We start from the raw sequence: 72089 nt of genomic DNA, 5'->3' as shown, positions 1-72089 counted from the left end.
TTTATTTCTTTCACTTTTTTGTTATTGAGCTCCATTAATGGATATCTTTATGTGACTTGCTGATTTTTTTATATCACTGATTTTCATAATTCAATTCAATTACGTTTCATTTCTTTTAACTATCTGAACACTTTATAGTAACCATTCTATTTGGAGCTCTTAGGGTATTATTGTTTGATAACACTGTATGTCTTACTAACAATTCATAAAAACATGCTTTCTGTCTTTTTCCTTCTCTTTCATTTTTGCAGAGCAAAGTGAATCTGCTTTAAGAGCATTTAGACTAAATTATCACGTCTCTTTAAACTGACAGCTTTCTCTTGGAAGAAATCTTCATCTGTTCTGACCATCCATTGTCACAGAGCTCTGAGGTTTTAGCAGAAGGGGAGAACTACTGCAGTGGTCTATGGTTTTGATCTCCCACTGCAAGGCCCTTATTTTATAACTGGCTGACTTGTCTATTCTATTGCTCTGTATGACTTTTTTTATTTGTCATGTCTAGTGCTGGAAGCCACCATCTCCAAGTAATTAACCACTATTCACCAAGACCATTTTACTTTTTGTTACTTATTGCTCCCTTATGCGGCTGTGTTCGTGTTCTTTTTGAGAGAAGATTAACAAAAGTTCCCCCCCAAAAACACCCAGAAAAACTTTCAGCTATTTGCACATCATTACACTCATGTGAACCAAGACTGGATGTGAACTAGGCTTCCCATAGTAAAGGTCAAACAAGTTTTTTTCTGACAACCAACATGTATCTTCCTCCAAATTATTACTCTCAATAGGTACTTTAGGTTTCAGCAACTGGTAAACAGTCCATGGAATCTCATGATCATCTGAGTGATTGCTTTTGTAGTCTATCATGAAGATACAATGAGTCAAACTTTATCTTCACATTTGAGCAAACTGTTTCTGGTGAAAATTAGAGAAGTGGAAAAGAAGGGATAAACAAAGCCATCACTATTTAGCAGATCTATAATTGTCAGCAGACTGAAATATTAGTTGACTGTAGCCATAAACAACTCCAAGCATCCTTCATCTCTCTCCCTTTAAGTATTGCAAATTGTCTCAAAGACACTGAAATCCTAAATAATTTTTCTCACAGTTGAAAAATAAAAAAAAAAGACATTGATAATGATCACTATTTATGTACATGCTTGAGGTATAGGGAATGTAGAGCCTGCAGGGAACTCAGGCAGTCTTCCACTTCAGAGTTAGTGCAACCTACTCTTTGGTCACTACTTTGCACCTCTGTCTCCCATGTAATCACAGCTTAGTGTTGCAGTCACTGTTGTGAATTAGTCAGCCTTGTTCAAGGTTGGGAACCAGAGGTAAGTGTGAAATAGCAAAACTGTGGTGTGGACAAGGAATCACAGAATCACAGCATCATAGAATACTGGGTTGGAAGGGACCTCAAGGATCTTCTGGTCCAAACTCTCTTGGCAAAAGCACAATCTAGATAAGATAGCCCAGAACCCTGTGCCCCCGAATCTTAACACTGTCCAATGTTGAGGAATTCACAATTTCCCTGGGGAGATTATTCCCATAACTGATTGTTGTCATAGTGAAAATTTTTTCTCCTGTGTCCAGGAGTAATTTTTACCCATTATTCCTTATCTTTTCCATGCAGCTCCTTGTAAAAATGGAGTCTCTATTCTTTTTGTATCCACCCTTTAAATATTGGAACATGGTGATAAGAGATCCCTTAAGTCTTATTTTCTCAAGGCTGAACAAACCTAGTCCTCCCAGCCTTTCCTCACATGACAGGCTTCCCAGTCCTTTGATCATCTTTGTGGCCCTTCTCTGGACCCTCTCTAGCCCGTCCACAACTTTTTTTGTATAGTGGTGACCAAAACCGAACACAGTATCCCAGTGTGGCCTGACAAGCACTGAGTAAAATGGGGTAATCTCTTTATCTCTGCTGGTAATGCAGCCCAATATCCCATTGGTTTCTCTGCTGTAGCATCACACTCTTCACCTATGTAGAGCTTGTTGTCCATAACTCCCAAGTCCCTTTCTACATAGCTTCTACTCAGCCAGGTAGATCTCAGCCTGTGCTGTACTCCTGGGTTATGTTTTCCCAGGTACACAACCTTACACTTGTTTTTGTTGAACTTTGTAAGTTCTTGTTAGCCCATTCTTCCAGCCTATCCAGGTCTTTCTGCAGCAGGGTTCTCTCAGTCAAAGTGTCTACTTCTCCACTCAGTTTGAGATAATCACCAAACTTCATCAGGGTACATTTGATCCCATCATCCAGATCACTTATGAAGATATTATACAGCATTGAGCCCAGTATCGATCCTTGGGGATCCCACTTGTGACAGGATTCCAGTTTGAAAAGTTGCTGTTTACCGTCACCCTCTAGGTTCCACCTGCCAGTCCATTCCCCATCCACAGTCTAGACCACTTCTCTAGACTGCAAAGCATCTGCTTCTCTAGGAGGAACCAGTGTGAAACTGTATTGGAAAACCTGGAGAAATCCAGGCAGACAATATCCACCACTTACCCCACATCATCTGACATCTTAATATGTCTGAAAAAGTACCAAAAAGAATGTACTTTCAAAAAAAGCTTTAAGACTTGAACGGTTACCCGTTAGATCAAGGACTAAGTCTCAAGTTCAAGTCAAAATTTACATGTACAGCCTTAGAGCTCAACAGTTACTGAAAAAATATTCCTTGTATTTTCTTTTCATTCCTGAGGTCTAGCTGAACCTGTGCTTGTTGACCTTCAAGGGACACAGCAATATCTTTTACTCAGGCCTTACCTGAGGGGTGATACAATGACAGACTGAATTGTCATTCTGGGAATTTGGTTGGCATTGTGTCAGTTTTGCTTCACATCAATTTAGATAACTGTGGCTTATCATGTGTCTCTAGAATGGCATAGGTATATGATATATATTAAATGAAAACTATATATGTAAATATATCCTAGTAACTGGCAGCAAAATCATGTAAATGTCAACTGAAAAGCTCTTTCATATCATTAAAGATGAATGTGTGCATACTGGGATTTTTAACCCTCTACTCGAGAGTCATATTTTCACATGGTTATATCATACAATCCATGTACAATTGCTCTCTTTGTGTGCAGAAATACTCCTATAATGAGTAGAGGTTGCAGAATAGGGATTTAAGGCTTTGTACCCAAGATAGTTGGTAACCCAATTTCTGTTAATTTTATTATTTTTGTCTGATAACCATACTTTTAGTATTAAATATTTTGACAAGATGCAATACTTACCAGGCAACTATGGACTCAGACATTGGATTTATCAATAGAAAGTTTTACCAATTTCTAGAAGAAAGTTTGGGAAAAGTAAGTTATTATGCAAAGTTCAATAATTCAAAAGTATCTTCCTTTCAGAGGTTCTAGTGGGTCCATACTTCTGGTAAAGATGTAAAATTTGGAAGTAGGGTAGCCTTTATAACAGGGTATATCTGCTGTGAAATTTGTATTCAAAAGAGCCCAAACTTGGTCAAATTACAGAATATATATATTTCTAAGAGTTTTACAGCCATGATCTTCAGCATGCTTAATCCTTTTATAGCTCTTACTGATGTCCAAACCACATGTTTATTGCTGAACAGAAGGAATATGTATGACTCATTCTCTGACATCTCTGTTACAGCACTGGAATGTGCATGTAGAGCTACACAGTCACCTTCTGCTTAGACTGAAGTACAGGGAGGCACAGAAAATTAGGAAGAAATAGGCTAGGATTTTTTTTTTCTTTGTGGGGAAAAGAACCTGTAAAACTAAAGGAAGGGGAGTGAAGATATTAGGAGCTGAAAGATGAAATTGGTACAAGCAGAAGCCTCTGCCTGGCTGGGAGAGGGGAAGCTGTGACAGCATCCTTGAGAGAAATGGAAAAAATGATGCTAATATCCCTATTACAATAGGGAAGAGGTTGAAGGTCTTCTCAGTTAATCAGCACTGACAAGGCAAAAAAAAATTGAGAGAGAAACCTGAATGGAGTAACAATTAAAAACTGATATGATGAGGAGACAAAGTAGGAACCTGTGACTGGTAAGAAACCATCTGGTAGAAGGAAACAAAAAGTTGAGAGAGGGAATCCTAGTCTGACTGTAGCAGGACATTGACCACAAGAATAAAGAGTTGTTTGGTGGCATATTGCTGTTTCAGTTAATTAAAAAAAACAAACAAGCCAAAATCAAAGCAACAGGGAGAGTCCTGTAATGAATCTGCGAATGCCCTGGCAGGAAGCAATTTGCAGGCCTGCAAAGAGGATAGGAAGCTGCTGGTATTTCTTATTCCACAAGCTCAAATGCTTGAGGTATGCATGGTGACTGTGCCAAGTCCAATGCCAGGGTTGTCAACTGCTTTTACAGGCAGCATTTTCTGTTTTTCAGCTTGCTTTAAAAATGCAAGATATTAAAGATACTCCAGAGTCAAAGAAGGTTTTTTTATAATTAAATTTTGTTTATAATTAAACAATTTTCCACTTATGAAATGCATACTATGTTACTGCTTCAACTTGGTTACTGAACTTCCTTGCCATAAGATCTGCATATCTTTTAGTCTACTGGATGAATCATGCTCACTTGCTGAAAAAATACTCAATGTTTGTTTTTACTGTTTTATTTAGTATGCAGTACAGGCCTCATAAAGGAGCATGATATTCAGCCCCAAGCTATGAAAAGTTAATAGTTTTTTTCCCCTCCCTTTGTAAGTATTACAAACATATCTAAATGCATCATAAATGATAATGCATTTAGTATCATAATGGGAAGAGTTTCCCTTATTACTTCCAATTGACTGATGGAGAGCCTATTCACAGAGACTGAGGTGAACAGTGCCACATACTTGTAGTTTTACACTATCATGCATCTGTGGTATAGTTTTTAAGAGCTCTCTGCATTATACAGTCTATTATATGTTCAAAGCACAATTCAATTCCAACTGCAAATGCTCAACTGTTGCACTGAGCAGACCTGGAATAACAACACAAGCACTCTAAAAGTGAGGGAAACAACATGTAGTAAGTGCTCAGGTGTGAGAGGTTCAGTTTGAGAGACTTGTCTGATAGTGTCTAAGCATTCTGTATAAGAGACAGGGGAACAGTCTGATTTCATAGGGAACTGTTTGGTTGGCCTAAACTTGAAACTGCTCTTTCTCCTCCTGCAATCTCATAATTTTTTAATTGGACTTCTTCTTTTCCATGCTTTTTCCTTCCTGTGCTCCTCCTCTCTGTTAAACATTCCTACTTTTCCACAAGGTGCCTTCCTTTCAGGATTCATCACATTTAGAAAAATGTTACTTTCACTGTGTTTGAGACTCTGAGTAAATAAAGAAAACTATTGCTAAGATTTGTTAATGTCAGTGACAGTGCAAGATACTAAAATTTTTAAGATAAAACAGAAACACTAATAATCTTGGGGAAAAAAAGCTGCAAGAAATTTTAAATATAAGTAAGTGGAAAGTATTGCTAATAATCCCAAGTTTTGAATTCTGAAGTAAAAGAAAACAGCATTACAAGAGAGACACCTAAAATAAGCGTTGTCAATTACGTCAATGGCTTGTCAGTTCAGCTGTCATAAACTTTTAGGAAATGCCATAAGGGAGGTTTATTTTTATGCCTCCAGAGAACACCAAGAGTAAAAATCGGTAAATGTTTCCTGTTACATCCTAGCAAAAATGCATAATAGATTGTTGATGTATATGTAAAACTACTAACTTACTGAAGGAAATCTTGACTATCTAATCAAAGAATCATTGTTAGTTCATTATTACAGGAGAAGAGAAGACTAGATGGGTGGAATAATACAGTTACAATTGTTATATGCACACTTCTTACTTTCTACTCCTTTTTCCTGCTGTTATGCTCACCCTTCTGCTCTTTTGAGTTCCAACATCAGTGGTTTCATTCCAATGTGTAAGGACAAGGCCATGGTGAGTCACCACAATGTGGAGTCCTTTACTGAACACAAATGGTGTTCACGTTTATGTTTTCTTCTTCCACTCCCCAGGATCTGCTAGGGGTCATATTTGTTTCTTAGCACACTGTTATGTTTTTGCTCACTTTTCATTGTTCTGCAGCTTCACAATACATCTGAATTTACTATATAGGACACTTTATGTGGTTTAGATACAATTTCATCTCTCTGTTATTTCTAGCACCAGTTTTGTCCATTTCTGCATTCCTTTAACTTCTCAAAGCATTGGTGAGTTGTTTACAGCCACGTGGTCTCCAGTGCCAAGTCTGCTGCTGTTACAACAAAATCAAGTAAAGCAAAGCCAGAGGAAGGTCAGAAAGAGTTCAGACAAAGTCAGCCTAGCAAGCCGTAGCCCTTAGACCTTCCAAACTTAAAAAAGCTTGTGGTCTATCAAAGCCTGTTAGGTATGATATAACTTTGTCATAATGCTGGGCTACAAAGTAACACTAGATTGCTGAGATTGATGTTACTGGACGGTACTGGTGAGGTAATTAGCCCTGACCAAAAGGGTAGCTAATCTGTACATGACTAATGCTGCTGTGGAGGGCTGAGATTAATCAGTAGCACTTGGTTTTTACAGGTAAAACACCTGTGATATAGATTTCACATCCTAAATTTATGAAGTTCTCAAAAAGTAAAAAGTGTTACACTACATTCTAGAGTAAGGATTGCCATTATGAATCAGGCCTGTCATCCATGCCTTGGCTTATAGCCAGCATCAGATGCTTTGGAGAGCAGTACAAGAAACCCCAAGGTAGGCAATTATGGAACAACTTGTCCACATGGAAGGCTTCTTCCTAATTTTCAACAGTTAAAGATTTGCTTGTTTACTGATGCATGAAGGCTTATAAAACTTTAAAGTTTGGGTTTTTTTACTCTCCAATATGATTGCTAATGTTGTAATTTTTCACATAAATGTGAAGTCCAACTCAGAGTCCTAAGCTTTTGGCATGAGTGATTTCTTGTGGTACTGAGTACCATAGCTTAACAACGTAGTGTGATAAAAACTAAACTATTTTATTGTTTGTTTTATCTGGAACTTATTACATTTCAATTTCACTGAATGTACCATTGCTTTTCTTTAATTAGAAGAGTAACTTTTTGTAGTCCTCGATCACCCACAGACATCTTTGAAAAACAGGTAGGGAAATTTAGGCTTTCTATTTAAGCATCAGAGTTTTCCCCAGTGGAAAATTTCTGGTTTCTCAATACTTTTGAAATACTTTCTGCTTACTAAGGTGCATGAAGACAAAGAAGTACTGATTTTTAAAAAATCTTGATGAAGACACAGAGTTTCCCATTTACACAGTTGATTTCACTGACTTTCAGTATTCTCTGTCTGATGTATCAATCCCCTAATTGGCCAGTTCAGTAGAAGTAGTGCTTTCCTCAAAGGTCAGTTCACCAAACAAGATGGGAGTTTATCTATGTCTACTAGAGTGTCCATGTTAATGCTTCTGTGCTGTAGATTTTTTTACTTGCTCCTATCATATGAAAGTGTAATGAAATAGCAGCAACCAGTCTATGCAGGCATGTTGCTAATATTAAAAGACTAAACATTTCAAGTCAAAATTTCTTCCCTTTTCTTTTCAGGTGATTTATTGTCTGTCATGTCCATTTTTGAAAGAAAACTGATCTCTAAGATTTTTGTCCACTGCTGAAACACATTTCAACAAAACACAGTGATTTTGTATCAGCAGTATAGAATCCATATGCTATGACAGTCTTCTTTTGAAGTCATCTGCTTGGATGCATGGTGTTTTCTGATGGGTGTGGTAAACTGAGGCAAGGAGTAACTGTGACTTGTTAAAATTCATTTAAAGAAACAGGGACAATATTGATTGTGGAACTTCTTCACTGACCTGTAATTCAGATTCTAGACTGCTTTTTCTGCTCTCAGTAGTATAAAATAGCATTTCCTATGGTGTTTTGAATCATCCCTTTGCCTAAAGATTTATTTTAAACGCTATTTTAATGTTTATTTTGAAAGCTTTTCATGTGGATTTTTTTGAACAATATACTTTTTTTAATTCTAGTCCATTTCTTTAGCAGCTGGTTTAGCATAGTTAATTTACACAATTTTGACAGTGTTGAAGACTACTGAGAGGACAGAGGAGAAGCACAACATATTAGGTTGACCCATATTTTTGCTAGAGTGGTTATATTCTCTTTAATGTCTTTAGAAAGCATTTTTAACCAGTCTCATTTAAAGTGTATCCATGCACAGAACCTACTGTGTGAAGTTTTGATGCAGCATTACATAGGTCATTTCAAATCTGTTTTCTTGAAATTTGACTTGAATTCCCTGGTTTGTTTGGATCCTACTGCTTACGGTTGTCTTTAAAAATTGTGCTAAATAATTGCATCCAACTGAAGAGAAGAAGGCTCCAAGGAGACTTTATTGTGGCCTTTCAATACAAAAAGGGTCTCATAAGGAAGGCATACACTTTTTACCAAGGCTTGTAGTGACAGGACAAAAGGCAAGAGGCAGATTTAGAATGGACATAAGGAAGAATTTTTTTATTGTGAGGGTAGTGATGTACTGGAACAAGTTGTCCAGAGAAGTTTTGGCTGTCCCATCTCTGGAAGTGTTTGAGGCTGGGTTGAATGCAGCTTTGAGCAACCTGGTCTAGGGGAAAGTGTCCCTGTGCCTGGCAGCGGGGTTGGAACAAAGTGATCTTTAAAGATACTGTGCTGGTTTCAGCTGGTTTCCAACCCAAACCAGTTTTGTAAGTCTACATTTTCATTTATTGTCCATATTTTCACATTTTGTCTTGTTACAAAGGAGCCATTAGTTATTTTGGATAAGCCAAAGTAGACAAACTACAGTACGTAAATTAGTGAACCTGACCTATCAGTCTAAAACTGGAGCATTGGGAGGGTTGGGAAGATCACTTTTCTTAAGTTTGTCAACTTCACTTTAAAAGTGCATAAAGAATTAGGTCTTTTGCCTGCAGAAGTCTATGCAGCAGACCATTTGGGGCCTGGTGCTGACTAACACTTTTTTCCCCAGAACACTTCTCTCAGATTGGTCTTGGTGGAAGGGGAAGGCTGAGAAGAAAGAGTAATAGGAAAAAAGCAACTGTAAAAGCATAAAAAAAGTATCTGTTTAATTTTGCCTGAATGGGGTCTTGCCATTAAGTTCAGAATGTTTTCTACAGTGTAAAAGACCTTTTTTGCCACAATAGCCCCTAAAGACTCCATTCTTTGTTATTGGAGAAATTTAAATATACTTGCCCTGCTTTGAGCAGAAATTTGTACCAGATGGCCTCCAGAGATTTCCTCGAAGCTGAATTGTTCCCTAACATGGAACAGTATTCAGCAGTCATTGGTCACTGGCATACCTTCTGCAACAAAATGTATGAAGTGAAATCAAAGGAGCAAAAAGTCTCTTTCTATTCTCAGCAAATCCCATGTTAGGTGCTATACTAGGACAGTGTATTTCTCACAAATCACTAGCAACTAGTAACCTCACTAGGATTTGTGACATAACAAAATTACAGTGTCATGTAAAGATGGAAAGAAAAGTGGAGTGCTGCTGCTGTAGATGTCATTGTCAACAGGAAAAAATGGATCACGTACAACTTCTCTGTTCTTTATAGTATGCAGCCTTTTCTCCACTGAATGGATTTTGGAATCTAAAAGCTGGTTGCAAGCTGTTTAATTTTCTGAACATAATGGGTCCTACAGAGACAAATGGATTCAAATAGTTCAGCAAGCCTTAAAAGAAAGCAGACTGAAAAAAGAGTTTTATATGAAGAGACACCTCTGTTTAAAAAGACAAGCAACCCTGCCTAAAAATTGCCTTAAAAGAAAGACTTTTGAAACCTATGCCTTATGCATAAGACCCCATAATTAAAACCCTGAATTTTGTATTTAAGGTTTGGAAGATTCTGATAACAAGGGAGTGGTAAAGGTGTCATTAAAAAAATTATTTTCTCTTTGGCTGAAATCAGTTTTGTGTCACTACAGGCCTAAATTATTTTCATGAATTCGTGGTATCATCAAACTGTGGATGGTTGAGAAATCTGAGGAAAACTTATTGCTTTAATGATAACCTTGAGTAGACTGTATGAGTGAAAGTACATGAGAAGGTTATTTACCTGTGACTTCAAGCCTTTTTTTGGAGGGTTGAGTTATATCAATTTGTTAGGAATTAACTCCCATATTACTCCCATTATGCAGTTTTGTTATAGATAAGTTTGTGCTAAATACCCATTCTGCTCAGTGCTTTATTGTAAGTGTACTGGTGTTGAGCTAAGGGATACTAATGGATCAGAGAATTTTGAGTGCTTCACTGCCTGGCAATACATCTGACACTAAGCCAGATTTTTGCCTGCAACTATCAGTCGGCCCATATTTGCCCCAATGAGACAGATTTCTTGCCAGATCCATGACTTAGATGTTGGGTCATCACCACATAAATCACCTGGGTAAAATAGATCAAGACAGAATCAAAATTCATTGTGCCCATTAAAGACAGATGTCATCTCATAAAATGCATAACATGTCAAAGCTGACATAATGTTCACTGAGAAAGTATAGCCCATCTATTTACTAAATGGAATAAATGAAAAGAGGGAAAAGAGAATTAAACAGGCATCTCTGCTATCTTTAGCACAGGAAAGGAGAATTCAATTTTAGACAGTAGGTATAGAACTCCCCTGCACTTTCCTGGTGATTCATTGCTCTCTTACAAATTTCCGACAGCTGACAGCATCACCATGGTACAGTAACCTCTGCATCATCCAGTCATGGCTCTTGAGCTATGAGTTCAGCTCCAGCTACTGAGCATTTCACAGACACCATCTAACTGTCCTAACTAGCCTACTACTAGCAGGATTGAGTAATTAACATAATAGGTATTTATAGAATAATGTATGCATTTACACATACATTTGCTCAGTCATCACTTCTCTGGAGGCACTTAAACTCTCCATTACTATAATAACTCCAAATGAAATTTGTGTCATTTGAAAGAGGTTGTTGGGGGTGGAGTGGAACACTGGGAAGCCTCAAATTCCCTCCTAGGAGACTCCCAACAGAATTCCAGAGCCTGCAACCCCAGAGGGTCCTTAGCAACCAACAGACAAAATGGACCATGGCACAGCCAGCATTGTGGCTCCCAGTAAGCAGCCCCTGGGCCTCCCTGATGTTCTGGTAGCATTTTGTCACCTTTTGTCCATCCTGAAACCTTCTATCCTCAAGGTAGGAACCAACCCTTACCACTATGGCCTGGGGGCAAGACTGGACATGACCCATGGCAATTGTTCCTATCTCTCTTTCCAGGCTCAGGCAACCTATGCCAGCTGTCTGTGCAGGAGCAGCCCTTCCCTGCAGCTGGACGCTCCAGGCAGGGGTGGCACCCCATGCACTGGCAGCAGATGTGGCACCTCAGGCATCCCTAGCACCCCTGGTCCTTGGCGTTTCTGGGACAAGGGCTCATCAATCCTGTGAGAGCATACCTGCCCTCACCTGAGTGATGTATACCCAGTAAATACAATTTACAGAGAATTTTCCAAATGTTAGGGCCATATCTCCTGTTTCACTTCCTGTAAGCAAGTCTCTCCCCACTCTTGAGCCCTGTCCTGCTGGCCAGCAGCTCACTCTGCAGGGATTGCTCCAGCCACAAGTTTCCAGGTGTCTGGCACAGAGCCGGGGCACAACAGTGATGGGAGCTGGCTCAGCGGGTGCCCTGGAGGGTTCCCTGTCCCAGCTCAGCTGTAACTTATCACCCATAGAGGGTTCAGATGGCTCCATGTGGCTGCTTCTTTGACTTCTGGGTCTTCTGTCTGCAGTGGACAAGCACCAACTTGCTTCCACCAGCCACCTCCACGCTCAGCCACTGCATTGCATCCCTGCTGTGTGCTGTCCTGTGGGGCCCCTGGGCTGCAGGACCACTCTGGCCTGGGCAGCCCCTGGGAGCCCCCAGGACCAACTGCAACGCTTCAGGCTTCAGAGAAGAAAGCTGTCCTAAGCCTCTGCAATGCTACCACTGTGCTTTCTGGGTACCAAGACATGGAGAGACAGTTGATTTCTCTTTCTTTTTACCATTTGTATTTCTGCTTTTCTACAACTGGTTGGTATCTGGTCCCGGGAGATAATGAACATCCCCAAGTCTTAGTGTTCGTAACTACCCCTTGAAAAAGCTTTCCAGGATTTGTTTTTTGTTTGGGTTATAAAATCAACTGAGATTAACGAAGTCCTAATTTTATCTGGTGACTTTGACTATCAAAAACATGTTAGTAAATTTTAATAAACGGCTTCAACTCTTCAGCTAAGCAGAGATTTTATGTTATATAGCTGAGGATCTGGTATATAACTTCATGCAGATTTCCTTCTTACAATATATTTCAAAGTATGTAGTAAGAGTTGAAGTAATTATTTGATACTTTGCTTTTAATAATGTGTGCCTTTTCTCCCAGTCATGGCTGCTCATCAGCTGTCCCTGATCTCACTAAAATTCTTGTTTTCTAATATTGTGTCCAGCAATCTGCACAGTTTTTGCTTCTGACAAATACCTTCAGGGTCCTTGTTTCAGCTGCTGATGACATACAACAGATCACTTAAGTGACCTGGAATGTTGTTTCTGTCCTTTCTAAAGAAAAATGTCTTATTAAAAATTTGAACCTTTATAAACAGGAAAAGGGAGAGGATTAAAATAAGTGAAAAATATAATGAATTCCCATATTTCTGAATGGGTAAATCCCTTGCTCTTCTTGCGAACCAAAGAATCATATGAATAATAAACATTTGCCCTCACATTTTGGAGCATAAGGAAACCATAGCTGTGCTCTGACATGTTATAGGTAGAACCCAACACAGCCTAGTTTTGTTCCCCCTCTGTGATTCAGAGCAGAGATATTCTGCAGTCCAAATTGCAGATCTGGCGCTGTGGCAACAAGTAATCATGGAATGATTACCAGGGTATAGGAAACAATCACTGCATAGGCTATGGATGTAATGCTGGAAACACTTGAGTTTGTGCATGGAAAACACTTGAAAAAATGACATATATGAAGGTATCCATAAAAGACAGTGGAAAAGAATTGTAGAAGGATTTGGGGGGAGAATAAGATTCATCTGTAAAAGTTAATGTTATTGTGGTTGCTCATGCAGAGTAACAATTTTTATGGAGTTCTGTGTTAAAGGATAAAAGAATATTACATCTTTGCCAGCCTGTTCTGTATGGATATTACTTGAGGCTGAAGTAGGTACCATGCCTGATCACTAATGGAAGGACAACATGTACTGATTAAAAAAAAGTCCAGTTCATGTGTCCAGAGTGGGAGGACAATAGTGAATAATTCTTTCCTGTTTAAGGATATTTTTGGTTTATGAACCTAAGGACTCCTTAAAGACTCTGATCTCGTTTCTGGGAGCCAGTGCTGCTTATACCATGCAAGCCTGCAGGATTTTATGCAGGAAGACACAGCTGGTAAAGGAGGCACAAAATGCTATCCTTCTACTGTCCCAGTAAGGTCAACAAAAGTGAATGTCAAATAGCTCTGATGATTACTTATCCTGGGGAGCCATTACAGGCAGTAGCCAGGATTAGACTTTCAGCTGAGACACTGCTCCTGAGAACTGCAAAATGAGGGATTATTTAGGTGAAAAGATAATGACTGAAAAAGCATTATGAAACCTCAGAGTGGGAGGAAAAAGGCCAAGGCTAGAGACAGAACAGAATAGATTAAAGGAGAATTGTTGAGATAAAAATGACAGTGTAAAAAATATATACCTGTGCCACTAAAAACATATGGGATTATTAAAATGGAAGGCCTTTCAGAAATCTAATTTATCCTTCCACTCTCTGGTTTTCAGATAACACTGTTCTCTATTTCCTTTTGAGAACAGCAGTCTGTGTTTTTAATAACTGTTTAAATTTAAACTTTCTAATTTAAATGAAAAAAAACCCTTTTGGTTTGTGATGCTTTAAGGTATCTCATGATTGAGCTTCAAGTAATGATTGGAGCCTATATTGCATGCCTCCAAATATAGGTCTTGTTATAAACTAGGTACACAAGCTGATTTGAACCGCCAACATTTCCAGGTCTCTTTGCACTGTGAATGGAAAATGAGTTAGTGATCAGCCTATAAGGTTATTTAAGAAAGGAATTTTTAGAGTTATTTTTGTAATATTAAAAAACCTATAAAAAGGAAGGAAAAGGGGAGGGTAAGGGAAAGGGAAGGAAAGGGAAAGGGAAAGGGAAAGGGAAAGGGAAAGGGAAAGGGAAAGGGAAAGGGAAAGGGAAAGGAAAAGGGAAAGGGAAAGGGAAAGGGAAAGGGAAAGGGAAAGGGAAAGGGAAAGGGAAAGGGAAAGGGAAAGGGAAAGGGAAAGGGAAAGGGAAAGGGAAAGGGAAAGGGAAAGGGAAAGGGAAAGGGAAAGGGAAAGGGAAAGGGAGCCCCCAAGTAAAATAAACTCCCTTACAGAATATGTGAAAAATAATTACTTACTCTAGCTAGCATTGATAAAAGAGTAAAGCCAACATAAATTAAGCAGTAAATAAAATATTGACCTTATCAAAATGTATGTTAGTAACCTGTTTCTCTTGCATTTGTGACTATTCAAAAACAAATACCCTTAATGCATCAATTTTTGATGCCAATTTGTTGCATCACGCTTCCAAATTCATGTCAGTATCATAAGTTCCAGGTTCTGAGGTGCCCAGGGCAAACCCATTTCCAATTCTCCGGAAATTACAGTTCTGAGTCTCCTCTGCCCAATATTTCTGAAGTGACCTCTATCATTGAGTAGCAGAGTAGGAAAGACCTTGTGTTGGTACAATATCCAGTCACTTTGTGCTGCACTCAGGAATTCTCACCTTCATTCTCATCTGCTCTGCACTAGTGGCTAAGGAGATCTGAACTACCTCAGTCTGATAATCACTCATTTTGGGTGAATACTTTACAAGGTCATCCTGATCCTGCAGGAGGGGGTAAAGAATGAAGAAAAAATACATGATCATGATGAACACTGAAAAAGCTGCACTTTCCTCTTATTTTCCATGTCACAACAGATGGTCGTGAATGTTCATTCTTGCAGAATCAGTTTTCATGAGTATTCCATATGGTTACATTGAACAATTACTGTTTACCTGTATTTATGCTCCCTACTGAGAATCAGAACCGAATTACAGTGACATCCAGGAGTGAATTGCACAAGAGGCCAACATTTAGGAAATAAAAAGCATTCATTGTTCTGTGAAATACTTACTGGGTATCAGCATGAAGATTCATGGAAAAAATCACTTTAGCCTTGGATATGGTTTGTGGAGGACACTGCAACAGATTCCACAACAAAACAGGATTTTGTGAGCCATGAGGAATCTTTATAAGCCATAAAGGAGACAGCAAAGAGGCAATTTCATTGAAGTATGTAGACTTAATGGTATCTGTAATGTCAGTGTGAATTATTAGAGCAATTCTGGCCCTGATGGCAATGTGGAAGTTAGAGGGGGGGAGCATGAAAATAGCAATGTTATAAGAATTAAAAAATAAAGAGTTGGAAGGCTTATCACTGTGTGTAATCATTGAAATGCTATTCTGTAGAAATGTTACTCCAGTTTGAAAACATCTGTTGGAGTCCAAAAGACATAGTTAGACCATTAAAGGCAGGAAAGAAAAGGTGCTTTGGGGTCAGACAAGCTGCTTTCAGAACAGGACTTTGATTCCTTCAAAAGGCAGTGGGGGATTTAGCAGCCAAAGAAAAATTCTGCCAAATTTTCCTCCATTGGAAGTCCTGGAAATGAGAACTTTATTTGAGTTCTTTACAGACAGGTCAGTATTTAAGGTCAATACCTCTGATATTGAGGTCATAATAGTTTTTAAGTTACTTTTATAATTACATTTAGAAATTATGTAAAAGATGCAAAGTGAAGTGACCGTTTAGGATCCAAGAGAAATCAATGTCAATGTTGGCAATAGATACCATATTAGGGAATTAGCAGTTGTTGGCTTTAATTTAGGATATGGGTTTGAATCCAAAATTACAATGATAAATGCTTGGACTGTAGAATTAGGAAATAGTCTTCCAGCATTTATTCGTGGTTTTACTTCCATAAGAAAAGACCTGAAATGGGATGGTAAAGGATAGTACTCTGGCAAGCTGTGCAACTGGCAGTGTCCAGATACGCACATTGCAGATTTTTCCTTCTTCAGACTTGGAAGAAATTTCCCTATGACAGCGAGTAGCTAGGACTTTTCTCATTGCCTGCAGAAGAATAAACTTTGAGAAATTCATGTGCTGCCATTATATGAGCCTTTGTTCTAGATTGACTTTAAGTTGTGTAGTCAATTTGTTCCATCTTTACTGTGCATGAGCAGCATGATACATACTCTATATAATAATGCACCAAGCAGTATGACATTATTTTACTTCTTAATGAGTTGGAGGCTCTAACCTTGTGATTGAGCTTCTTTTAGGGGAGGAGATATTTGATGATGTCTAGATTTTACACCTTGAACATTAAACTTAGGTTTTGTTTGATCAAGAAAGAGGGAAAGCCAAAAAAAGTGATTCTTCAAGCTTCAAGTAAAGAATTAGAACGAGTGGAGAATTCTCAGGTTGGTCAAGGTGATGAGAAGACAACCATATTGTGCAGCCTGGTTTGAAAGCAATAATTGGCAGAAACATTTTGCTTGGGATCAGGGAGCTTGGGACAACAAAGGGTTGTGTGCTCTTTTGAAGACTGAATGGTAGGGCAGGAAAAAAGCACCGTGAAAAATTTGTATGTGAGTTATTGGTTTTGTTCTTCCCCCCCCCCATGAGTCAGTAAGACAATTCTGCCACATCTCTGGTCTGGTTTTGCCCTTGCATGCCCGAGTCTGACACAATATAATGGCAGATGTTGTAGAATCTAAGACTTTCTGTGGGAAATGTTTCTGTAATGCCTTTGTGAGCTGGTACTGTAGGAGCAGCTTCCTGATACAAGTATTTTTAGAATGATAATAATTGCACATTTGAAAAATGTCACAGTAAACTTTGATCTCATAACAAGATGAGTTTAGCTCGCAGAAAAACTTAATTGCTTAATTTTTACTGTATTAGGAAGAAATCCATTGTAATATTAGGGATTCAACGTCTATACTAAATGAGTAAGTAACTATAGTCCTGTCCAGGTGAAAAGAGTAATATGTCTACACTTTGGACACTTAAGTATAAAGAAGTGATTAGGAATATGGAGTTAGAGGTCAAAATCAAGGGGATGTGTGGTAGGAGAGTGGTGTAAGGAGAAGCACACGTTTCAGGCTGACATAATTTAGGGAAGATCAGAGGTGTTACATGTGTAACCTTGGTCTTGCTGTTAAATAAATTATTTTATGAGATTCTCTGATGTACTTTTTAACAGAACAATAGAGAAGAAATTAAGAGAAGTGGAGAACTATACAAACTATGTGAACACATCATTGATTACTGGAAAATTTCAACACAATTTCTAATGCGAAAAGGCTCCACACCTAAAGCACATCTTTTCATAAAGTATTACTTAACTTGAAAGAGCTGTTGATTTTGGTTTTCTGTTGCTTCCTTCCCATACCCCAAAGGAAACAAACTAAGGTCTCCATACCTTTCTGGCAAAATTTCTTGGTTTCATTTTTCAATTTGACTCTTAGTTTTGGAAAAGAACTGTTTTGAAAATCAGCCTTTTTTTTTAATAAAAAATCAATTTCCCCAATGGAAAAAACCAAAACAACTTTTAAGTATTTTTCAAAGATCTTTGATAATTTCTCAGACTATGCTTTTGGAGAACATAAAAAGAAATACAAAATTAGGAAATAATAATCCAAATTGTCTAAAGTAAATGGGGACTGACTTATCTGAATTTTTGGGACATTGTTTTTACTGTTTTTCACAACAGCCTTCTGAAAATGAAGCTTCATTTTGCTATCAGCTTGTATACCAAAAAGGTATAGAACTTGCCAATAATCTGAAAGTTTAACATTGCTAGAGAAAAAGTTGATTTTCATTTAGAGTTCAGCTTTTTTAATGCCATTTGATAAGTGGTTGACAGAACATGCTCTCAAGTGTATGTACTGTTTTGTAGATCTTATATATGCCTGTGGAATGTCATTTTTAGAGCCAGAGAACATAACACTTTGACACTGATTGCAATGATTTAATTTTTAACCTCAAAGTATAGACACAAAACTTCATAGTTAGGATTTTTTTTTGGTAGCTGTTTCATATACTTATTACTATAATTTTTAGTAGGGCTGCAGGAAATTCAGCAGCTACATGTTTCTGTCATATTGCAGTGTTTGATTTCATTTTTTTTAAACTGTCCATATTGCACACTGCACTGTAGTATGGTGATATGCAATTCTGTCTTTAATGAGGTAGCCTAGATATTGGAACCAAACTGTGCAGTGCATCAGAACTCAGTAAATTAACTGATGCATAATTCTGTCACATGGTTAGACTGCAGTATAACTGCAAATGCAGGAAAAAGACCTACAATTGAAAGTAATAGATCATAGAAGGCAAAACCTCTATGGAATGAACAATGCAGCTCTAAAATCTGTGAATGTTGGTGGATGTGAAGGTAAGTGGCATTAATAGCAACAATACTTGTCAGGATGGTCCTGGCAATGTTGCTCTTAATGGTTTGCAAGAATAATTACTTCTGATTACAGTTACAACAGCGATACTGTTTGTCTATGCCATAGAATAGATTGCACAAGGATGCTTGGAAACAAGGAAGCTTTGAAGGAAATTCAAAGTCGACGTGTGCTGAATGTACTGGTACTGGACTGGGAGAGCTGGACCAATGGCTACACTAGCATGATGATGGCAGTTTCTTGGAGGGTGTTAGCAGTTACAGGTATTGCTACTACTGTGGCACTAGCATGTCAAGACACCATGCATAAAGATGCCATGACAATTTTTCTGTGCACTTGTGCTGCACTGTCCTCCACCTGGCCCCTACATCAGTAGAAGAGAGTGTACATTTCTCATTAATCACCTCTGACGTGCACTTGGCTTCTTATCTCTGAGAATAGGTTTCTTAGAGGATGCACCAACTCCCAACTGCAGGAGATTTCAAAGTATATTCAGCAAATATCTTTCAGATAAGAGAGAAATTTGACAGCCTAAAAGTGTAGCCTCTTAATGCTTATAATCTCTATAGTAGGGAAATATTTAAAACATTTTAATCATCACTGTGATCCTCCTTTTATTTTCAGTTTGTGGTCTTATCCCCATACTTCTGTCACAGGAATATATCATTAAAATAGAAAGATTTTCTTGCACAGTGTGAGAAATATATTTCTCTTAAAAACATTTGCCTTACTTGACTAAGGCAAACATCTTATTGCCTTCTTGTACATTCTAGGATACCAAAATATCCACTCCTGAAAACATGGACAGCCTCACTGAAGACTTATTTTACTGTAGAAATGTAATTCAATGTCTTCTGTCAAAAGTTTTCGTTGTGTTGTCACAACCCACACAATATAGGGCACAACGTCCATTATAACATTCATTCTCATCAGACTGAACAAAGACACCAGTCCACCTGTCAAGGAACTCATGCTTTTATTGTATAATCATCTTAACTCTGGCAACTAACCCACTATTTAGTCTCAAAAGTGTTGGCTAAGAGGCCCTTGACTTTTACAACACACTTCAACAAACTCCCAATCAACAAACTTCTCAGTTGTCAGCTAACAAGCCCTTAACTTTTACAACACACTTCAACAAGCTCTCAACTCCCACAACAAACTTCAGTTCAGAGTAGAGTAGAATAGGATAGCCTCACTTTGCCAAGACACAGCAAGGGAGAGGGAAAAATAAAAGCAGGAAAGGGAGAAAGAGAAGAAAGAAATTATTGGTCCTTAGATCCCACATGGGATGGGGTTGGGGGAGAAGTTGGTGCAGGCATACTAAGCCTGAGTCTCAAGGTACAAAATGAAATTTGCTCAGAATAGCACTGCTCCACCTCCAATAACAACTTTCCTGTCGCAACAGCCAAAATGCTTGAGACAAAACTTGCTTATGCCTGGTCCTCCACATGTGTGGGTTGAACTGGGTTAACTAAAGTAAAGACAAAGAGTAAGTCCCACAATATTGTTTGACAATATTGAACTGAAAATATTTGGAAGTTATCTTTCTGCCAATGTGTTTTAAGTGAACTTGATTAAAGTTAAAGAAAAAAACCCAATGCAATAACTGGAACTAAAATCATCCTATGAAGTCTATATAACATTAGTAAGGGAAGAATAAAAAAAAATTCTGTGACCTATCAAAAGCTTTGTTGGAGATCTGTAGCATTTTTTTTTTGTCATAAATTCACAATTCCTAATATCCTACAATTACAGCAAGAATGTTAGACTATGTTTTCTGAAAGTATGTTTCTAGTCTTGTAAAGAAATGCTTGAAAATCTGGATCTCAAAAGCCAAAGAAAAGTAGCACATCAAAACCCCCAAAGTAAATCTATATTTTCCTTTCTATTAGGTTCTGTAGAACTTTAAAATTTCAAAACTTCCAAGACCTATGTTATTACATTCAAAGATAATGACAATAAAAATTACACTGGTGACTAAGATGTTATTTCTTAGGCAACAATGAGACAATAAATAAGCACATAGCAGTATGTTGTTGGGAAGACAATAATTTTAAAAGTAAAGGTTCCCCATTTAGCTATGCAGGAGTCCACATAAATAGATAGATTCTAAGGCCAGAAGGGCATGTGCAATTTTTTCAGCCAGATTTTCAGGTATACAAGCTGTAGAACTTTTCCAAAAGTGGGAAGTAAACCACTTTTTAGAAAAGTATTGAATCTGACTTTAACATTCTATGCAGTCACAAATTCCCATCCTCTGATAAATTACTTCAGCTTTTAATTACCCTTATTGTCAAAAAAAATTGTATCTCATTTCAAGAATTTATCTCACTTCGGTTTCCTGGTATTGGATGTTGTTCCTCTGAGAGAAAGCTTTAAAAGCACTACCCTGCCCAATTACTTACCAGTACTTGATGCATAAGTGACAAATTTAAAGCCAAGGCATGAAAACATGCAAAGGTTGTAAGCTACAGTAAGAAGCAGAAGAAGCAGGCAGATGGAACAATAACTAGGCAAGTGTAGCTTGTTTGCACATGTAGTGAAGGGTAGGGAAATAGAACCCTTTCTAGACAACATGTTCTCACCGATAGCTCTTAGCTAAACAAACATTAAATTTTGTGGATGCTATTAAAGGACTCGGCTTAATGACCATGGAGCCAGCTGCCTTGTCATAGCTACAAAGGAGGTTTTACTTAAAGAATACCATACAGGAAAATAAAACATTCCTTAGGCTCAGCAGAAGACAGAACTTCCCAGAAAGTCCTGCTTTTGGCTACTTTTCAATTCCCATCTTCAGCTTTTTGTTGCTTTGGCTCTTGCCTGCACAGTAGGGATGGAGGATGAAGCTCAACAGCTGTGACTTAACAGCCAGAAGCAATTTTCATTGATTTGTCCTGCTCTTTGCAGTTTTCCACTGGAAATATCCCCAGGGCACATTACTAATTGTTTGCCCTTTACTTTGGGACCATTGGATTAATGGTGTTACATAATGGTCATTTCTTCATCATTAATACAATAACAGTGTGATGAATTTTACAGTCAAACAGTCCTTGGCTCTTGCTATGGGGGTAGAAAAAAATCCTTCCATTTTAAAATGAAATTATTTTTATTTTCCCTGTCCTATCAAATAGTTTTACTTCTACACTTTTGCAGCCTAGTTATGACCCTCAGAGTTGGGACAAGAGAGAAAATACAGCAACCCAATAAAATGGCAAGTGTTTTTGTGACTGTTCCATGAATGATACAAGTCTCGTACAGGCCAACCAGCAGACAATGCCCACCTAGGTCAGATCAGAAGGATCCATGCTTTCCTATTTGAGACTACAATTACATTACTACATGGGTTTTTTGGGCATTGTCTTGTTACCATCCATACACCTAAACTGTTGTCAGATTAGTACTAAGAGTTTGATAGTGCTATCCCGCACTGACCAGTTGCAGTGCTGAGGCCTGAAAAATAGGCTCTGCGCAAAAGTTGACCTCTAGATGAATCTTCCAACCTGATGTCATATTTAGCCATGTATCTACTTATTAGCCAGAATTCTGTATAATCCTTAGGAAAACACGTAATATAAGACTACACCTGTGTAAACATGTATGCTTATTAGTAAGATGTATTGATATTCACTTATTAGTGAAGATTAGTATCTGTTCATTAATGAGGTATGAATGTGTCTATCTTTCTGTGTTTAGAGACTAGTCAAGGCAATGGAAGTAGATGGCTGGCCTTGTTTGACAGTAGATGGATCAAACTGACTTCCTTGATTTTCCTCTGAACCCTGGCCAGGCTTTGGGTTAAACCCTAGGAGAGAAGAGAGCCAGATATTTTCCACACTAAATAGTGATGTAAGCTCACACCCAGAATTTATCACTGAGAATTAACAAGTGGTTATCCTTAGACACAGCCCAGAGAGGGGCTCCAGCTAGTATAGTGTAGAGTTAGTGTAGTAGGCCACACTAAAGATAACTCCTGCCCAACAAATCTGTTTTGTAACTTCCCACACCTGCAACATGGTTATGATTGGTAGTGGAGAGTTGGTCTTAATTAGAGAAAGGAAGTGATGTATAAAAGAAGTTGTTCTCTTATTTATTATCGTAGTTTCCATGTGCAGAATTATCGATCTTACCCCGAAGCAAGATGATTTCTGGTCCCCTTATTTAAAGTTGCAGTATTACAGGAAATAGATATGTTACCAACTCTGCAGAGGTGGCAGGATAATTTGTCAATTAGGAATAATCAGTTCTAGAATGACATTTATGTCTGTGCTATATCTGAAACCTCTTTAATTAGATCTGACTTCATCTGTGTGTCAGCTGAAGCAACAGATATTAATTGTCCCATGTGTAGATCTTGAAAAGAGAAGAAATGAAGTTTTTCTTGGACTGTAAGCAGTGGGGAATCCTGAATTTTACCGTCAAAACATGCCAGTGAAGAGATTTTATTTTTTATTATTTTTAATCTTGTATTTAAAAATAAATTTGGTGCTATGCTGCCAGGCTTGGATACAGAAGCTCTCTGTTTATCTCCTGGGTGGGTATTACTTGGCTTGACAGTTTCAGCCCTTGCCAGTATGCCTCAGTTTCGATGAGAGATCACATCTGGTCCTGAGGAGGATGAAGGACATGTTAAAGTCTGCTCAGTCCCTGGTCTCTGGGCTATTTATCCAGGTTTGTGAGGTCATGTCCTAGTGAAAGATCGCTTAACATGGCCAGAGAACAGAAACTCCTTACCTAGTGTCATCAATTCTGAAGGCGTTTATCCCTGCAGTTGTTTAAACACCTTTACTGTGGCCAGTCTACTTTCTAAAGGGAGAAAATCCAGAACTTTGCTGTCTTGGTCCCCAAAAGCAGGACCAAGTGGGTATTTGTTTAAGTAGAAGTGCTAAATCTGCCACTTCTATCACATTACTTTTTTTCCTTATTTAGGAATAAGACTGAGAAGGAAAATACTTTTTCCTTATATTTTAAAACCCAAAATATATTAAATATTAAAACCTCATATTTCTTAAATGTTTATATTTAATTATTGCATGTTTTCTATGAATTATCATTTATTAATAAACAAGTTAAAATTAGGTAGCAACTAAAATTAAGTCAAACTCAAAGACAGGAATATAGGAATTGAAAGGCTTTCTTAGCAGACAGGCATTTTCTGGGCTAGTTACTTTATTCCTGATTGTTCTGTCTGTCACTAAAAAGGAAGTTTACTGACTCTCTCTTAGAGCTGGCTTGTCATGCTTATACTTTCCTGAACGTCTTACTATAAGTTATTTTGCCATATTCATCCACATGTTGCAAGAAATCCTAAAAGTAAAATAATATGTAGAAGGATTTTCCAAAGTAGCCTTCTGAGTTAATAGCCCAGTGAAAATGGGACATTTTAAAGAAGACTCAGAAGTATTTCCAGCAAGACATTAGAGAGCCTAAAGGTAAATTATCAGTTTACAAGTACTGCCACATTTACGCTCTCGCGATTACCACGAAATTAAAACTAACACGAGAAGTTTCTAAAGTTTTGAAAGCTTCCCCATTACCCACAAACATAGAATATTAGCAGAACACTAGGAATGTAATAAGTCCTGTATGGCATTTTTTCATTTGAATGGTGAGCAGTTCTTAATCTCTGTTTACTGGTTCCCTGGTGTCAAGGGGAAGAAAGTCAGCCTGCCAAGTTATGTTTCTTGATCTCTCTAACCCACTGTAAAGCCTTCACCAGGTTATCAATTTTTTTCTTTGCCACCTGTGTAATGGAGATATTCCTTAACTACTACTTATTTGATTTGCTGAGATTATGACATTTGTGATAATGAATATTCATAAACCATACCAAGTTCATTGCAATGAGGTACTGTAAAAGGGCGGTGTGTATTAACAAATCTAATGTATTTACCCTCATATAAGCTGCCTAAACCAGCCTCAAAGACTGCATGATGTTCTCACTCAGCTTTGCCTTTTAGTTTGGAAACATATAATGGCTGGAGGGGAGTAACTACTGGTTTCATTAACATTAAACCTACTAAAAACTTTTGGAAGATAAGGTAGACTAAGGCTATAGTCTTGCGCATTCCTGCCAGGATATCAAGGGCCATATCTGTACTTCTGTGCGCTACTGTTCAGACAGATAAGGCTTTAAAATATTTAACTTTTAAAATCAATATTTTGTATCAGTCTCAATCTAACTTCCCTCAATTTCTTTTTCTACATCTCTGTGTTTCCTCCTTTAATGTGTGTGTTGACTTTCTTTTGTAGTTTTTTTTTTCCCCTCCAGTAGCATAACAATTTTTTTTCATTTGGGGCTTGAAATACTGCTTCAGAATGACCTTATGACCTTTTCTGCCAAAGGATCTGTGAGACTCACGTGTATTCTAGAGAGACATTCATGTCACCAATGAAATTCTGATGAGATTATGTAAGATAGTGTGTGAAAACTAAGATAGGGATGACAGAGCCTTGCAGTACAACTGAAACAAGAGAAAAGGGAGTCTGAGAGATAGAAATGCAATTACACAGCACTGCACCAGAACCTAAGAAATGTTGACTGGCAGAAACATGCTTAATTGGGGAAGAGATTATGGAATCGCAGGTGCTTTTCCCTAACTTGTAACTACAACAAAACGTGTTCCAGTCTCCCTTTTTCCAACTCAGTTCTTGTTCAACAAATCAAAAGTAGATTTTTCTTAAAATGTTCTGCAGATATTAGATCCTGTCTACAGTGAAAGCTGCACAGATAACTAAAATATGAGAAGTTTCCTAATTGTGGCAGTGGTCTAGAATGGCAGTGGTGGAAGGAAGTTTCTTCTCCTTTTCCCCGATCTAATCCAAGTGACATTTTTCCTTAGGCATAAGAAACATTTTCTTCTTTTAGAAGTTGGAGAGACTCCAGAGATTTTTTTTGCCCCCTCACTCTGACCTGTATGGTCATAATAGGGCTGTGACTAAGAATTCAGAAACTGTGGCCTGTTTTGTATCCCATGTTGCAGCTATATGGATAAAGAATTATGTCCTTCTGTCTTTTCTTGGAATAAGAGATTGTGTACAAAAATCGCCAGTTTAAATAACCAGATATATAAATATCAGAACATGACTCAGCAGTTAATCCAAAACCATTATCTTATAATACATATGTTCTCAGAAGGATATCCTAGCAACCTCCTTTATGGTAGAAAATTTGTTTCTTTTCTTCACCTTGAAGCCATAATTTTTTGCATTTATTAGAAGGGTAGATATATTTCTATGTACTCTGTTTACATACACCAACCTACTGTATACTTCCACCATTAACAGAGTTTTCCAGCTATCTCAAATCTGCACTTTTTGGGTCCCTCATGACCTTTGTAGATTTATTATAGGATTTTCATTTAATAGGGTAAGGCTGACTCTCCTTTTTTTCTGCTTCACGTGCATCTGAGATCTTCTCACTGAAATTTTATCTTGGTTAGAACACTTATTCGGTATAGTCTGTTTTCAAGAGCTTTTCAGGAACATATACATGAGTTACTCTGTTTTGCTATTCTATTGTATTCTCCACAGGAATTCTCGTTTGTTATCTGCAAGTCACAGTCTACAGTGTCTTTTAGAAAAAGTATAAGGAGGTGGAGACAGACAAAGTGGGTGATTTTGCACATAACATATAATTCACTGACAGTTGAAACTCTTTTGTAAAAAATACAAAAACCACTACTTTTAATGAATGGAATTTCTGAACTTCGTTTTGTGTACCAGCTTATAATGTTAAGTAAAGGGAACAGTACAAGGGGATGGAACTGCACTTAAATCTGTAATAAACTTATTTTTTACTAGTTGTTTTTGTCCTCTTTAAAGGATCATAAATTGTACTATGAGGTATAATTTAGACTATTTTGTTCATTTTGATGTTCAGGAGGCATAATTTATGGTATATTACAAATTAGTACTACATGGGAAGTTTACTAAAATTCCGAGAATCCTTAGCAAGAAATTGTGTTTTTAAAGAAGGATAAAATATGATAAAATATGATATGATATGAAATACGTTATCCCTCTTATTCACTGTCACAAGGAAGACAGAGTAAAACACAGCCAGTAGCAAATCCGGATTTTAAGAACCATTAAGTTTAGAGCTTTTGTTCGGCTCTATTATCTCACTTGCTCACTCCCACCTCAGCATTATTTTCCCTAGGGCTTCACTTCCCTTTTCTAGCATGGACATCACTGCCAATCAGTGAAGTTGTGTCAGTTTGTGCTTTGCAGCTGCTCGCAGTTGTCAGTATTTGATATTGTTGGCCAAGGTCCTTCAGCATCTCCCATTTGTCTCCATGTGCTCCCTGATCTGCAGGGTCTTTTCCTACTTCTAGGACCTTTCCTCCAGGCAGGATTTTCACCTTCTTCTTCTTCAAAATTTAATTATATTTGCCTATAACCTGCACCTGCTCCTGAAATGTTCAAATGGTGCCATTCCAGTTTAGTGTTGTGCATTGTCTGAAATTCTACAAATATAACCCAGTTAGTAGTTAAGGTTATTATGCACCAGCCTCAGAGGAGCTTTAGATGCATGCAGATTAAAACTGTTTCCAGATAGAATGTGTCTGTAATTTTTTTGGGTAAGTCCAGGTAGAATATGTTCTGAATGTGATCTTTAGGAAGTTATCACCATGATATAAAGACGGTAGTGACAGCAGCAGCCGCCAGACAGTTAAATCTTTCCTCGTACAATGCAAATACACCTGTGGGAGATTATACATAAGGTCAGATCTTGTTTTAATTCCTTCAGATGAGATTACTGAAGTATAAAGTGAGAGAGGACAGAGCCCAGATAAATGGAAAGATGGATTATGAGCATGAAGTAGAATAAGAAAATTATTATTTGCGATGAAAAGATAAATGTCAAATACTGATTTATATTAGCTCTTCACTTGCATCGATACTATTTTCAACAAAGCAGAAGATGATTAGTATATAAAGAAGAAGAATTGAGATTATGAAGTGACTTTTCACAGCACAAAATAAACATTAATAGTCTTTCTGAGATAGATAGGTTAGTGAAACAAGGGTGGTGAGTAGTTAAAAAGACATTACATACTGCCCTAGGAAAGTCTGTAAGCAAAAGAACAAAGTCAAAATAGCAATGACTTCACATGACTCTGTTTTGTTGAAACTTCCACTATCACATGCCCTTGAAAACAGCCAGTGGGATTACCCTTCTACAGTACTGCTAAATGGTGCATCTCAAAAGTCTTGAGGATGCCCTAAAATGAAACTATTCCTACCTTTGAAGTGCAACTTAAAGCAAAATACACATATACACACATACCACCCCCTTAAGTAAATAAATAAATACCCTATTTTTAAATTGATTTACTTTATCTTTTTCTTAGGCAGCATTAGTATTGAGGGATGGTTCTATGTTTGAGAGATGCATAACTCTTCTTTTACTAACCTGTTTCCTAAAATTCTGTTTCTTTCCTCTTCAGTGTTTTGCCTTCCTCTTCTACCACTGTGCTCCTTCTTAACAGAATTACCTCAACCATTCTCTTAATTTCTAATGATGTCTGTCTTCCTGTTATATAGATAACTTCCTATTCCTTTTTTCTGGAGTTATTTCCTTATTTTTGCTCTCCTTGACTGAACCCTTTTAGACTCCTTCATCTTTCTTTGTCCATCTTATGGTTTTCCAGTTTTTCATCTTCATTACTTCTTTTTCTCTAGCCTCTGGCTTCCTCATCACATCTTTTGTCAAAAATACTCCATATTTTTGATATATCACCACTTACTTCTTTCTTAATCCTATCCTGTTATTTTATTGCTGACTGAGATTGGCTTTCAGCTCACTTACCATCATCACGAAGTGATTTGCCCTAGGGCCTGAGCTCATAGAAAGTGCCATCCCAGGCAGAAAAATGGCTGTGTTGAAATGGCACCTTCTTGCTAGCAAAGCTGCTTCCTTCCTTTGTCAGCTTCCTGTGTTGATTTTAGCTGTAAGTATGTTACTTTATATTACACCTGCAGAGCTATCACCAGCGATATTCAGTAGAACTTTCTGCAGTAAACAGCTCTGGAATCACTGGGTTTGGCCTGTTCAGACAGACCTAAGAATATATTCTGGTGTGATAGGATGATACCTGTGTTGCTGAAGGCTTATTTTGGCCAGTTAGTAGTAAGGCAAAAAATTAAGAAAGGACCTTATCTTGATTCTGATTCACATTAGCTTGGCAAAAGAGTCAAGTTAAGAAAGAAAATCTTTTAGCTGCAAACTGTGTACATCTGGAGTCAAAGAAGCATAATAAACACAAGCGTACAGCAGCATTTTTATACTGTCACTTTTCTGCACAGAACTGCAATTTAATTACTGCTATACCCTTTTGACCTAGGGTGACTGTGTTTCTGCAGTGTTGCTTTTGTGCCAGCTGGAACTGCAAAAGCTCGGGTTGTCCTTCAGGCCCTTAGAGAGCAGCAGTGATAGAGGGCCTGGGACCTGTTGGAGAGTTTCTGTCTTTGGAAAAGGGTACGCTGGTAAGATACTGATAGAATCACAGGAGCACAAACTAATTCCTGTGACTCCTCCATTAAAGCCTCCAGACCATAAAGGAATGTTGAGAGTTCATGATCCAGAGGAACTAGCAAAATGATAGAAGAGCAGAAAAGAAGGTGAGGAACCTCCAACAATTTCTAAGAGGAGCATTGTTTATGCAGGGAGACAGAACTGCTGTGGGATGCATTTTCTGAATTCATCTAAAAGAGATGAAAATATTTTAACCTCTGAACTTCAAATACATCCCTGTAATACCACATCTTGCTTGGTGGTCAGCTCTGGTGAAACAATGTCCTTTCCAACAGTCAGTAAAACAACCAGATGGTTTTTTCTTTCATTTCCCTCAGAGGCTACAGTTCCAAGCCCCAGACTGTTTGAAAGGGGTCCTACAGCCAAAGCATAGCAGATCTGAATCCAAACAGTTCAGACAGGTTTCTCACAACTGGTACAACTTTAGAGTGGTCTGCACATGCACACGCACAGCACTGAGCATGGATGCATAATGTCCAACGTCTCCAGCACCTTTACAGCAGCTCTGCAGAGATACCTTTCAAAGACAGGACAGAGGAAACTGAAAGATCAAACAGACCAAGCAAGCACCTGGTTGTGCTATTGTGGAGGTCTATAGTGTCAATTACTGTCATCAGACTTTAATTAGCTTATCCTTTATGTTTATAGTGCGTGAAATTCTCTGAACTTCTAGATGGACAGGATATAAGTAATAGCTCCCAGTTATAATGTGCTGCAGTTCACTTTTCTTTGGAAATGCACAATACTGGGAAAGACGTATTAGCATTACATGGAAGTAGCTGCATCTCTCCACATATTCTGCAACACCATAAGCAGCAAAAAGGGCTGAGTGAATAACTCAAAGTATTTCATCATTTTGTATCTAGTTCCTATCCTGCTTTGGATTAGGCTGAGTTGGATCTGCTGTGATTTTCAAAGTTAACTAGGGATACCTGATATTCATCTATTTTTCCTGCTGAGCATCTTTCTCAGCTGCAAACCTTCAGGTGTGAAATTACCTCAAAAATGGGCTTCATGGGTGTCTGTTGCTGGCTAATTTTAGAGTATACAGCAAGTTGCTTCAGGAACAGAGAAATTTCATTCATAACAATTAGGGCTCTTCCACTGCATGTTTATCTGCTCTTGGTTGTTCTACCATTCATTCTTTGGAGTACATTAGCTGACAGCAACTGTATGCAACTCTAACTGTATGCAAGATTTGCTTTTATTCTCGAATGTTGTATCTTGTTATCTTTGGTTTTAACATCATGATTTTACTATTATTGTTTTGTGCTTAGAATCATAACAGTTTTTATGAATAGGCTAAATAAATTGTCTCCCTGACTCCTATTTCATTTTTGTGGGCAGAAGTAACCTTGGCACAGAATGTTCCAAGGATTGTTGATTACTGGAGCTGTGCCTTAGGCAATCAACTCCTTCAAGCCAATCATTAATGCCCTATATGTCAACAATTATTGAAGAAGTGGTGAATGCATTTGCTCTGCTCTCCAAACACTTTTCCAAAATAGTAAGGTGCTTAATAGTTGCTAACTAAATTACAGAGTTTAGGGAGAGAGTTCTAGTTGAAAAGTCACCCTCTGGGCCAGGCAAGGAGGAAAGTGGCTTAGACCTTCACCTGTAAGGCTAAGACACAATAAAGTGCAGAGTAGCAATCCTTAAAGACAGTATAAAAGAGTATTCAGTTGCTTTCATGTTCCCTGAACACTCCAACATCCCCTACCTCTTTGCCTGAAAGAGTGGCAGCATGTACTGTCTGCTACAGGACAGAGTTTGAGTCTTTCTTCTGTATGCAGTTACACTCTGGCAAATTTGGCTGAAATTAGTGAATTGGGAAAAACGTAATTTGGGGAAACTAATAACAGAATGGTCAGTTGGGCAGACAGCACAAGTATGTGAACTGCACTTTCTTGGAAAGGCAGGCCAAACAAAAAAAATTAAGTTGCATTACACAATTGCCAGAGGTATCTATCATTCTATAATCCTATCAAAGCTAACAATAAAATCAATGATGTTTTCACTTTGTAAATAGCAGAAATCTGAAAAGAAACAGCCTCGGGTTGTGAATGAGGAAAACAGCAGTCTCTGAAGGCACGTGTGGCAAGTCTGTAGGACTTCAGTGTAGCTGTGATAGGGGAGCAAAACCAACTCTAGAGCCCTGTTCCTCTTGTGCCTGTTCCACACACAGACTGTTATCTCACTGTTGTTATTCTCCAGACATTAAAGCCCAAGCATCAGTAATAAGCTCCCTGGGTCAGAAGTTACAATTCTCTGCAAGCTGCTGCTGAAGAGATAAGGATATGGACCAAGGAAAATGAAAGTGTGGCTGCAAGACACCCCTAGCCTGGTTTCCCTTGAGGAGCTCTTGCCTGGATGGTGTGCTACTGCACAAGTTCTTTGAAAATGAGGATGGCATAAATTATTTAGGCATGGCAGCACTGCCCACAGCCATGACATGACTTGCATACAAATTCTAAGTTCAGGCTTATAATGCTCTTCTGGGAAGAAGTTGTCTTTGAGGTGCTCACAACCACCAAGATCAACTGACATGGAAACACAAATGGGGTTTCAGTCACCCTTTTATTATTTGTTTGTTTGTTTGTTTTTGTTATCATGTGAGTTTGTGCTACAGGATCTTCACTACACTAAGTGTACCAAAATACATAGTGTTCTTGGTCCTCAATTTAGCCTTTTCATCAATCCAGCCTCTGTAGCTTTGTTTTAGTCCAGTACTTTCTCTGTCATGTGTGGCAGGATATAGCACTAAGTAGCCAGAACTCTATAAAAAGTATAAATCATCAGTTTCTGGTTATGCACTGTACTAAAATAAATATCTATTTTTAAAAATCTGCAGTGCAAACCTGAGGGTAAAATTATGGTATGGATATATGTGGCAAATACCTACTGAATAAACAATAGAAACACTAAAATGGGTGGTCTGGGAGTATCAATCATTTGTTCTTCATGACTCTGTTTTACCTGATTGTGGGTGCAAGTGCTTACAGAGTGTGTAAAATGACAGATAACCTGCCACATGCAGTTTTGGGAAAACATATGCCATTCTCTTTGATAATCCGTGATTTTTTTAGTACATGGAAATGAATTCTTGTTGAAGTAACTTTAGGGCAAGCTAGCAGGTCCAAACTCCTCCTCAGTGTTTTCCAGCTTCTGTAGAGAGAAGCTGTCTATTCATTCCTGTATCTCATGCTTCCTCCTGTGCCTGGCCATACACAGGCGTATACAGCTGGCAAGGCAAAGGAGTTGTCATGCCCTCCTTGTACTCTTTTGTGTAATGACCAGTAAGAACTGCAGTTCCTGTTGTCTTTTGGAAAATAGCTGCTACTCAGTTCAGATGTGAATGGAGATGAGAAAGCAAGAGGTTGGCTATAGGTGCTATAGTTTCTATGTTTTCTATCAAAGACAAATTGAGAAGACAGCAAATGCAGAAATAACTACATTGCACAGGCAGCTGCTGTGCAGGCAAGATTTAGACTTTCTGGAAAAGACAGATTTGCTGTAAATGAACAATCTACTTAGAGTTCTTTCTCCTGCTTTGACCAAGATATTGGTTGTTCATAAATCATGGATGGCCAATTATCTTTTATCCTGTAGCCAGAATGTTCTTGAAATGAGTTCAGACAGTGTGTCTTAGGTACAGCGATTCTGATTCACTAGTGTCCTCTTGGTCTCCACACCGTTTAGACATTTAGGAGAAAACTGTACCATAGTCTTGATGCTCACACTCTTGATGCACTATACGTCTACACAAACACAGTAAACTGTTTCAGGGATAGTTCTTTTCTATGAACTTCCTTCCCTCTCACTAATTAATAGAAATGCAAATGAAAGACTGAATTACAAGCAAGAGAGTCTGTTCGCAGTCTGTGCTTCACAAGTATCCCAAGAGTAATAAAATAAAAAGGCCTGAGCAGAGCACATTCATTCCAAAAACAACTTGAAGATGTACAATGTAAGTAAAGATAACAGAAACAGAAGAGGCAGCTGCCTTGAGTCATTAAATAAAAACAACAAATGTATTCTTGCCTTAGGGATATCTTCACAGACAGGAAAATCTGAACTGTTTGTTTTGGAGAATCCCATCATTATACTCTTAGCACATATTGAACAGGCACAGTGAATCTCTCTTCCTCATCGCTATATCACAGGGTCTTTTGGATGTGGTTGACAGTGATTTACACAAAATATTTACCTTCTTCTGTGCTGAAGTAGATGTGCTTATGCACTTGATAGTTGGTATGCAAAGCCTTTGTCCTGTCTTCCACGGACCTAAGTCTTACTGGTTCCTCTGTAGACTAAATCATATCTGCTCTTGTGCGTAACTGTCATATTTGTTAAAGCCGGAAGAAAAAAGGCCTTGCATACATAAAGTCTGCATCAAGAGTAATACAATAAAACCTGTTTCAATGCTCTTATTTCAGGTTGCTGTGAAAGTTTTGTATTCCACTTGCTATCACTATCAGTGGTGGCCCAGGAAAAGTGTCCTGAGATGAAAAGTCTGTTTAAGCATTTGAGATTTGATTCTGTGATAGGATATAAATCAAGGACTGATTTGCCCTGCTGGCACTTACCGTTTTATGAGGGAAACATATGGTTGAGCCAGGAATTCTCAATAGTCAAGGTGATGTAGAAGTACAGTGTCATTCTGAGAGGACAGCAGGCCTCCATGTGGGAAGTAGGACTGCTCAAAATAAACACATTGCTGGTATACACCTGAAAACTCCATCCTTACACGTAAAACATATTTATCTTGCATTCCATAAGTACCTTGTTTATCCTGGTTTCTTAGTATTAGTTATACTATTTGCAGTTCTGTGACCTTTCACTCAGGCTGCTGTAGCAGTAATATTATTTCCACAGAGGCTCAGTCTTCCTGTGGGAATACTTTTCCTTTATTGTTCTCCAATCTTATTCACATACTGGTTTTCTCATGGCCTAGCACCTGCAACCCCAGTAGTGCTGCTACAGCAGGTTCTCTCTTGGGAAGGAACTATCACTGGAAAGAGAATCAACCCTTGTTCCCCTCCTTTCCTTACTTCTTGTTTAGTAGATTTCATTCATATTAGAGAAAATCCGCATGGCAAAGTAGGTAGAAGTCACTCAATAAATACTATCATAGCAGGAATCTAAGGATGGAAATTAATACGAGGAGTGGTATTTCAATCCCAATGAATTTTAAAGGAATTTTTTCTTTACTGATATGCTTTTTCTGGTTTGCAGTTGAAGTCATTAGACTCCAATGGATTCTAAATAGTTTTAATTCAAATTCATAAATTCGGCAAAAGTTATTTATAACTCGGCTTCAGGTTTAGGTAAAAACATGGGCTAGGTTAGCTAAAAATTTGCACACAGAAGATAAGGAGCCTCTCTAACCACTTCAGGTGGCTTTCATCTTAAAATAAGTTTAGATCTAAGGCAATAAATAAAGTCAGGTATCTTGATGTATTTTGAAGCATATTAAAATAGCAAATTAGATTCCTTTCATTTTATTATCCTTTCTCTACTTGATGAAATGATCACCTACATGCCTTTAATAGCTCCTATTGGAACCTTAAACAAACTTACTCCAAAAGCATAACACTTTGTCTTAAAAACATGTGGACTTGTTTCTTTCTCAGATAAAAGGCAAGCCTTCAAAACCTAATTTACTCTGTATTGAATGCAGTCATGAACTTTATGCTTAGGCAAGGGTTTGAGATTGTTGTCAGGGATATTGGAATACAGGGGAATGTAGGTTCAGAAAAAAACCTGTGACAACTAACTTACATCCAAATTTGCTTTCTGCTACTCTATAGGTACTAAACAAAGGTATTTCGAGGATTAGTTTAGGTCTTATTTAATCAAGATAATGAAACTTTACCTATAAAATGGTATAGAAAGAGCATTCATAAAACTTCTAAGAAAATGAATCATAATTTGAACCAAAAAAGCACCATTATGTATAAATAGCCATACTTTCAACCATAAAATCGTGCAATTTAATTAATGAATAAAACTCTGAAACTTCTGCTTTGAATTACTAAATTTCTCTTGGAAATACAATTAAATTCAGCAACCGGAAATGGGCCCCACTTGAACCGAAAGACATCATTACACAGTTACCATTAAAACAGAATGTTACCTTACTTCCAGGTAATAGTTTCATTGCCAATGACTGGATTTTAGCCACAAAGTATTTCTCTTTGATTAAAGAATTTCATGATGAGTTCTAATCTTTGCCCAGGTTTCTCATTCATCTACTCTGGGTCACCTTTTTAACATGTTTGGGGTTTTTTTTTTATGTCTTCCAATCTTCAAATTATTCTTTTGAAGGTAAGTGAGGAATGAGAACACTGTTATATTTTCATAACCGTGACTACTGTTTCAGCTCTGGGGTTTTCTAAATAATTCCCGGCCTAGAAATTAATAACTGCCTAAGGGAGAAAATTATCTATAAATACCCACTGCAGAATATTCTGAGTTCCGTATGTCACTGGTCACTTCCTCACCATACGTTTTGAAACTTCATGTAGAACTGAATAAGACAATGCCACACAATCAGAAATTATATAAGCAAGAAAGAGCAAGACTCCTTTCACTGGGCTCTTTGCGTTTCTGGACAGAGTCTATTTCTTTTTCATATTTTTTAGCAAGTTCACTAGGTGGTTTTCAGAAAACAAATAGCATTCCAATGAATTTTCAGGGCTCAGAGTTTTTATGTGAACTACTAAATTGAAAAAACATAACATAAAATGCAAATGTTGAATAATACTTAAGTGTCAAACATACATCAGTTGGAATTCTATTCTGTTTCTTGCTGTAATGAAAGACAATAGCACAAAAAACTTTAAGATCAAAAATACTTATTCCAACTGGCTTATATGGAGGTGATAAACATTAAGATGTACTATATATAATATATATATATTATATATATATAATATAAAATATATATAATTTGAAAAAGCCTTCTTTCAGTATTTAATCCAGAAAAAAGTTTTAGCATAATTTTTCAAATCTGAATTGTTAAATAGAACCTTTAAAAGAAGTAGGTGGAAGAATGGGCACCCTTACATAGGAATGAACACTCTCAAAATTGTTTCAAGAACTCTGCAAATGACTACAAACAAAAACTTTGTCAACTTAATAGTGGGGGGAAATAAAAGTGAGGTAGAAATCAGAGATTGCAGATTTTTCACTTCTAGCTTTTTTGTATATATTCTTTATTCTATGGGCATTTTGTTTAACTAGAAGACAGCGGTGGATTAGTTTGTTAACTGTGTGTTTTGGCTTTAACTAAATATGTGGGATCTGATGTGTGGAAATCTCAGTATAGTGAAACTGTTTCCAACAGACCAAGTGGTCTCTTTAGACTCTTTGAGTACTCAAGGGGCCCAGGCTGTGTTTCAGCTCAAAACAAACAGGATATTAAGTGATTAGTGGCCTGTGTAGTGCTGACTCATCCTTGTATTGGTTTTTGCAACATAAATTGCTGACAATTTCTATTCCTTTCTCTATGTTCCAGGTATTTTCTGACCAAAGAGATATTCTGATTGTGACATCTCTAACTGTGTTTGACTCATTATTCTGTCTACTACTTCCCATGTAAGTAAAGATGGGTATAAGGTTTTCTATACCATGAGTAGCAAGTTTCCACATTCTCAGTACTCCTAAAAGTTCAAAGTCACATAGTGTCTTATAGGAATCTGCCAACATACGATGTAATATGGTGTTTGTGCTGAAATAAGATAGAATGGAGGTATTCTAATTGGTATTCTATTTGAGGTAATTCGATTTCCAGTATTCCACCAGCACTAGTGATGAAAGCTAATCACAGTAAAATAGTTGGACTAATGTGATAAACACAATAGGACCATTTCTACAGGCTCTACTAAATGTAAATGAACTCCAGAATCTATAATTACTAATCCCTTTGAGATACTTAATTTTCTAATTATTTCCCAGAGAGCAATTTTCATCTTAGTTGTGTAAAGTACTGTTCAAAAATGAGAATTTTCTGCTTATCTTTTTACACAAGAAGATATACTAATTGCACTTTACACTATTCCCATACCATAAACTCAAATAGTATGGCCTCCAAGTTTTCATCTAAGGATTGGCTACCAATAAAGTGCACAGGCTTTTGTTCTGCCTGGGCTTGCTGTGGCTGAGCAGCCAATCACAGGCTTGCCGTAAGTACCATGAAGCCACAATGAAGCACAAAACAATGTAAACATGTAAAAATGAAAAAACCGGCAGATCATGTGTATATCTAATTCATATTCTTCATTGTCCTCTTCAGGAATCCTCCTAAACATTAAAAAATTTTACTTGTAATGTTAGCATCCTCTGTCCTCTAAGTGCATAATATCAAAACCCTACTCGTTCAAATATAAAAAAAATATAATGCAGTTAGAAGTTATATGTAATTTTTCATCACTTTAAGTACCTGTTTCTGATAAGGTATTAATACAATTCCATGAGCTTTAAGTATGTATCAAAATTGGCATTAAGTGCAAGTCTTTCACATTTAAAAATATATTGGCTAAAATCAAGAAATAAGTGTGCTCTTTAGATCAAGATCTAACTATTTTTTCTCCTACCAACAGAAACTGAGTGTTGCTCTTAACAAAAGAAAAGGAACTGAACAAAATTCTTCCAGCTGTGATTTTCATATGCTCACTTTAGTCATAAAACCTACCCAGAAAAACTCTACAAGTCCAAGACAGTTGTAGAGGAGTGTAGGGCAGTTTTGTAACTGTACTGACTGCCATACAGAAAACCTGGTTGGAAATCTTTTAACAGAAAATTCTTTTGGAGAAGAACACATTTATAAAAATGCACTCATGAAATTAATATATTAAAATTATTAAAATATGGGATTCCCAATTATCCAGATGAGCATTTTAATTTTTTTTCAAACTGGAATCATGATTTGTAACTTGGCCAAAAAAGTCCTGGATATCAGATTTTCTTGTTGATATGTAATGGACTTTTTTGTACTCTTTCTATACAGCTTCATGCTCTTCGAATATGAAGAAAAGTCTCTCTGGACTTCAGACTTTGGCACAAAATGTATTTCTAGACAGACTATAATAGTATTATTCAATATTTATGTATGGAATAGTGTGTTTTAAAGTAAGTTGGGAAACATAGAGAAAAATAATTACATTTCTTATGTATGGGTTTTTTTTTAGTCAGCTCTCAATAGCTTATGATTCTTTGGAACTAGTGTTTCCCAATGATACAGGCTTTTGGATTGTGTCACTAAAAACAGATAAAAGGAAGAAAGCTTCATTCCACTGTGTCTGATTTGAAATTCTCTGAAGTTCCAGATGCAGAACTTAAAACATAATTTCCAATAAAATGTAAATATCCCCGCTCCCTACATGGGTAACCAAAATCAAAGTGCTGGAAGGACTCCAGATATCAGAACTGTTTTCCCAAATGTTCATAGTTTTCACCACTATTCTGCTGACATGGCGCATTTTGAAAGCATGGATAGTATACCAAATTTTTCTTGTGATCAAAGAGTCTGAAAGCAGATACTACAGATTCTGCTGCAAGTCCCTCTACTGTATAGGTAACTCAGTTGCAGTCCTGAAACCCAGGATATCTTGTTAGTGTAATTTTTTTCTTAATTTTCAGTTGTCTCTTAGGAAAATAGCACTTAGTCTGCATGAGCTAGTTTCTCATTCATGCCATTAATTCCTAATGTTCTTTTCACAGTGTTTGGGGTTTTTTTGTTTGGGTTTTTTTTGTTTGTTTGTTGGTTTGGTTTGGGGTTTTTGTGTGTTTGTTTTGTTGGTTTTTGGGTTTGTTTTTGTCACTTTGTTTTATCCAGGCTTTTAAACTATTATTTTTAATTAATTAATAATATCTTGGTGGAGAGGCCCATGTTATCCCTAAGTGAAATTTCTACTCTGCCACTATTTCTTATACTTCTCTTTGATTCCCTTCTCAGTAATTTATGCTTTTACCTAAACCAGTTTAATCAGATTTCTGCCACATTTATCCCATTCAACATCAGAACAAACACCAATCAATTAAACACCATTACTAATGGCTTCCAGAGGTTAGATCAGATTTTGCCTCTCATTGCTAAAGCCTAATCTGAGAAGACATTCTTCCCTGGATGTCATGAAAGAAATATCTCACTGAATATTTTGATTAAAATTAATTCAATATAATATTGAAAACCTAAATGACAAAGACAGATATCTCAAAATCATACATCTCTCATGAAGAAATTTTGCCTAATTTATCCAGGAGTATTTAAATAAATTTAGTGTTCATTGGCACCTCAATTGAGACTCTTAAAACAATCTTATACGTACATTTCTGTAGGATATGGTTGTTATTATGTCATTCATTGACGTGCAGGGCAAAGAAACTAAATATCATCACTGAAGTTTTATAATCACTAATTATTAGGGTCTGTTTTGTTCAGGACACAGATAATGGGATGCAGAACCTTGCCCTCCAGAATTGTTGGATTTTATCTGCTCCAGGTTCTTGCTTACCAAAATTTGTTAACCTTCTGCCAGTTATTTAAATATGTTGTTTAAAATCCAACGTAAGGTCCTTCAAGTTAAGTCCAAGTTCAGTTCAAGTTCAGTAGCCAAACGAACTTCTTTTTCTAGAATTATCCTGCAGTAAAACGCAGTGTAGCACCCTCATAGAGAGACAGTGGCCTCTGCCTCAATTCCCTATCTGCTCTTACCTGGAGGCCCTCACATTTTCTTCTTAGCTAAAGTATTGATAGATTAAATGTGTGGAAGGTTTTGTCTCTCCTCCTGTGAAATAGAGATCTTGAGGTTTTTACCACTATACATTCACCAAAAAAAGAGTAAAAATATTTTATTTGTTTAATCATAAGCAGACAGGGTATTTTCCAGAACAGCTAGGAGTGGATTGATTAGGACATTCTCTAATGATATGAGAATTCTGAGTTATATAAGAAATAATTCTGAGAATTGAGTTGGTTCTATCTGTCTCAGACTCCAAATCCCAAACTGGAGCTGAAAGGCCTTTATTGAAGGATTTGTTAAAACTCATGTGCATCATTGAAAAGGTTTTTTCAATTAATTAACATTTTCAGACAAGAATATTTTTGTCAAACTTTCAGAAAATATTTAAGCCAACTTTCATACTTTCTATTATATTCTTTACAGGTAACTACAAAAGGTTTATATTTTCAATATTTCTGATTAACTTGAAAGATGACTGAAAGTTAGAAAAAAATGTCATTATCTGACATATCCATAGTGGTGGGAGAACAAAAGAAATGTTAAAAATGGAACAATATAAAGCCAATAGTTGATTAAAGACATGCTAGCCAACAAATTTCCATGTTTCCAGTCACAACTGAAATCCAGGTCCACTAGAAACCAGAAACAGTGTCCTGGTGGTGCAGTGCAGTAGATTATATATATGGAGGAGTGCTTGACAATTTGAAAACCTCTCTTTCTTCAATTTATTCATTCTCAATTCTTATGGTCTAAAGTATCGATGCATGCAAGTTTCCTTCCTGCCTATATGTTGCCAAGGACTTTAATAACAACATCCTGCTTATCAGTGCTGTCTTCTTACCTAATAAGTGTTCTCACTGCTGATTTTGTGTAGAAACAGCCATATCGGGTCAAGTCACAGTTCAATCTTACTTCCATTCTTGGCTCTAGCAGTGGCCAAATCCTGCATTTTCAGATAGTCAGTCCCCACTGAAAATATTCTTGCTTAATTTACAGCATTATGCATGGAAGAAAGATTACTTGGAATGAGTTTGGATCTTTTCAGCATCTGTGGTGATCAGCTTATGATGAATATCTGTACACCAAACAGTGAATAAACTTCGCTTGTTCATAGTATGTCACTCTTCTCCATTCTCTGATGCTGATTTAATTCTTCATCCATAACAAGTAAATATATATGTTATATAATAAATTAGATAGAAGGTGCATAGGATTTAACAAGTGCCCTCCCTTTCCCACCTCACTCCACTGTGTTTTTCTTCGTGGTTATTCTGAACTGCCAGCGCTCTGAGGCTTTAACATCTGTGTTGTGGAACACAAATTCTGGTGCTTAACATATAGAAAGGTAATATTGTCTCAATCTGATATTAAAATGTGTGATTTGAAGTAGTACAAAGTGCTACAGGCTGAAATTAAAATGCATGATTATTTGCTGTTGCTGGTTTTAAGTAGACTCTGTTTTACTTCTTATGAAACACACTTATTTCTCTTGTTATGGGACAAGATACCAAAACAAAGTAATACTGTGTAAACCAGTTATTCATTCAGACATGCTAACTAGCAAGCCTGGAATTTTTCCAGAGCATAAAATTTGACATACCCCTAGGAAAAGGTCATATGCAATGAACTGTTTAAGCAGAAGGGAAAAAAACCCTTCCAAACAAACAAACCACAAATTTCAGAAAAATAAAAAAAAATAGTCTAACACTTCAAAAATTGTTTTTCCAAAGTATCATGTTGGTTAATATGGGAAATAAAAGCTATTTAATAACACTATTTAGGTACCCATATGCTAGCTGGAATCATTGCTTTTAAGTTCTTACTTGCCCTATTTGCCCATTACAGCAGGAATTAATAAATCAACCAGAAAACTTGTGTAAATCAGTGTTGCTTTAGTTCACCTTAAGATACAGAAAAGCTGAGTTCAAATACCCTCTTTCCAATTTATAGTGGGGTTGACAGCTGTATCCATGAGATATTCTGATTCTCACCTTGTTCAGTCTTTCTGATGAATTAGGGTTTTTTTAATACATTGGGGCAAAATGAAAACTATTTGTCTTTTTAGTAATACATCTCAAGTTTTTTCATGTGTCATATGGTGCTGTCCATCTCCAGGTCTCACACTGGTATAATTCAGTTCCATTGTGGAAATTGACTCATTCTCAGTTCATTGCTTAATTATAGTGTATTCAAACTCTGTGAACATTCAAAGTATGCTCAAACTTATTTTTTACTTCTGTAGGTGCTTCCCAGGCAGGCTGAGATGCTTCCTTCTCTGCAGTGAAATATAAAGATTCTCTTGCATTATTTTACTGCTGTGATTTGGAAAATGCGGGTTGAAAGAACTCTAAAAGATGTTGGTGACAATGCTGTCTAACCACATTTTATGCATTATCAAAAATTCTGGTTCTAATTTGCTTGTTTCCATTTAGACAATAAACTCAAGAATGGGTAGGGGACACACACACACACCACCACCACCACTACTACACTCCCCTGCAAAGATATGCAAAGTAAAGCAGGTATTAGTAATACACACATTTTTAACAAGTCAGCCTCAGTCAGTGTAACCAGTCAGCAATCCATGGCACTGCAAGCTTGGGCTACAACCTACACATACTACTGACCTCTCATTCCAGTCACTCCAGCTGATTCCCCATTCAGACATATCTAACCCTACTTCTAGCCCTTTGGGGCTGCCTAGGCTGAATAGTTAGCAACAAATCCTGAAACACACACAGTAAATATAATATAATATAATATAATATAATATAATATAATATAATATAATATAATATAATATAATATAATATAATATAACATAACATAACATAATATAATATAACATAACATAACATAACATAATATAATATAATATAATATAATATAATATAATATAATATAATATGCAATTTCCTTGCAGAACAACATAGAGTTTGGCATAGATAAGCGTACATGGTGGAGAAGGGGGAAGATAGCCAGAATGACCATTTCCTGCTATTTCACATAAACCCCTGCAAAATCAGAACCTGACTCTGCTCTTTCCTCTTGTTTCAAGGAATTTTTTATCTCCCCACTTCTCACATTGCTTCAGTGTACAGTGATCTGTATTCCTCCCTCTGTCTCTTTCAACCTGTAATATTTGAAGCTTACCCTTTAGACCTGTTCCTCTCTTTAATAATTCCATTACAAACTCTAGTTGTGACACAAGATGTCAGATTAGCTCTCATTCTGGGCTGCTGAACAAACAACACCATCATTAATTTCTCTGTCAGAAAATAGTGTAAGCACAGAGATGGGAAAATAGTGGGCGTAAAGCTATTTGCCTGTTTCATGTGGAATTCACACAATGTAGAAGGATGGTGCTGACAGCACATAGGGGCAACACTTCATTTAATGCATCAATGCTTCAAATGAACATGACCCACAGCTTTGCCCACACAAAGATGTTTAAGATTTTTAAAATGGTTGACTTGTGCTATCTAGTTCATTCTAGGTCATATTAATCTATGCTATTTTTTAACAATATATCCATTCCTATGTGCTTCACATCTCCTATCAGCTTACATAAGACAGAGATGGAGGAAACCTTCAGTTTCCTTGTCTACTAATAAGGGCTCAGACATAATTTGAGAATAGTGATGTGCGAATTGCATTTCAACTCCTTGCAGATCCCATAAATAACAGGAAGGGAAAATCCCCACTACAAAGGCTTTTAGCAATAGGACAAGGAGTGATGACTGTACATTGAAAGAGGCAAGGTTTAGGTCAGGTATTTAGAAGAAATTCTTACTGTGAGAGTGCTGAGACACTGGAACAGGTTGTCCAGAGAGGTTGTAGATGCCCCATCTCTCAAGGTCTCTTCACAACCTGCTCTAGTAGAAGGTGTCCCTGCCCATGGTAGAGAGGTGGACTAGGTGATCTTTAAAGGTCCCTTCAAATCCAAACCAATCTATGACTTGATGATCATACTCTTATGACGTGTTCTAATTTTACTCTCTTTTTGTGTCCTGAGCAGCAAGGTCTAGGCTTAGAAATTTTCAACTCCTTTTCATGCACTATTCTCTCATTCTGTAAAAGCCTTTTTCAGCATCTGCCCTGCCAAATTTTGCTGTGTATTTGAAATATCTAGTTATTTTTAAACAAAAATTCCATGAGAGCTTAAAGCTGTTGTTTTAATTGGAAATATTAAATGTACAGTTGGAATTGAAATTGGAAAAGCTCTTTCCAGAAAAGGTTTAACTCATTCCATGTTCTAGCAACTCCTTTGGATTTTAGATTACCTCCAATAAAGTGATTAGCAAGTAGGAGTGAGATTTCCATGAAATAAAGAAAGAGGAATTCTAGGAGTAGTTTCAGTCTGCTGTTCTGTAACTGTATTGGTTTTAGATACTCTAAATTCCTAATTTAGAATTTGCACATATGTAGGTGTCTAATGATGAATTTGTATCCTGAATGAAATCTTCCTGCTTGGACTTTCTCTCCAAAATAAGGCTCAGGAGTAGAAGACTAGAACTTAAGGCACCCTGACAGACTGTATGTCAGAAAAGACACCATGTTATTTTAATTTTTTATTTTTAGCCCAGGGCTTTTCCCCTCCTTATGCTAAGAGATCTGGAGATGGTTATATGCTGATTATTTTTTCCTTAGGGGAAAAAAGACACTATAGAATATAGAGTGTAGAATTTAATTCTAGGTTAGAATATTATTGCTCTGTTAATGGGTCTTTCCTGTACGTGCAAACAACCATCCTGCTGTGCATTTTGCTGACAGACTAAGCCTGCTGTCTGTGCTCTCCTGGACTGATGGCTATGCACCTGGGTAAGGGCTGCAGCCTTTATCTGCACAAGGTTTTAGTTCTCCAGACTTGTACTCCCTTGAAAGGATGCACTGGCCAGTGAAATGTCAGTGGGGAGACAGGAGTGGCCCCCAAAGTAAAAAGCTCACAGTGAGGCACTTAGAGGATGCACTCTGATTGTGGGGAGGAGATAATAATGGGGTGGACTGTAAGCACCCTGCAGGACTCCATTTAATGTTCTCTTCATTTACCAAGCCATTAAACTGGAGCTGATTTTATTATCATATTTTTTTCCACTGGCATCTGAAGAAGTTTTATGGCTTTCAATAAAACCTTTTCTCTACTCAGAATCATGTTTGATTATATTATAACATCTTCTAGTGAGATTTATGTTCTTGTTTTGCTTAAGATTCACATTTTAATGTAGTCATAAAAACAAGTTAGATTTGCTTGTTTGAGGGAATCTTATTTAGTTAATTATCAGACACCACGTGGCAAATCATTTAATTTGGCTTCTATTATAAAATGACTATTACTTATTTTCTTGACTTCACAATGGAGAGAAGGAAGAGACAAATCAGAATGCAGTAGGAATCCTTGCCTAAGAAAGGAACTTATTTCAGAAATGGGAAGGTTCTTTTGGACTAAGTAAGGAGCCTCTCTCAAATTGGGAATTAATATTGCCAACCCAAACCTTTTTAATGTTAACTTTGTCTTCTTTCTATTTTAGATTTAAATTTGTTCTTCTAGACAGTAAAATCTCCTGTGATATTCTCATGGCACTATGGACATTAAAGCTTTGGTCATCCTAGAGATTCCCTTCCAAGCCAGTGTTTGATTGTGTGAGGTTTCCTCACAGCCTAGCTTTGAGGTTCCTAACTACTTAAAAGATTGGACTAAGCCTATGATGATTTAAACAAAACAAAACAATAAAAACAAACAAACAAACAAAACCAAACAAAAATATAAATGTATGTGCTCCTCCTCCGTTAATGGAACAGAAAATATTTTTTGAGGGGTGTTAGTGATTCTTATAATCCCTTAGTGCTAGATTCACTGTCATGTCATGGCTGGGCTTCGCGAACGAAGATTTGGGAAGGGCTCTACCCACGTTTGTTGCAAGCGTGTTGTAGATTCACTAAATGAGTCCTAAAGCCACAGAATCACAGAATCACAGAGAATGCTGAGTTGGAAAGGACCCACAAGGATCATCAAGTCCAGCTCCTAGCCCTGCACAGGACCATGTCCAAGAATCACACCATGTGCCTGAGAGTATCATCCAAATGTTTCCTGAATTCTGCCAGGCTTGGTGCTCCCCACTTCCCTGGGGAGCCTGTACCAGTGCCCAACCACCTCTTGGGGAAGAACCTTTTTCTAATATCCGACCTAAACCTCTCCTGACATAACTTCAGGGCATTCTGTTGGTTCCTGTCACTGGTCACCACAGAGAAAAGATCAGTGTCTGCCCCTACTCTTCTCACAAGGAAGTTGTAACTGCAATGAGGTTGAGCCTCTTCGCCAGGCTCAACAGACCAAGTGACCTCAGCCATTCCTCATACAGCTTCCCCTCAAGGCCCTTCACCATCCTCATTGCCCTCCTTTGGACACTCTCTAAGAGCTTAATATCTTTCTTATGTTGTGATGCCCAAAGCTGCCACAATATTCAAGGTGAGGCCGCACCAGTGCAGAGCAGAGCAGGACAATCCCCTCCCTCGACCGGCTGGTGATGCTTTGTCTGATGCCCCCCAGGACAAGGTTGACCCTCCTGGCTGCCAGGGCCAATAAAACCAAAGTAGGATCTCCATACTACAAAAAATAATATTTTCTGTTCTGTTCTACCATGAAGCGAGTCACAACGTATGTTTTCATCAACAGTAAATATAGCCTATATCTGCCATTCTCACTGAGAGTATTAACAAGTGATATGTTTTAGAGTTGATAGAAGTTGATCCTCCATTTTCCTTCTCGCTTGAAGGTCAGCACTGAGTTATTCTGTGAAATGAGAATCTCCTATTATGAAAGTGCATTGAAACTTTGGTATTTCACAGCTTCAAACTGTTTCATTTGTTCACTAGAAATGTCATTGGATTATTTTTTATTATTTAGGTAATCTTGGAGGATAATACTCTTATGATAACCAAAGGAGGCCCTGGAGATAAGTCTGGCATCCAAGACAATCATGAATTAAAAAACAGATGGGAGAAAATCAGGGGTTTGCTCATCAGGTAAAGATTGAAGTCAATGCAGAATTTTCTCTCCAGAAAGTTCAATGTTGATGGTTGAAGACTGTCACCTTTTTATTAAAATTCAAAGACCTTTTTAATAAATACTTGGTTTATACATTTTTTTCATTTCTGAAAGAAGCATAGCATTTAGTTGTCTTTGTGTTTGGGTTTTTTTTATTATTAAAGACAATTCAGTCTTTCTCAGCTCAATACATCTTGCTGTGTTCCTGGCAGGAGAAAGGGTCTAAGCTAGGAAAGAGAATTCCTTGATCTGAGTTCGCTTTCAGCACAGTTACAAATACTGTTAGTACAAATTTTGTTTTTAAAAAATTCATAATTTTATTTAATTCAAATTTGAATATATGGTTATTTATACTTTCTAAAAAAGAAATTGAATTAATTTCAAAGCAAAAATAATTTTTAAATAATTTTTCAATTACCTGGAATTCCAATAATTAAGCTTTTTAAAAATTCCTCTCCGTTCCACTAATTTCAAACTATTTCACAAAGTGAACATTGATTAATTAAATATGTCCATTGACCCAAATCTACGTACGTTGGATATAAAAATTATTTGGTCTAAAAGTTTCACCTTGCCCTATGGCTGAACTGCAGTGACTGTCAGTATGAGTTTTATGTTCCTTAAAAAGTTGTGACAGTAATATTGTACCCTTGTGAGAAATTACTTAATTAGTGCCTTCCAATTATCGAGGTCACTGAATGGAAAACTCTTAAAGTTAATATCCTGCTGAATAAGAAGTGGAATAGTAGACTAGAATTGATCATTGCTCCAATCTTATCTATCATCCTCTGACCTGTGTTGTGGTGTCCCCATGGGCACCAGATGATCACAAACAATAGATTGCAGAGCACACCACATTGCAACAGCTGGTGGCCACCAAATGCCCTGATGAATGTGCTGTGGCAACTTGCTATTAGGACCTCTTTTCATAAGCAGCAAAATGACCAACTCTAATCCCAGTCATTCCCAGAACATTGTCTTATTATGGTTCTCTCTGCCTTCAGTATAAAATTTATGGTCCACATATTTCATCCTCCTCAAGATCTTTCAAAAGAGCAGGAAGATGCAGAAGAAAATTTCTCCCATAAAGACTAGACCAGAATCACTGCTGCAGCTTTTAAGTACTTGTTAAGTGGGTACCAAGCTCTCAAAGTGATGCTAGCAGTGGATGATTCATTATATAATGGTTGATGGTCCATTATATAAATGGTCAAACTGAGTATACAGAGTTAAGTGATTTGCACATTTCACTCCAGAAGTCAGAAGGAGAACTCTTAGTAAAACATGATATTCTTGATTCTTAATACCCAGCTCATAATGTATTCTGTAGTACACTTTGTTGGAAATAAGTGCCTAAAGCAGACGAGGGAAATGACAAATTAGAGAGGGCATGCACAACAACGTGAAGGACTTCTAAAGCAGTTATATCAGCAGCATCTGCACAAAATTACTCCTTTTTTTATTTTGTTACTTTTGTCTTGATTTGTGTCTTCTTGTCATTAACTATAGCAGTGTATTTAGAATACAAAATTATGATAATATCTAGAGGCCTCAATCATCTAGATGGTCTAGACATTAAAAAATGTGTTTGGGGTATTTTTTATTTAAATGACTGTGCCTAATCCAAAATATTTCAGTCTCAATTCTCAAAAGTAGTTAGTGTCTTGCCTCTGTTGAAATCAGAGTTATATGCCTGCAGGCCAGATAGAGAAGATCTGTAGAGTCCAGAGAATATGGCATAATAAAATAATAGGATAAGCAAATGTAGGAAAAGTTTTATTTCTTTTTTCTTGCTCTTAATTTTCCTTAAGAATTTAGCAAAGTTTATTCTGGGTCACTTTGGTCTCCTGTAGTGGTAACTGCAGTGCTGACTTAAGCTGTCTATGTGTGATATTAAGTGCTAGCTTTCATGGCTTTTTGCTGACTTACACGAACTGGCAAAATTTATATTAGCACCACAGCTACTCAGAAAATTAACAGTCAATGAATATTTACTGGAACCGAAATGTTGTCTACCAGAGAAATATAAAGCTCTCTGTCTTCTGGCTGGTAGTATATCAGAAACCATTGGAGTCAGTTGATTCTGATTTTGTCATGTGGCTGGGTATTTGTCTTAGAACTCTGATTCATGACATGGATTTAGTGTATAATGTAACTGCTTATTAATAGCAGTCCTTTATTTTACACACTTATTACTTGACATACAAGTAAAATTTAAATGTTCATAAAAATGCGTTCTGAAGCCCTTCCCCTCAAGAGATTTGTGAAGACCTAAAGGAAGATGAAAAAATATTTCCAGGTATCCCTCAAAGGTTGTGATATGAAACTATAGGAGAAGAAATCTATGATTTCTTCCTCAACATGAGGAAGAACTACTTTATATCGACGGCGGCAGAGAACTGGAACAGGCTGTCTGGAGTCTCTCTCTAGAGACATTGAAAACCCACCTGGATGAGTTCCTATTTCATCTGCTCTAGGTGGCCCTGCATTAGAAAGGGAGTTGGACTAGATGATCTCCAGAGGTCCCTTCCAACTTGAATGATTCTGTGATTCTGTGATACAGTAGGCTCAGATTTCCCAACTTGATAATACCATAAATGTCATAAAATACAAACTATTGGACAAAGAGTAAAATTTACAAAGATATCTAAGTCCCATTTTACAATGAGGCTTGGAGATTTAGATTGCCAAATGCCATAAAAAACCAAAAGGCTTCAAGTCACATTGGAAAATAGAACTTAGGCTCCTGATTTACAAGGACACTTCAAAATATTTTAAAATTGTAATCCTTTATTGACTGTTTTGAGAATATAAAGATTCAGACATGACTGTCAATTTGGAAAAGCACAGCCTTTTTACATTAAATACATACATGAAATGTTTGGTCTTTATTTCGTGCATTATTGATTTAGCTTATGCTATATGTTAAGCTGAACGATTACAGATAAACTAATCGATGGTGATACTCTATGCAGTGTAATTAAGAGCTAAGTCAAAGCAAGCTTACTGCTAGAAAGGGTTTGTCTCTGCAAGCTGTGAGTTCTTGCAAGGTTAGTATAAACTATATTTCCCAAAGAGGTGCACTAACAAGCTGTAAGTGACTTCATGTATTCCACCACTAAAACACATACCTAGGCATGAGTTTGATTCTAAATTTAAGAAGTTAATGGGTCCTTGTCCATTGAATTATTCAGAAACTGGTCATCAGAGATCAAATTTGTCTGCAATGGTTGTGTAAATGTATGGTGAGACACATCAAAGATGAATCCTGTGCTAGAAGTACATATTTTTACTTTCAATGAAATAGGTAATTATTTTTTTCCCTTGGATTATTTCGCTTCCTCTTTTCTCCCACTCTTACACCCGTACAGAGTAAACATTCTCCATCTTTGAAACTGGCTTTGACACTTGTGAAATGGTCTAGTGAACTCTGTGATGATTGCAAGAGAAAAGTCTGTTGTTTCAAGCTTTAATAAAAATTTCCTTATCATCTATGCATAGAGGCTCTTATATAATCAGTATGAATTAGGCACCTGGGGATGTCAGAAAAGGAATGTCCAATCCGCGTCCCACCAGAAAAATTACTTAGGCTCACAGCTCAGCCTTAGCAATGTTTGTCCTAGAGCTGCAGGACCCTAAAGGATGATGGGGCCTGAATACTGGCTGCTCCAGTCAGGAGTTGATTGTACTGCCCCTGTGCAGGAGAAGTTGTCCTGGTAGGGAGCCTATGCAGCAGAGAGTCCTCCCCTGGAACTAGGATAAGTGTAATCCACCTTGCTAGAATGACTGACCCCTGTCCTTTTCAGTGTAGGCCATGCTTATTCTTGTTGGATCTGGATGCAGTCCAGCCCAGATCTCCTTCTGCATTGCATATTGGTGTACATAAATATCAAACAAAATCTTTTTGCCGTTTAAGGTTGTTGTGGATTAGTAGCAGCTGGCAACTAGGTGTCTTTCCTCTGTTCACTCACTCCCCACACCCCCAGCACCCCCAGTGGCATGGGGAGAGAATTGAAAAAGTGAGAAAATGCGTGGGTTGACACAAAACCAGTTGTATATTACTATACTTAACAACAAAAATATTGTAAGTAGAAGTAAAATAATAAAAAAAAACAAAAAACAAACAGAGGTAATAAAACCCAAGACAGACTAGAGGTGCAAGTGTAAACGGTTGCTCACCACCAACCACTGATGCCCAGCCAGCGACCAAGCAGCAGGGCAGTGTGAGAAGCACAAAAGTCTTTGAATCTCTCTAAGCACAATTAAAACATTCCTTTATAATCAACACAGTTTCTGGCACAAATTCAAAACATAGCCCACTATTAGCTACTATGAAGAAAATTAACCCTATTACAGTCCAAAGCAGCACATAGGTGAACATAGTTTCTGTCATGACCTGAGTTTAGTAAGCATACTTTTTTTCTTCATCAACCCCTAAGGTGCTGACAGCACTGAGCTAAAGAATATATTATTCATTATAGTTATTCATATTTGCCCCAAAATAATTTTTAGATATTCAAAGAGTATGTTTTTGAATCAATAAGGCTTCTGAAAACACACCAGTTATTGCAGTATAAGGAAAGAGCCTGAGTCTGTTCAGGGCTTTTATTTGTTTACTATTTGTATGTAAATTGTTTATTTATTGAAAACACAACATGATATTCCCGGAAATCATCATCTTGGACATAGAGATTTGAATTTCTCTATTTCTGACACTAAAATCCAACTTTTCTTAGGAGAAAGGACAAAAAATATTTACAGTACTTAAAGAGACAATTCCATTAATCGATGACATTTTGTCAAAATGGGGGCAAGATGAATTGGGAATAAAGGAAGTGATATTTTAAGTGATATAGCATAAGTCATTCGCCCTTTGGCTTAGAGGTCTTTTATGAATAATGGCAGAATGGAATAAATGTCTCAGTCCTTTGCTAGAGGTGATTCATCTCTTTATGAAAAAAGTATATTGTCATTGTAAAACACAGCTAAAGACTAGACTTTTCCAAAGTAAGATTTCTGTTGTTTTACATAGAATCTAGCTTTGACTGGAGTAATAGATTTTGTTCAGTCAAGTAAAAAAAACCTGATAATAATGTGTGTTATTAGTTTTATACAGTGATAACGAAAAAATGGGAATATACAGAAAAGACTAAAAAGCAGCGTTAATAGGGTTACTTTGTGCTTCCTGAATGTTTTATTTATTTGCAACACAATGTATCCAAAGTAGAAAATCCACTGGAAGGATTCATTAGAAGGGTAACCATCCATGTGAAATAGCATTTAAAAACTCCAGTTTCTAGAGCTATCCTTACTTTAGGGGCAAAGTTTAATTTTATATTTTATTGCTTTGTTTATTTGGCTGTTTACAATCAACATGCTGTCACTGCTCAGAAACTCAGCTGTCTTAGCCCTGACTGGCTAGAAATATCACATAGTACATTCAAATTCACAATTGCCATCAGAACGAGCTTTGATCCACAGGTAGTCTTAGATCTGTGTAAAGCAAATGGATTCTAAGTGCCTAAATTTCATTAAAACCAATTACCCTTCTTTTTAGAGGGAGACAAGTGTAAATACTAAAAACATCAGCACAGAGTCAAGAGATGTGGCCAAAAGAGAAGCAACTTTGCCAGGTATTCTACTATCACAAAATAAGGAGGTTGTTTAATATGCTGGGGCAGGAAGAGAGGCAAAAAGGAAGATGGCAAGCGGGACAAGTAGTTGTAAATGTAATTCTTGAGTAGTAGAAAAGAAGAGCTTCTTAAAGCACAGAAATCATCAGAAGGGCAAGACTGGAAACTGATCCATGACACTGTGTTCAGGATGGTAGTGTTCATTTCTTTACCACTGAGAGTTGCAAGATTTTCTCACATTCTTTGAAAATTAAAAAAATGGCATAAGAGAATCTCTCTTGTTTCATCTATTCCTAATAAACTGTGAATTGACTATAAGGAGCCTTACAAAACAAAACAGTGCGTTGCAAAGCAAAACATCTACAGTGTATAGATACTGATGAGGTGCCTCTCCATTTGCTGATACCCTATTGCTTCTGAAAGCAACACCTCTCTCTGCTTCCTGGAACTCCTCTAGTCATTACAACTCCTCTTGTAAGAGGTGTGGTGATTCCAGGGCCTTGTGCAGGGTGATAGTAATATTATACTACAGAAGCATGCTCTGTCTGCATCCTTCTCTGTTTACGGGGCACTCCTTATTTCACTCTTACCTTCTTCAGAAAAAACAAGGTCCTATGCAGCACTTTCAAAAAGGCTCCCAAATAAATGGGGTATGAACACCGTTGTTCAATGCTATTATCTGCAGCAACATTTTTTGGGTGTGAATTGAAATTTATCCTTAGGACACAAACAACAATTTTGAGTTTAGTTAAGATGGACAAAGGGACTATTTGTATAACAATTCAGGAGCAATCATTAGCTAGGAGAAGATGCTGGTTTGATAAGTGTTCTTTTGTATCTGTTTGGAATTTAAAAGTTTCAGTCTGGAAGATAAAGTTTGCCTTCTTTTGCTTTGGGTGCTTTTATTCTTTGGGTACTGATGACTGATAAAATAAGTTAGAATATCTTGTTCAGGTGTCTGTTTAACAAAGCAAAGACCTGACTACACCTTTGTTGTTTAGGAACTCGCACTTCCAAACATGCATACACACAACTGCAACAAGGGAAAAATAAATTTAAATATTTCACCTACCTAACAAATCACAAGGAAACTTTGGTTTTTTAAGAATGAAAAAATGAACAACAACTTTATGGTTACGGTTGTACTGATATTTCCACCTAGGCAAGATTCAAATTATTCTGCTTAATACTTTGAGAAAATGGACTACAAATTAATTAGATCTTGAAAAATGGCACAATAATTCTCCAGTAAACATTTGAACTATCTGGGTAGTATTTTAGATGAAAAATTTCTATAACAAAAAATATTTAAAATCATATATTAATACATGACCTAAAGTGGCTTAACTGGTTTTCTCCCTGATCTCATATATTAACTTTTAAATCAAAAACTGTGTTTTATTCCATTACCTGTGTAACTCCACACTTCTATACTTTAAAAAATGTCTACATAAATACCATATGTGTAAAAAATGTCATGTTACTGCTTCTTTTTTTTTTTCCTTCTAAATTCATGAGGACACTACAGGGCTTGTAATCCCTAATTCAATGAAATTTTCTTCTTGTAAGAATTCTGAGGAAACAGAGAATTGCCCAGTAATGTTGCAGAAGATTTTCTTGAAAAAAGCTGCTTTTCCTCTAACATTTAATGATTTAGCAAAATATGTCTTCAGTGTAATGACCTTTACGTAATCGTAATAAAGTCACCGTGATCAGCATTGCACATGCATCCTGTCTGAAAAGCTAATGTTTTTTACTTACTTCAAAGGCATACCGAAAACTAAGGAAGGTCATGAGGAAAAGGTTAAAAGAATTAGGTGTGCATAAAATAACTACAAACTAAGGAGGCAGAAGTAGGAAATCTACCCGAAAGTACTGAGAGGAAAATATTAAAGTAATTAAAAGTATTGCTTGTGAATATAGGAAAGAAAGTATCTTTGAAGCAAAGAAAGGGGAAACAAAGGCTGAAAGGCTAGAATTGTTTGCCAAATTAACTAATTACGGTGTTATCAACCTCTTAGGGGAAGCATTAGAAATCTCTTCACTCAAACTATTTGATTTTAGGCTTTGGCAAAGCTTCAGGCGATATTCTGCAAAGAACAATGCTTCTCTGGTGAGGTGAACAAGCTGGAGAGAGGCTGATAAAGTGACAGAATTAGCCTGGTGCACAGCTGTGTGAGAGAGACACAGTAAATGCTGAAATCAAAAGTAAGCATTTTTATTTGAAAAGGACATAGGCAATTACTGGTACTAGAATTTAGAAAGTCTTGGTGACATTCTGCCTGGTTAAAGAAAGAGGACACTTCTAAAGCTTTCCTCTATTACCTAGAATAACCCGTCTTGGTCCATTATGACCAAATTATTTAATAGTCAAATCATCTTTCTTAAGGGCTACACCCTGTGAAACACTACAAAGAACAGTACTCCACACCCTAGGAAATTCACCTATACAATTAAAAATGCCATCTATGCAAAATGCAGATACCCTGGTTCATGAGATGTGATAAGAGCTACTTCATATTCTGACAAATAGTCTGAGGATCATTGATGGATTTAAAGATTGAAGAAAATTATGATTGTGCTGTGGTTGGTTTTCTTGAGTCTCTCTTCTTGTGGCTTTGTTGGGAGCATGTTGGTATAACCAATTTTTTTCTTATGTTCCTTGCCTGTGCCCCTCCCTCTGCTGTCATTTATCTACTTCTAGTTTGTATAGTCATTTTGGGGTGCCAGTTTGCATTAAAGATAGAAAATGAAAGTTGTTCTGGGTTATTTTACCATCCGTGTTTTTGTTATTATTTCTTAAATTTTTGATCAGGTGAAACTTGTCAAGGTCTAGCGTATACCATATTTATCTTGTTTTGTTTTAGTTTTACAGTTTCAAAACCCAAGAGGTTTTTAAATGGTAGGATAACAGCAACTTGACTATTTCAGCTAGTAACTCCTCACATAATCTAGTGTTTGTATAAGGTAGAATAGGAAATACATAAAAAACCCAGAAGTAGTTAATACTTCTATAATTTCACTCTTTGTTTCTGTGGAGATGATCAATACTGATTTGTTGCATGGCTACAGTATTTCAGAATCCATTATTTGCCATACAGGATGTGAACAGTTTCTCATTGGAAAGCTAGAGTTGAAAGGTTTTGTGCAGACATTTCAGGAAAAGTATAAAATGAAATGAGTGAACCTGGCTAAGATGGGAGCAACTATTTTCTAATTCTTTAAAACACCAACTCACTCGTGTAGTCAAACTTGACAAAACCAAAATTTCCAGGTTTTGTGGGAATACTGGTGATATTACAAATATAGAAGCAAACACCCTTATGCTAACAGGAAGGTAGGATAACCTACCATTTGCAAATGTAGATCTATTCAGTGGTGAAGGATTTACAAAAGAAAAGCCAAAAGATGATATCTTTTATAATAACACCATGTAACTAAGCAATATAGAATGTGAAATGGTTATCTTATAAGAAAATAAAACCTTTTGGAAATAATTTAGGAAAAATATAATGTAAAAAACCCTATACTTCAAAAGAAATATACTGGTAGTAAAATGAACATTGGTGAAGTTATAACTGTTGCTTCCTTTTGTTATTCTAGCAGTATTATTCCTGGTAAGCTCCCATTCTGTAGGAGTATATTTCTCTCAAGTAGAAATATTTGAAACAGAAAGAACAAACAAGGAAGAATAAATGTGGGTGAGTATCCCACAGTTCCCATGTTCTCCTTAGCACTGACTAACTAGCCTTACTTGGTGTCACTGCTGTTGCCATTACTGATAAAGGTGACAGATGAGACCATGGAATGGCACTTCATGAAATAACACATTCTATAGGATGGTCTACAAATTCTATCTATGGGATAGAATTTAGGACTATAGTTATACCACACAAATGTACTGTACACTGTGGAAAGTCAGGTCTGTCCCCAAAGGGATGCTGCCCTTTGCTTCCTCAGCAAATATTGGCAATCCATGACTGCAAAGTTTGATTTCCCAAGTGCCAGATATGCTAAGCAGACAATGTCTTCTACCATAGATGAAAGTTCCCAGTTTAGAGAATATTTAGCTCTTCCGAGAGAAAATCCTAAATTGAAACTAATTTACAGACATGTGAATGATCAGGGAATTAAAAATGTTACACCCCACCATGAAAGATCTAAAAGAACCCTCAGTCTCAGTTCGATAAGAGAATGAAAGGTGTTAAAATAGATTTTTAGTTGTTCTGAAATCAGGTCCACTAATCTGATTTGTCCCACAGAATCAAGCTTCTACTTTTCATTAGTCTCATGATTCACAACCTTCATTTCCCTCAGCTCTCTGAAGTCAGATATTGTGCCCAGTTAGGTGCAGTTAGAGACTTCACTTCTGATCTCAGCAAACCTCTACTATTAGTATTATTTTTATCTCTAAAAACCTGCTGCTTTTAAACCCGAGCTTTTTACAGCAGCAGACCATTGCATAAGCCCAAAATACTACCATTTGTCTAAATACTAGTTTTCCTAGTGAAGCCAGCAGAATTTTAACTTAAATCATACCCACATATAGTACACAGTCTGAACTGGTAGCATCTAATGAACCTACATAAAATAAACTTCACTGCAGATCAGTGTTGTTGCTAGTCTCTACGTAGCCAGTATGGGGTTAAGTCAACTCTGGAGAATACAGTGGGATTAGGGTATTAGAAGTTCTGCAGATATGACTCTACTGCCAAAAAACAGTGAAGCACTATGAAGTACAGTGCAGTCATGGATCACTTGAACACTCTGATTTGAGAATCCTAGGGTTTGATTATTAAGCTGCTTTACAGCTTAGACAGTCACTTCTAACTAATTGGAAAAATCAATGTGAAGGCCATAATTCTATTTTGACACCCTTTTATGTCCTCTTTCCATGAGTTTTGCAGAAATGGAAATGACTCCACACTAATTGTGTCAGCAGAGGATACAAATAAAGAATCCCAACTTAAATACACAGAAGATGGTGATAGTCAAAAGGATACAAATTGCACCAAATAAACACAACATCAAATCTCAAACCTAAGAAGAGGTATCTGAACTTGAAGATCTCCGGAAAAAAAGAACTAGTGATATTTCACTAAAATACATGTAGAGCTTAGACTTCTAGGGAAATGAAGGTAAATTAGAGATCTAGCATTTTCAGCAATTCTTGTTTACCAAGGACTTTCCTTAACTGTTTATGATTTCAAAGGTTGTCATATTACTCATTTAGTGATAATATGTCCCTGGAAGATCAGCATTTTTAGCAAAGAAATATCTAGTAGCAGAAGTTGAAACTTCATTCTAAAATGGCAGAATAATCTTCATGTTCGGAGTGTTCTATGCCTTGAAGAGAGTTTGCAAATGAAACACCAAAAGCTTTTCTCTGGCCTTTCTAAGGTACAAAGAACAGTTTTAATAAGCTACTGCATGATTCCACAGCATATGTGTCTGAGGCAAGTGAGCTACCACAGAGTCGTCTTTGGTTTTGATGCATGCATAAATCAGCTTCAGAAAGAGGTGAAACACAGAAATCACAAGACCAAATAGGTAACGTTTACTTAAGTTACATTCAGCTGTAGAAAGGGGGTTTGCAGCAGAGAATGTTAGACAACCTTTGTGCCGGACAGCACGTCTGCTATATTTCTATCAATTTACTAAATAAACTTGTATTTATGAGCGTCATTCAGAAGAATGATCAATGACTGAACGAATGGCTGCAAAATATCCACAGAAGAAATATGAAGACCTCACTGCAGCTTGGCTTTTCTTTTTTTTTTTTTTAAACAGCATTTAACTAAGACCTGCAAAAACAGAGAGTCAGATTCATTCCTGATGAGCAACCAGGTGGTGGGTTTGGCCAGGAATGACACAGAGTAAGCAAGGTTTCTTTATATAGGTAGGAACCATAGTAGAAGCCTCGTCCGATGTGCAGGTAAATGCATATGAAGAAAAAGGAGGCGCCGTTTGCATGGAGGTTTCGAATTAATCAGCCGAATTGAACATTTCGGCATGTGTGGGCGACGGATGTAAATGCCAGAGTGATATCTGCTGTATAATGTATTGCTAGTAGGAATCCCGACATGAATCTTCTCCTCTTTCATTCTTTGGGTGTTCCTAACCCTATCATAAAATTTAAAGCAACCTACAGTAGGCTGGAATTATGAAAGTATCTAAGAATGGAAAAACTTATATGTAAATATATAATGCACATCCACATACACAGAGGTTACTTTACCTATTTATTTAATCAAAAAGACGTTCACTTAAATGCAGCCAGTCTCCTTTAATGCCTTTCTGCTAGGAATGAAAACATTTGGCTATTGGCCAATTCTATTCAGTACTTTTTGCCAGGCTCCAGCACAGTACATCCCATTTCATCTCCTCTTCTCTTCCCGAAGAACCCCAGGAACTCCTCATGGTAATGAGGTTTCAGATATAGACAGAGTCAATGCCAGATCAAATATTCACGGACAAGCAGACTTTCTCTCAAAGTTGAGGAGATTATCTTAAACTGTGCAATTAAAATACATAGGGGGTAAGGGGTGGGGAAAAGGTTGTTTTGATTGCTGTCCAAATTCATCTATCCTCATGCTGTTTTTCTTTCCCCTAGCTCTCATTTGGGCTGTCTCCCTCTGGGCCCAGTTCTCCCTGCTTCTGTAGCATAGAGAGAGAGCAGGGAGTTGGCATACTGGAGGTCATACACAAAAGAAACATTTAAGTTAGGCTTTTCTCCTGAAACTCAACTTAGGGGTGTACCCATGCACATAACACGCAGTGGGTGCTAAATTTTGTCTACCAAAAAAAAGCAGGATTCAGGGCTACAGCATCAATATTATTCATCTCCCCTGTGGCCACTTTCTAGACTTGAAAAGTATGAGTCTCACTGTCAGATCATGTCCCTTTTTGTCCTTGAATAGGGATGTGAGGTTAAACATGTGCAGACAACAAAAGAAAACTGCAGTTTGGAGGACCTGGCTGATTGCTTACTCAAAGGGAAAATGGCAAATATGGATGTTTGAACCCGTAGACATGCTTATTTCCGCTCTCCAGACAGGTTTCAGCCATGTAGGTTATCATGCCCTTTGGCTAGAAAACAAGGATTTAGAAAACTGGCAGAAACCTATTTAAATCAGCAGGCATCCTGCAGGCAGCACTAATCACCAGACGCTTAAATGGAGATTTCACATGAGGGACAGAGAAGTTGTGGAAGAAATGAATGATTTGTTTTGACTCCAGTGCCTATACTACAAATTTACAAGAGACAGTTAAGGGTCAAGTTCAGTTCTCGCAGTGCTCATAGCTGGGCACAATTCAGAATTCTGTGCTCATAAGAATCCACTGGGCCAAGCACTTATATACCCATATTCTGAAATATGGTTGTTTATATTACATACTAAGGTAGAACTTTAAGTGAAATAAATAAGCCACACAGAAGTCACACATGAGCATTTAGTTTGTTCTGTTACCAAACAAGGACGACCTGCAGGCATGTTGCAGGTATGAGAAGTTAAATGCATATTTCTTTGTTCTCAGTAGTAAAATGATAATATGGCACCATGCTCAGATCCTGGCCTCAGAGTTCAGCAATAGCAGCAGCAGTGAATGCAGAGCTCCAATTTAAATGCAGTTGATCATTGTCAAGTCCTGGAATACATTTTTACAGTGGAAGGACTCCTGGTGCATGCCTGCTGAGTCAGCTCATGTGCATTCCTCTCTGTGGTTCTTCTGTTACTCTCTGGGCAAAGACGGCAGAGGTGTTCGAGGCTGTCTAAACAGGGTGTTAGCAAGTGCTATCATGTATAACCAACATTTTCAGAACAAACTCTACTACTTACTTCACAGAGCAGCATTTTATAAATTTGCCCTTACTCTCCTTAATGACTAGTTCTAGTATATGAATTGCTAATGTGCTTATGTGGACACACCGTACAAAATACCCTTACTTTCAGCTTTCTGGTCAGCATCACACCAAAACCAAGTGGTGTTGCCCTCTGCATCTGTAGTGGAGGATTTACGATTCAGCAGAGTCCTCACAGGTCCCTTGGGAGTTTGTTGGTAACCCCCGAGGCAGTACTGATGGAAAGGCTGAGCAGTGGGTCAAGCTAGGGAAAGAAGCAACCAGGAAAATTGATGTTTTTTAATTTCTGCTTCAGAAATATCTTAGTAAATAGTAGAATCTGAAATGTTCTGCAAAAATAAGCTGGAGGTTTCTTTTATTTTTATTTTCCTTTTTTTTTTTTCTGTCTTGCTTTTTGTTTGTTCTTTAAAACAGTGAGTAAACAGGCAAGATGACAGCAAAGGATGAGGAACAGCTGACATTGTTGGGACAGTTATTCCAGAGGAGTCATTTGATGAATCAGAACATGTCCTCTTTAAAGCAAAGTGCTGTAGAGGTGTGAGAGCCTGGTCATTAGATAATTTCTTTCTCCGTGATCAAAACAAGTATTTACACAGTCATGACCAGTGTGTTGAGGAATTAACCCCCTACTCCCTGGACTTGTCTCCTGTGTAACCCTTCAACTCTTGTAACTGCTTTCCAGCAAATACCCTTAGAGAGAGGTCACCTTTTAAGAGAGACAAAAAAGTAGATGAGAGGGAGAAAAGATGTTTGTACTCTGTCTGAGCCTCTTGACTTTCCAAAAGCTTTTCCTGCAAATGCATTTCATTCTACAGGTACCTTTGGTACAGCCAGTCTACAACCATTCTTTAACATCATTTCATCATTCTTATCCAAAGGATGCTCATCACCTTGGACTCCAATAATAATGGTGTGCTCTCTCCCCTTCTGCTCTGTGCTTCTTCATACACCCCAGCCTCATGCTGCTGTTCAATTTTTTTTTTCTGGACACATGGAACTCTTTATAATTGACATGCAACAAGGTCTCAGACTTTGGTATTGATCTCAGTCAATGGATAGCTGTAAATTGAGCATACTGCTTTTCTTGGATGAGCCATCTGTAACCCTAAAACTATGAGAATCACAATAGCTGTTTGATTAACAAGACTTATGGCTTGGGTTATTGGAAATTTGAAATGAGTAGGTTTTATATAAATCTGCTAGAGAATTTACAATGAGAAGCATTGACAGCAATCTCACACATTACTGCAATAGGCAAGAATAGGGAAATGTAAGGTAAGATATAGTAATCATTCCCCTCACTCCTTCACATCTGCTGCATCTGGACTCACAGGATTCATTGTCTATCAGTAACTTTTTAAAATACTTTGAGTACCTTCACACTCCAGGAGCCTAAATCACCAGTTTTGCTTTTGTGAGTGTTTCGAAAGTTAAGCCCTAGTAATAAAGCTAAATTCTCCAAAGGGAAACTAAGCCTATTCTTGCTCTTAACTTACTATCCCCGTCACTCAAAATTTCTAAAGCTACACTATGACTAGAAATGGAGTGTCCTCAGACCTCAAAAGGAGTAAAAACTGGAGCAACTGCTCTCTGAAGCCTGCTACAACTTCTGCTGAGGCACATGCTGAAACACTCATGATGGAAAAGTTGCTTGACTCCTCATTGCTAAAATCAGGTTTTTTTCCTGCTATTCACAAACAGCTCATCCTGTGAAGAAAATGGGGGGAAAGATTTCAGTCTGGAGCAGGGGAAAAAAATGTTTTTTGACATTTCCTGAATTCTTTTAAGAAGGTTACTGCTGTTTCGACAGAAAGGAAAATATTGCATAGTTGCTGCTTACCAGCATGATCCTCTCTGGATTTCAAAGGCAAGATATTTTTGTTTATTAAGAATTTGTTTTGATTGGCATACAAGAGTCTCAGAGCATCCATGGTCTCTTCTAGCTGTGAAAAACCAAAAGTAGCCAAGTGAATCAGCCTATAACCTTAAGCAGCTGTGGGAAAGCCTTCGAATGAACAGGGATAGCTCTCTTCATTTTTTTGTGTGTCTCTGATTCATTGCAATAACTTTCCAAGTACTGCAATAACAATCTGTGTGAGCTGGGACTTTTGGTTTCTGATAGCTACATATTATAAAAGGGCCCAGAGGTATTATGCAAAGACCAAGAATGATAGAATGTTCTCCTTCCAAGATTTGTGTGTGCATGCTAAAAGGTAAACAACCCTTGATTTAGATTCTAGATGGGTTGTTTTATTTTGTGTTATTTCCCCTTATTTTCAAAAATTCCAGAAGCATCATTGTCTGCCTGTCTTGCAGATATTTATGTGACTCTTGTGACTTTGCAGCTAACACACAGACTGCTTAGATTCATCACCAAAGGAGAATAAGAAAAATGTAGTAGAGCTGTGTGGCGTATTGGGGAGCATATACTGCTCAGGAGTAAGGGAAGGCTGGATTCAAATTCCAGAGCTAGGGGTAAGGTTTTGAACTGGATTTTTAAGCTACCAACTCTTTGATGTGAAATACAGAAACGCTTATGAGCAGGCTGGTGAAAGACATTCTTGCTGAGATACTTACTCCACATGTATCATAAAATGATTTATGTGGATTTTATCTTTGACACAATAGTACACACAAATAAATTCTGACATTCATGTTTACTGTTCTAAGAAATTGACATTTAAATGTTTCCATTCCAAGTAGTGTATTATAACACAAGATTTGGTGTGCTATAACTTAGAAGTAACAGCTATGCATGAAGTGGTGAAAATTGAATAAGCTACTTTAATTTTGACACCTCTGGCTTCTTGAGTGCCTCAGTATTCAGTACCTCAGTCAATATTGTCTTAATGTGATATTTCAATAGTTACATAAAGGAATCAGGCTATGAAGTCAAAGAGAAAACTAAGGGGGTTTGCAGAAGAACTAACAAACACTTAAGTTAATATTCCCAGGCTTATAGAGCATAGTGGGCTTTTTAGTGTATTCAGAACCATGCCTTTCCATTTAATTTCAAGGAGGTTATTTCAGGTCCTGCCTTGAGAGTGACTGGTTAAAGTTTTACACTAGAGATCCTGATGTGTCAAGTCATCAATATTATTTTCCATATTAAGCTAGTTTTCTGGCAGTGCCGTCCTAATCACATAAACGATTGGGCCAAATCCTAATAGACTGTGATTCTGGCAGATCTGTAATATTCAGAGATATGCTAGAATATTTTAGAAAAGTAGGACAAGTTTTACTAGTCTGAGGAAGACACTATCAATATATGCAGCCTCACCAAAAAGAGCAATGATCATATCAACCAATTCTCTTCTAAATGACACTTTTCTTATCCTCAGTCTATTTGTTAATTTGTTGTCATTCTCCTTGAATAATAAGGTTCTTGGGGAAAAAAAAAAAACAACTAAATTTATGCATGTCTTTGAACAGTACTTTACAAAATGTGCTATTGAGAAATAGAAGTAAGAATAACAACATAGATAATTTTTTAAAATTCACCCTCTAAAATATGTTCATCTGCTAAGATGTATCAAATTCAAGCCAGTGTTTTTGGGGAACAAAATGAGGAATTTAGGCCACATTCACTTTTGGTCCAACATGTTATGTTTCTCTGAGCTTGCCAAGACAAAGAGATATGGGTCACAGCTAAATGGAACTGATTTCCATCAAAGAAAACCTGAAGTCAAATGTCATTGTCATTCTATATAAATATTCAGCATTTGTGCAGTTCCTCCCAGGTAACTTTTCTTTCTCTTTCAGGGCACTGACTTGAGTTAAATTTCTCAACAGAAAAGTAAAAATCAAAAGCAAAAAAAAGCAAAGGTAGAAATTATATAAATGGTTCTAAAAATGCATATCCAGCACTTTCCCAGTGGAAGGCTTAACAGGGTTCACTTAACAATTATTCACTGAGAATTGGTTAAATTCACAATATTTTTGCTGTCACAAGACAAACTTTGTCTGAAATGTTAATGTTGTTTTACTGTAGGACCTTTCACAGCATTTTTAAGAAAAAAAAATCAGACATAAAGGAACAGAACCCAATACCAACACTAAAAGTACCTCCACAGTACCATGTGTATCTCAACATACCATGTACCCATGGTATGTATGGTTCCCCACTGGCAGCTGTCATAACTCAAATGATCAGGTCTTGCTGGAATCCAGCTTCTCATCCCCAAGCACAAAAGTGGTGAAGGTGACATAGCACTGAGATCACAGTTGTATCAAGGTTAACCCCATGTTCTGTTAACCACACACATGCCCCTGGGCTGCCTTCACACTGAGGAGAGGAACCTCAACCGTACTATGTATCTTGCTGTTTGAAATGCAAAGTAGTTCTGTTAATTTTGACCACTAATGGTTCCCTTTGTTTTGCTTCAGTATTCCTCCAGGAATGTTTCAGGAACCAGTTCTTAAAGTCAGAGCTCCAGTGTAATGACAGTCCAATGATAAAAATCCATGTGGTTCCTACAGAAACTGGCAGGGTGTATTTATAGTTTCTCTCCAATATGGATGCACGTTACTGCCTTTGGTGGTCTTCATGCCCTGCTATTTTGAATAGTAATTCTGGATCTCTGGGCATCTAACAGACACAGTCCTAACTGATGGATACCCCAAATTCCAAGACAAACTGCTGCTATTGGTGTGCATAGACCCTTTGCACATGGTGAGGAAGTCCAGCACTAAAATAGTTTGTGTTTCCTCCTTTTAGTCTTGTTTGTAATGGCTGGTTTATATCTAACAGCAACACAACAGGTATTCTAAGTTTGTTGCTTAAGCTAAGCTGGTGAGGACATTTGTATATTGGCCATTTGCAATGTCATCCATGTTGAGTACTATTTTTGTGCTAAGAGACCTTAAGAGAACATAAGAGTAAGTCAATGAGAAGAGAATGTGAGAGCATTTCTCTCCCCCCTTTTTCCTTTTCCTTTCCTATATTCGCTTGTCATCACAAACAAAGTCTTCAGCTTTGGCATTTAAATTAATCCTGTTGGTTTTAAGCCCTTAAAGAAGGCTAGAGATTAACAATTATTCATATACACACACCCAGCTGCATCCTTAAGAATCTCACATATTGTTTTTACCTGTACAGGGTAACGGCCATTTTTGTATATTCTCTCACAGACTGCATTTGCAGTTTGTATGTCCACCATAAGATGGCATTGTCAGTTCCTACATTTGTTCCACCGTCCTGGTGTGGTCAGGAGCCAAAGCTGCAACTGCACTTCTAATGGAAAAGTGAGTGGTGTGTCAGCACTTACCCCATCTAAGGCACGTGTGGCTGCTGGGATCATTAGAGGAGGAGCACAGTGTAGCCATGGAAAGAGACAATTTTTCTTTTCTCCAAGAAAGTGTCAGGAATAAAAATATCTTCTTTAGTGATAAATGTAAAGATCAAAAGAAAAAAATCTCTGTTCCCAGAGAGACTGATGCTCTGAAATTTATAATAAAAAAATTTTAGTTTGAAGTACCTCAGACTATGAAAAAAAGTTAGAATTTAACATTTTAAAAAGGACTGGGAAGGTATTGTTCATGTTGCTCAAAATGAGGATCTTGATCCTCAATTAGAGCTAGAAAATCATCAGGGCAGCTAAGAATTGGGTGTTGATTTTGTCAGTAGCCTGTTCTGAGTTTATCTTCAAAACCAGATTAGAACAACCATGTTCACATTTTAAGTGTTCTGAGACACAGACCATTGTGACAATCCAAACTCTAGTAACAGATATCCCCCCAGTCATGTCACCTTCTCTCTCTGCCAGGTGCAAGGAACTGGTTTGGCATAAAGACCTAGACTACCAAGGAACTCCTAAGCTTATCCCTTGCTCTGGAGTGTGAGTTACAGGAGAAGTATTTAAGCACAAACACATACTCTTTCCTGTTTTTTTAAAAGAACACTGTGTTTTCAGATCAATCCATGGCCTTAGATTAAAGGAACAGGAATTATATGTCCTCTCTATTGTGCAAACTACCAGAATCTTAATGCCTCAATGTCTCTGTTTTGTCTGCCCTGACTTGACAAAAATCTTCATATGTACCTCATCTTGCTCATTCACAAGCACTGTTTTGAATGTCTGTATATGTTGTCTCAGCTGAAAGATTGTTATTGTTTTTATTTTTTCTTCGTTCGAATTTTTCATTTATGTACCTTAATTCTTATTTCATTAGCTATGTTGGGCTCCTTGCAGTATCACCTCTCATTTTTCAGCAAGGATGTTTATTCTAGTATGCTTTGTGACAATGGCACAGGCCAGCTTATTGATCCCAGTGGGAACATTCACATAATTCAGGTCATTCATTTGCTTACATGTTTGGCTGAATTGATGTTTCTCAGCATTAAGTTCATCTTCAAAATTTCCATAAACTTGAGCACACAGTCCTGGTTTCATTAGTTTGACCAACAAGCTGACAAGAGTGTTTTCTCTTTGTCTTAGCCCCTTCAATTGTTTCCAAATTCACCTGGCAATGTTTCTGAACTAAATGGATCTACACTGTGATGTACAGGTCTTGCAGCTTTAACATAAGATATGTGCTAGTATCTACATTCCTGGAAGTTTGCACAATTAGTATTTATTTCTGACCATCAAAGATAAAGAAAGATAAGAAAAAAATTTATTTATGCTGGTCTCATTAATAAAAAGTGCTTTATTTTAATCATTTTGCCTTGGCTGCTTAGCCTGTGAGGGAGATGTTAAACCATACAGACACACACATATACATGTAATTATTCTCCGATATTCCCCTCATAAACTCCAGCCTCATAATAGTAGACTTGGCATCCATCACAGGGAGACGGGAGAAAACTTTGGTAAGAAAGTGGTAACAAACAGCAGAGAATGTCCTAACATGGCATTGCCCCAAAAGAGAAAATTTCTGTTCAGTTAGCTACTACTTCTTCCTTCTTGCACACCCATCATCTGCTCTCCTCCTCCCCAAAGCCACTTCTTGCCTTCTCCAGGGAGGGCCCACCCCCTCATTTTTACAAATGTTAATGAATTGCCATACATAAGTAATGGGGGTGAAGAAGGGACTAGGAACTTCTTAAAATGGTTACAAGAGATTAAACACTTGTCACTCAAAAAAAATTAGCAATGTAGTCTAAAATAAAAAAACACTGCTTAGAAAAAAAAAATGCATACAAGTCTGGTATTTGTGAAGTGTAATCAACATGTTGTTTTCTCTTTTACTAATCAATGATTTTATTGTTTATTTTGACAATCAACTACACTTTTATCTTGGAAAATCAATAAAAAGTTTCGATATATTTCACAACAGTGCTTCAAATGGTCAGATAGTGTATTTTTAAGTCTACCTTTATTTCAGGTAACACAGTACTGACTAATAACACATTCCTTTGATAAGTCTTCGTGGTTACCAGCGGGAGATCTGAAATGCAATTGCAGTGTTCTAACCAAGCATTTTAGGTCTGAAAGTAATTTTTTTAAATATCTGATTGTAGCAAACCGAGTTTCAGAGTTCATCTTTCTCGTTACATTTCCTTCTGTTACACCATCTCTGATGACTGCAGTCCAGATTCCTCATTCGAGATGTAACCATCTATAAGAACCATCTATAAGTCAAACCCTATGGATGATAGGTGCACAATAAAAGCATTACTCTATTGTTGCTTTTTTTTTCCAATTTGGATGGATCAATCTAGTAACATATCAGTTAAAGGTATTTTTATCCCTCAATGATATTTTTATGTTCATCAGACATTATTACAGGTTATGAAATACAACTACAAGCTTATTCTAGCTTTTCTTAGTCCATTTTATTTTTGAAGATACAGACAAATTTTCTACCTGAAGATTTTTTGATCTGTGGTAGCAAAAGAGACCAGCTGCGTAAGAGTTTCTTCCCTGGTTTTCTGAAGAGATGTTACCACTGTGGGAATTATTCTGTATTTGAACTGCTTTATCCACAGAATGGAATATTTTATGCTATAGAGAAATACTTAGAAGATACAGTGCTTAAACATTTTTATGGTGGCAACATGAGAACCAAGAGGTAGGTAGACTGTTGGTTTTTCACTTTTTATTTTAACCACCTCTAAGGGAAAGTTCAGGAATAGAACTGATTGATATATCTTCAGCAGCATTTTGTTTAAATCTTTATTGGATATAAAATGTTTCAAATAAAATATTTTGATGGATGTCTCTAGCATGGAAACACACCTTGATTTCCAGCAGGCTCCTGACATCCTGCTATACACCAACTGTATGCACTGCTACTCAGCTTCCAAATACAGATCTGACGTAAAGTCTGCAAGTGTTGTAAGAATCTTCCAGGGTCTGCAGATCCAGGGCATACTAGCCAGTCGGAGGGAAAGGAGTCCAGTATTTCCAAGACACCCAATTCATGAGCAGTTGATAAAAATCCAGAGTGAAGAGTTAAAAAGATGTGGGGATCTGCAGAAATTGACAGGTACTAGAACAAAACTCTTGTACTAGTGTTTAAATGTCTTGCTGTTTGGCTGAGGTCAATGAACATAACACTCAGGGTCAGGTTCTTAATTTTTTTTTATCATCATCATCATGTATCATCACTTGTGCTGTTAAGGCCTGTCCTTATCCTGCTTTCAGTGAACACCCAAAGCAGAGTCAAAGAAAGCATGTACAGAGCAGTTTTCAGCGTGAATCCCGTTCTTATGTTGTACTGAACTAGAAAGGACTTGCTAGGAGCAAGACACAGAAATGTGGTGCTCCATCAGGAATGTCAAAGATATTTTCAGTACTTGTATAGTTTAAGACATTTAATCCTTAATTTGACTACTTCTCTTTCTTCTACAAAAATTTTATAACTTCAGTCATGTCAAACACCCAACGTGTAACCTCTGTATGCTAGCATGGTGTGGTTACGAACACTGCGTATACCACTCCACATTGCTGACATTGAGAACTCCTGTCTTGTGCAGCAACTCAGTCTGAGAGTTCAACCATGAGAGCACTGTGAACATTGCAGTGTGGTGATCTCAAGCACCGAATACTGGTAAATGGATGTAGCTCATCTTTACCCGAATTATCCAGAATTAACAAGCAAAAAAAGAGAACTTGTGACTTCTTGTACTCAGCGAGTCAATGAGGAAAGATGCCCTCTTAGACTTCTTATTTGTAAATGGAGGAGGATTCCATGGTACCTCACAACATCCTTCTCTCTAGGTAGGAGACAGAGATTTGTTGGATGCACTATGAAGTGGATAAAGAATTGCCTGAATGATCCCATCTAGAGAGAGTAGTGGTGGAGGGCTCAATGTCCACAAGAAAATCAGTGACATGTGGTGTCCCTCAAGGGTCTGTTTTGGGACTAGTACTGTTTAATATCTTCAGTAACAGTGGGATTGAATGCACCCTCAGTATATTGCAGATGACACCGAGTGGTGTGGTTGACACACTTGAGGGATGGGATGTCATCCAGAGGGACCTGGACAAGCTGGAGAAGTGGGACCATGGGAACCTCATGAGGTTCAACAAGGCCAACTGCAAGGTGCTGCACCTGGGTCAAAGCAAGGCTTGGTGTCAATACAGGCTGGGGCATGAAGGGATTGAAAGCAGCCCTAGAGAGAAGGACTGGAGGTACTGATGGATGAAAAGCTGGACATGACCTGGCAATGTGCACTCGCAGCCCTGTATCCTGGGCTGCATCAAAAGCAGTGGGGCCAGCAGATTGAGGGAGGTGATTCTCTCCCTCTACTTCCCTCTGGGACTGTATCTGGAGTACTTTGCCCAGCTCTGGAGTCCTCAGCACAGGAAAGACAAAGAGCTATTGGAGTGAGCCCAGAGGAGGGCCACAAAATGATCCAAGGGCTGGAGTACCTTTCTTATGAAGAGAGGCCAAGAGTTGGGGTTGTTCACAATAAAGAAGAGAAGGTTCCTAGAAGACCCTATTAAGGCCTTTTTAGTAGGGTCTGTAGCAACAGGACAGGGGCTAAATGTTTTAAACTAAAACACTGGAACAGGTTGCCTTGAGAGGTGGTGGATAACCCATCCCTGGAAACAGTCAGGGTCAGGTTGGATGGGTCTCTGAGCAACTTGATTTATTTGAAGATGTTCCTGCTTATTGCAGAAGGTTTGGACTAAATGACCTCTTAAAGGTCCCTCCCAACCCAAACCATTCTGGGATTCTGAGATTTTTCATCTCACTGTTGCTATCTAACCAAATACACAATAATTTAAAAATAAATAAAGTCCTCAGTGAACAGTTGTGATGACCTGACCACTCAAGGTCTTCTGAGCAGAAACTTTTTCCAAGTCAACAGCAAAAGTCCATGGTTCCAGAGGAGGTGAAGGTATAGCTGAAGTTGAAGAGGAATTTGACTCAGGAGTAATCTGGTTGAAAGATCTTATATAGTATGGTTGTGGCTTTCCTGGCAGTTATTTTGTCACCCTGCCAGACTCTTCCCCCAGGTCATCTGTGGTTATCTAAGGAAAGTCTAGTACAGGCAACAGTAGGAACAGTGTTTAAATAATCAGTGTATGTGCTCAGAACTGTCTATTTCCAAATACAGCTCAGAAGAAAGTATGGAATAACAAGGAATAGGTGACGCTTTCAAAAGAGCAAGGAAATAGCCTCTTATGTATCATGTTTCTCTTTGCACAATGCTTTAATGTGACAGAAATGGGATTTATCCTGTCCTATTTTTTAAATTGTTTAATGGTTGGTTTGTATGTCTCAGATGGGTCATTAAGAAATTAGGCTGAAAGACTGTATGGCTATACTATCGGTTGGCAAACTCCACTTGTGGTTGCGAATGTTGATTTGATTTATAAATTACACTGTATCCTGGATTCTGTCTGGGCGTTTCTCCCTGCTAACACATTTCAGGTGTTAGCCTGAAATGCAGAGTCTGCTTCCCTGTGCTTGACTTACAAGTTAGCTGCAGCCTATGTCAAATAGTTAGGATTCTAGGTGGGCTACAAACAAATGAAAGTCTTGACTGGCTTGTTCTAGGGGTAGGAGAAAAGGTAACTAAGAGAATGTGAAACAGTAAACAAGGGTAGCTTTAATAATAGGCATTTATGAGAGACAAGGAGGCTTGCCCAGGAAAATGAGGGAAGACCTGAAGGAATGAACAGACTGACTAAAATAGATAAAGGTCTTGAAAGGCACATTTGTTTGGCTGTGTATTTCCGTAACTGATTATATTGTGTGTGGTGTTCATGATTATTTTAGGACCCTAACTGAGAGTATTATCCAGGCCTTACTCTATCTGTCATTTTTAACCAGTGAGAAACTAAGCCCCCAAGTCCAGAATTTTGGGGATTGTGCTGTTTATGAAACATATTTATGAAACATGTAAAAATTTGATATTGTTTTGATGAAAGGCACACTGGAGGGAAGAGACTGAGCTTATATTTTGCTTCTCTGCCTCTGCTTGATTATTTGGGAAGGTTTTCTCTGAATCCCTGACATATAAGAAGTTCCCCTTAACCAGGCCAAGCCTGGGCTCACAAGCACAATTCCATTATTTCATCTGGATTTTATTACTGCAAGCAGCTTACCCAGCTGCATAGCAGGAATGTTTAACCAGGAACAAGACAAACTTCCATAAGCTGCTTAATTCAGACTTGGGACTCTTGCTTCAAATCGATTGATATTGAAATAATTACTTCTCAGAATCTGTAGAGGGAAAGGATGTAAAAAGAAAATTAAAATCTAATTAAATGGAGGTAGAAAGCAGGGTCTGGGTAGACAAATCTTAAGCCTTAGCAGATTTTCAAAGGTTACATTATCCTTTTTGT

At 37.4% G+C, this 72089-nt stretch overlaps 1 long non-coding RNA gene across 1 annotated transcript; it reads left to right on the top strand.

Moving 5' to 3' along the window:
- Positions 1-23264: 23264 nt before the first annotated feature.
- On the top strand, positions 23265-50300 carry LOC127473000 (uncharacterized). The gene is made up of 4 exons (XR_007905230.1): positions 23265-23381; positions 36581-36660; positions 46711-46829; positions 50223-50300. It is a non-coding gene; the product is annotated as an uncharacterized LOC127473000 (long non-coding RNA).
- The last annotated feature ends 21789 nt before the right edge of the window (positions 50301-72089 follow it).

Source organism: Manacus candei, unplaced genomic scaffold (genome assembly GCF_025592945.1).
Source record: "Manacus candei isolate 608988 ecotype Guabito, Panama unplaced genomic scaffold, ASM2559294v1 h1tg000033l, whole genome shotgun sequence".
In the NCBI taxonomy this organism is placed as follows: Eukaryota; Metazoa; Chordata; class Aves; order Passeriformes; family Pipridae; genus Manacus; species Manacus candei.
This window is presented reverse-complemented; position numbering and strand designations above follow the sequence as displayed.